We start from the raw sequence: 70,367 nt of genomic DNA on the forward strand, positions 1-70,367 counted from the left end.
TCAAGCATTCCCCTTATGCAACTCTCCTTCCCCTGAAGGTTTTCCATTATCAGAAGCTGGCAAAAATCTTTTTCTTTCTCTCAATACAGCTCGCTTACAGTCAGGTGGCTCCTCCTTCCATTCTGCTCCAATCATACATTACTCTTAGCCCCCAGTCTTCCACTCAACCCAACAGCCAAGGTAATCCATTCTAGAATGATCTAGGACAGCCAGAGAACCCAGCAGGTTCAGGCTTCTAGAATTATCTCATTTCCTCAGAAGGGAAGCATACATGGAACTTCCTGGGAAAGGTAGTCTCAACTCCCCCTTGGTTACTTTCCTTATTTAAAAAAAAAAAAATCAGCCATTTACTAGATTATGCAAAAACCTAATATGCAAGATTGACCCCTCCACCTTAAACTCAAGAGTGTATGGAAAATTGTACATATTCATACATTCATAATGTTTTACTCCTAATACACTTGACTCTACCATGCTGTTTTTTACCTCCAGACCTTACGAAATACTGCCCTGCCTGGATGGCCCCTTCCCCTTTCCAATCTTCATTCCCTTCACCTAACATTTAATCATCCTTCAGGTCTGAACTTAGAGTTATTTCCTCCATGAAGTCATCACTGACTACCTGCCCCACATCCTGGGTTGGCATATCTCCTTTGTGTGAACTCCGTCTACCCAATTATGGTGCTTACTGTACCGTATTGTAATTGCCTGTTAGGTCTGTCCCTTCCCAACTATACTGTAAATGCCACGAGGGCAATAATTAATTCTGTTTTGATTATCACTGTATCTCTTGGTTCAGAGTGTAGCAATCATAAGTGCTCAATAAATATCTGTCATTGGTGAAAAGAATAAACAAGATAACATATATAAAGTGACTAGCAAACAACCTGGCACTTAATCCCCAACTCCAAGTAAAATTGCCTCTCTCTACTTAACTGTGGACTGAAGTCAGTAAGCATAAAGTATTTATTTTTAAATGGCCAGCACTTGGAATTATGCTTTACACACACAAGGTACTCAAGAAATGTGGACTGACTGAATGAATGGGGAGACAAATACGGAAACAATTTCAATACAGTGTGATAAAAGACAAAACCTATACAAAGGACAAATAGGAACATAGAGGAAGAAATGCCAACTAAGCTTGGGAAAGTTATGAAAAACCATATGAAGGATTTAAAATGTGAGCTTTATGAATGGAATCTTAAGGAGAGAGAAGAAACAGCATGTACAAAGGAAAGGAGGCATTTCACATTTGTGACAAGTGGTTCATCCAGTATATGGACTAAAGAGAGAGAAAAAGGAAATTAGGAATGATGAAGCTAGACTGGTAGGCAGGAGCTAGACCATAAAGGTCCTTGGGTCCAGGCTACCAGGCTAAAGAGTTTTGCATTTTATCTCATAACTGACTGAGCAATAATAAAGGATTTTGAGCAGGTGAATTATAATGCATGTAGATGTGTGTTCCAGAATGCTCTTTCTAGTAGCAAAAGTGGAGGATGAATGTACAGAGTCAAGGACACAATCTGGGGCTAACTGTATTGATCCAAGGCAATATACGTGGATGCCTGCAGGAAGGTATCTGTAGTGATGACAGAAGAGAAAACAATTTTGAAATATATTTAGAAAACAATTGGCAGAGACTGCTTCTGACAGTGTAAGGAATGAAGAAGTGGAAATCTGGGACAATGCTCAAGTTTTCTGCTTTGGGTGATTTGGTAAGTAGGAATATCATCACCAGCCAAAGTAGAGAAAGGAAGGAACATCAAGGTGGAAAGGAGGGAGACACTGAAGAAATGATGACTTTACAGTGTTGATGGGACATTCAAGTAGAAATATTCAACCAGCTTTCAGAAACAAGCCTAAGTGGTATGCTCCTTCCTTTTCTGTTCTACAGTGTATCTCTTCACTTCTAGGGAAGGGAAAACTAGGGGTGGGGGTCAACTTTACCATTTCTCCAGCTGGACTGTTGTCAACAGGCAGATGCTCCTCATCACTAAGCAGCCCCAATGAAGTCACTGTCTCTCCCTGTGGATCGCTAGGGAGGGAGATACACTTCCTCAGACTGTACTAGACACCACCTAACCTGACTTTCCACAAAGGAATACAGATCCCAGTGGAAGTATAACCTAAACTTTGTTGAGAAAGAATTCTTTAAAACCATCCCAGCCTTTCTCTAAAAGCTATACATCTTTACCTATTAACGGGGACACCATATCCAAGTTCTTCTGCCTCTTATCTAGGATTTGCATATATTCCCCATCATTGATCACCTCTCATTATGTCATTAACTCTCCTTGTAGAGAACATTGTTTTTCAGCAACCATGTTCCATTCTCCCTTCCTGACAGCCTCCAGATTTTTATTCAGATATGCACTCCAACCCCCACGCAACCCATGTATTTTGGGTAAAAATGATTCAAAGTTTCCTACCTCAGGAGTAGACCTTGGTTGACTTAAGCCAGCAAATATGTTCTATTCCCCTGGACACAGTCACTGGTGTATTGTTGGGCATGTGACTTAGCCCAATCAGGATGAATCTCAGGACTCGTGCTTGGAATATTCAGATGGAAGTTATTTTTCCCACAAAAATAAACAAGGAAACATATATACTTGATTACTACTGGCAGCCATCCTACATCGTGAGGCTAATTAGCCTAACACCACAGGAAACAGAACAGAACCATTAAGTCATCAGATCACTCAAACCTAAAATCTGTCCTACTTCTAGATTTTCAGGTAATTGTGCCAATACATTTCCTTACTAATGTTGCAGCAAGTGTAAGCCATATTTTCTTTTTTTTTTTAATTTTTTGTTTATTGCAGTAACATTGGTTTATAACATTGTATAAATTTCAGGTGTACATCATTATACTTCTATTTCTGCATAGACTACATCATGTTCACCACCAAAATACTAATTACAACCCATCACCACACACATGTACCGAATTATCCCTTTCACCCTCCTCCCTCCCCCCTTCCCCTCTGGTAACCACCAATCCAATCTCTGTCCCTATGTGTTTGTTTATTGTTGTTATTATCTACTACTTAATGAAGGAAATCATACGGTATTTGACCTTCTCCCTCTGACTTATTTCACTTTGCATTATACCCTCAATGTCCATCCATGTTGTCACAAATGGTAAGCCATATTTTCTATTATTTATACCTCCAGGTCATACTAACTAATTCAGAACCTGGTATTAAAATGTGAAATGAGCTGAATGAGAGAAGCCTGGTGCAGGGCGTAGCCCAGGCTGAGCAGTTGGCCATCCCGATAATAAGGCAGAAAAATTGTTGGTTAAACTGCTAGCTGTTGTGACGGGAAAGAGACAGACTCTTGACAAACACTGCATTCCCCAAAAGGGCACACCACCCTCTCTCTTCAAGCCTTAGAGTCTAATCTTACCTGGCTGATGTTGGTGATTGGCCCAGTTCTCTGAACTAGCAGCCCTCAATGAGAATTTTGGAGAAGACTGCTGGCTCCAACTACTTGTGCACTGTACCCTTAGAACATGGAACTTAGCAACTTGTACCTTTAACTTTGGGATTTAGCTGTCATAGATGATAAATCTCATTTATCATCTAGTTGTATATCTTTATCTGTATGTATATCTATATCCACACCCATAGCCATAGCCATACCTGTACCTGTATCTATATCCATATATATGCTTATGTCTATATCTATATCTATGCATATGTCTTTTCTATGTATAAATATATACACCCAGCTGCAAACATAACAGTATGTTGTTGTAACATTTGGGTTGTTATAGTAATTAAATGAGTTAATATATGTAGATGATCAATGAATATTTGTTGAATGAATGAAAAGAGCCTGTAACACTTTAAGTTCTCCATAAAGGCTAGGCAACATTAATTGTATTTACTGTAGTGAAGGTAGTAACAACAGAAAATCCCATCTCAAGCTTGCTTATAAATAAGGAAATTTATTTTCTCAGATAATTTCAAGTCCAGAAGCAGAGCAGACTCTAGGCACAGTGAAATCAAAGGCCCAATGATATCATCAAGACGCTTTACCCCTCTTCACTCTGCTGTCCTCACACTGGCTTCATCCCAAAGTGATTCCCTTGCAGTTGCAAGATGACTACCAATGGCAACCAGGACTCTGTGCTTCCTTATTCATACCCAGTTGAAGAGAAGAAGAGAAGATTTCCCCCCAAGCACAGGAGTTAAGTCTTTCCCTTTCCTTGGCCCTTCTCTTTACCTGTCTGTATGGCAAGCAACCAAAAGTGGCTCTGTCCAATTTAAGAATAAAGAAATTTTTCAAAGATATTGACTAGCTCACAGAACCTCTGGAAAGCTTGGGGACAATGCTGCCAGAAACAAAGCCTCAAATCCAACCAAAAACTAGTCTTGTGAGGATGCTGCTACCACTGAGCATTAGACCCTGTACCTTGGACCACCACCATGGCAGGCATGGGAAAGGGTTCATATGATTAGCAAGTGCCTAGAGCATGTATCTATACCGTGGCTCTAAGAGAGGCTGAGAAGGCAAATATATGGAAATTTAGAATTTTATAGTGGGAAGTGAGCTCTGACCTCTCACCAAGATTCATAGGACAGGAATTCTCTGTGATTCAGACAGTTGGCACGGTATGGTGCTCCCTGGGGAAAAGCGGACTGGGTTACCAAAACCAAAAAGGGTTGCTCGCCAAACTCTGTAACACTTCAGGATCCAGGCAAAAGTGAAAGAGAGTTCTCCATTTCAACTGGCAGCAGACTACTGCACTGTGGGTCTCCGGTTCAGCAGAGGCAGGTCACGTTAGTGGAAGATCTCCAGTTTGCATCCGTGGTGTCAGAGTTTGACTCCAGAGACATTGAATGACTAAATCTCTGTTGGTGGGAAGGTTGGTGTGGAGCTGTCAAGGCAAGCACGACTCAGCCTGCAGCAAAAGCAGTGACAGCAGCTCATCCAGCAACAGTGACAGAGAGCAATAACCAGAACAGATTCCCTGGAGCATACAAGATAGCCCCTTGGGGACTCTAAGGACACACAGGAAAGGGAAAATTTACAACAGACTAGAATTCCTTAAAGTGGAATCAAGCGGGAGCTTGAAACTAGTAAGATTTGGGTATTAATGTTAAAATCCAATGTCTCAGAGACATAAGGATCACATATGTGACTAGAGAAACATTTGGCATCTTATTTCCTGGAATCGGAGCTCAGGAGAAGGAAAAGGGAGTGCTTTTGCTAACTAGTTTCTCTTTTCCTCCTACAGAACATGTGAGGCAGCTTTCCTGGGATGCTCTGCCACCCAATTTTTGCAAAGTTGTTTTCTTCTAGACATTCAAATCTCAGCAATCAAGACATATTCTCAGAGAGGTCTGATTTGATGCCCCAATGTATAATTGATGCACTTCCCCTGCCCCAGCCACTCTGATCATATTACTCTATTTTATTGTCTTCAAAGAATGTAAATCTGGCTAAATTCTTAAAACTTATTTCTTGTTATGCCTATTGTCTGTCTCTATATAAACATTCACCAGGATGTGAACTCCATCAGAAGAGTGGCTTTGCATATGCTGTTACTGATAAATATCTGTAGACTTAGAGGAACAACTGACACATATGGTAGGCACTCAACAAATATTTGTTGAACGAGTCTGAAGATCTGGCTCCTCACAGAGTTGAGGCTATGATACCACATAAAAATGAAAACTTTATGTCTGTGAGTCTTTAATTCAAACAGCTCTGTCTCTCATTATTAAGCAGTCTCTGTATAAAATCTCTACACCTTTTCTGCCTGGGATACTTCTCTTCTCCTCACTTCCCCTCCAGACACTTACTTCACCTGGTTAACTCCTTCCCAATCCTTCCAGTTAATCCAGTCTTTCAACAAGGAAGATGAAAGAAGTGAGACATCAGAGCCAACACCAGAGAGCAAATCAGAATAACAATAAAGAAGCTGAGGACAGAACAGGCCCAGAATAACCTCAGTTTATCTAGACAAATTATTTTAGGAGCCCAACCTATGATGCATAAATTATATTAGACCTAGGTAATAGTCAAAGAGAAGGAAAAAAGAAATGAAATCATTTGGGCTAGCTACCGCAGTGTTAAATGGGGTGAGGGACCCAGGAGTTCCTGGAACTAAGTCAAAAGACTTCAATTTCAACCAAGGTTTTGCCAAGTATGGCTCTTTAAGGGTCTAGGCTCTACCCCTGCAATGACAGAGAATGTATGGTGGAGTAGAACTCTGAGCATGGGCTTCAGAGACAGACGGAACTGGGCTTGAGTCCCAATCTTGCTGACCAAGATAACCTCCCAGAGAATAACTTTCCATATAAAAAGGACAAGCTAACCAGCCTCTCAGAGACTTGATCTGTAAATTATCAGTTATAATAATAGTACCTGTCTCATGGGATTATTATGAGGATTAAATAAATTAATGCACATAAAATCAATAGCACAGTTCTCTGCTCATAGTTAACTACTATTTATTCATTCAACAGATATCTATATACATTATTATTAATACTGCCTATCTTTTTAAAGTAGTTGAGCTACCTAGATGGCTAGAGATAATAATAATAGCTATTGTTCATTTTGGGAGGCACTGTCCTAAGTACTTGACAAGCATGATCACTTTTATGTTTCGTAACAACTCTATGAGGAAGGATTATCATTGTCACATATTATGGATGAAAAAAAGTTGGGAATAATCCAAACAAAAGACCAGAGATAACCCAGGTGATTTAAGCCCTCCCTGAAGAGGGATCAAGCTCACCTAGAAGATGAGCAGGAACCTCAGTGTTGATGCATTGAAGACTAGCTACTTCTTCCGAGGCTGTATTTTTCCCCTGAAAACTTTTTTTCCTTTTTGAAAGGATCTCTAACACACTGGGATGTTGAAACCTGGCACTGGGACCTCAGAAAACAGAATTCCTTCTTCATGATTATACCAGGAGTTGGAGCATATCTCAAACTTAATTAAGACAAAGACTTAAATGTACATTAATACCTGATTCATTGGTCTGTTTAATATCAAGAGTTTAGCTTTTTTTGTTGTTTTATTTTATTTTTGCTCTGCCTAATGTCCTTTATAGATCTTACCATCGCTAAGCAGGCTGTGATATTTGTTCTGTTATTTCCTTTAGGTTTCAGAAGACACACATAAACTCATAAAACATTAGATTTGAGTAGACCTTAGAAATCATCTATCTAGTTCAGAGGTTTACAGATTACTCTGAGCAAATGAAGGAATCCTTTCTCTTTAACCAGAGCTACTCCACTTTATTTGTTTCATACAGGGGTCTTCCATTTAATGTTTCTTTGAAACCAAATTCCACTGAGAATGTGTGGGTGTTTGTTTATATTAAACCACCAAGCTGATCCAATAAGAAAACTTTAATCACTCATTTTTATTAATTTATTCATTCAGTTTAGCCCCACCATATGCCAGAGGTTCTGCCAGTCAGTGGAGGAGAAGAAAAAGACGTGGTTTCTGCCTTAAAGAGCACAAGCTGTAGTTAAGAAGGCAGACATACAGGGATAACCACATCCAATGGGAGTAAGGCCAGAGCAGAGGGGGCTGTGGGGACATGGTGGACGGGGATTCAGACAAGCTTTTGGAGAGGAGGTCCCCTAGAGCTGAGCCTTGGAAAGGGGATGAGAGAAGTAGGAGAATTCCAGGCAAAAGCAACAACAAATACTAGCAAGAGAAAAAAATAGAGTGCTCAGAATGGAAAATAATTGATATGGCTGGACTTTGAGATTCATTCCATGTGACAGCTACTCAATAAATAGCTGGTTAATTGATTAACTAGCTAATTAATTAATCTGGAGGGAATAGGCTATAAAAATAGATAAAAGTCAGCTCATGAAGGGGCTCAGAGGCCTACTCAAAAAATTTGGATTTTATTCTCCAAACTAGGAGTTTAAAATGGAAATGTCTACAGAAATCTGATAAGAAATGTGAATACGCAAAGTGGGCCAGGTGTAAAAAATATAGTAATTATGAGGGCTATACATGAAGTACCTCCTTCAGGTACCATATATGGTACTGTCAGCACATAGATGCCTAATATATGATCCTGGCCCTTATGCTGCACACATAAATAAGTATTCACAATATAAAGAGATGATCATCTCCACTCATGTACCAAATACAATGGGATCATAGAGGAGGGGCTTACTTAATTCCATCTGAGGACATCAGGAAGGTAACACCTTCCTGATGAGATTATACTTGAGACAGACTTGAGGGATGAGTAGGAGCCCATCTCTCTACTCCAGTTCCACCCGAACACCCTTCAATCTCATCAGGTTGGTCTCGTCACCCCACACTCTGTTACGCCCTCTCTCAAGTCTTTGACTTGTGCCCTGCCTCCCTTCTTTAATTATCCAATTCCTACCAACTCTTAAAGGCTGAAAGCAGGCCTTCCTCATCCATAAAATCCATGAAGACTTCCAAGGTATTAAATGTTAATGGAGAATGTACGAGAGGCAAGACACTATTGGAAGGCTGGAAGACATTTAGGACACAACAGAGTGCAGAAGTGCTCAGGAAAGGGTGTCTTATTCTGTGCGGTGAGAAACTTACTAGTTTGGGAGTCAGGGATTCGTTGGCTCTGTGATTACAGGCAGATCTTTTAGCCTCTGTTTTCCTCAGCAGTCTTAGCTCTAAAATGGAGGCTTATCCTCATGATCATTACGGTCCCTTTCAGTTTTAAGATTATAACTGTGATTTTGTGAAGGAATTTGTTCTCATTGTTATATTTCCAGTAGGATTTCCACACATGCTTTCAAAATTTTCCTTACGTAATATGATGAGTGGAAAATCACTAATGAATGGCAGCAGTATTGAAGAGAGTCTTCTCTGTGCCATCATAAATGCCATATAATCCCTACCCTGGATCTAGGAATTGCAGAGGTCACAGGTTTACTGTGAAACAAAGTTGGCTGTCCTGTTGGCCTGTTATACTTTGGTCTTCTCCTCTTACTCTAAGAATAGATCACTTGTGGTTCTTTCTCTGAACTCTTACAATTTCATGGCAGTGAGAAAATAGAGGGCAGGTGGAATACAATCCTGAATATTAAGATTACAGAAAAACTGCCAATGGAAAACGACATACATGAATTAGGGAATCTATGAAATTATACCAAAATAATAATTTAAAAGAGTTGTTTATTATTTTAGTTATTATAAATCATTGAAAAGAAATCATTTGCATTTTATCAGCTTTTACTATATAAATTCAGTTGGCCTCATTCCAACTTGCTGTATTCGTTGTAGTTTTGGTTATAAACACAGAATCAACTCTGGCTAGATTTAAGTGAACAGTAAATCTATTGAAAGAACACCAGGGTATCTCATGAACTCCAAAGAAAAGTCGAGAATGGGGAAGGACCAGATCAACTCAAGGGACCTCACCAGTGGGATTCCACGGAACTTCTCACCACAGAATTTCTTTAGTCTGACTTTAGCTCCTGTGACTTCCAGCCTATATCTCCCCCCAACCCATTTTAATTCCTAGGAGAGAGCATCCTTTGGACACTACTTGGGTCAAATGTCCTCCTTGGGCACAATCAGCTATGACAAAAAACATTTGTTACAAGAGTAACATATTATAAACATGACCACCAGGGGCCCAGCCTTATAGAAGAGGGACCAGTTCCAGAGAAGGGGAAATGTTGGGATCTTAGGAAGCCACCTCAAGAGACGTCTGCCAATTGCACACACTTTTTTCTGCTGGGGTTTTTTTTTACCATCCATCCCTCTCCCCCTAAACCCCTCTGCCCCCAGTTGTCAATGTCTATATATCATTGTATAAAATTGTACTTTGAGTGGGCTCAAAATGTCCTCCTAGGTGTCTATATTTTATATAAAATTAAAAGAATGAGAGGGCAGAAATATAGTCTTCTGTTACTCTACAAATTAACACGTATACAATTCAGTTTGATTGTGTGTACTGTGTAGAGGCATCCAAGCTTAGCTGAAATAGTCCATACAAAGACCAGCCATCAGATATGGGCTGTGATAATGCAACTTTGACTCTGACAATTATAGGATATTCTTTCTTGATTATCAAAGATGTTCAAGAGCCCAGAAATAAGCTCAAGCATATATGGTCAATTAATTTACAACAAATGGGCCAAGAATACATAATGGGGAAAGGACAGACTCTTCAATAAATGATGTTGGGAAAACTGGACAGCCACATGCAAAACAATGAAACTAGACTACTATATTATACCACATACAAAAATTAACTCAAAATGGATTAAAGGTTGAATGTAAGACCTGAAACTATAAAACTCCTAGAAGAAAACACAGGTGGTAAGCTCCTTGACATCAGTCTTGGCAACGATTTTTTTGGATCTGACTCTAAAAGCACAGGCAACAAAAGCAAAAATAAACAAGCAGAACTACATCAAATTAAAAAGCTTCTGCACAGCAAAAGAAATCATCAACAAAATGAAAAGGCAACCTATTGAATGGGAGAAAATATTTTCAAATCATATATCTGATAAGGGATTAATATCCAAAATATATAAAGAACTCATACAACTCAATAGCAAAAAAGACCAAAAAATACAAAAAACATCCTATTAAAAACTGGAAGGGGATCTGAACAGACATTTTTCCAAACAAGATATACAAACAAGCAACAGGTAACATGAAAAGATGCTCAACATCACTAATCATCAGGGAAATGAAAATCAAAACCACAATGAGATATCACCTCACATCTTTCAGAATATCTACTATCAAAAAGACAAGAACTAACAAGTGTTGGTGAGGATGTGGAAAAAAACGGTACCCTTGTGCACTGTTGGTGAGAATGTAAATTGGTGCAACCACTATGGAAAACAGTATGGAGTCTCCTTAAAAAATTAAAAATAGAACTCCCATATTATCCAGAAATTCCACTTCTGGGTATTTATCCAAAGAAAACACAAACACTAACTCAAAAGGATATATGCACCCCCATGTTTACCACGGCATTATTTACAATAGGAAAGATATGGAAACAATCTAAGTGTCCACTGATGGATGAATGGATAAAGAATATGTGGTGTGTATATATATATACATACACAGATATATACATACACACACACACACACACACACACACATACACACATACTGAAATACTATGCAGCCATAAAAAAGAATGAAATCTTGCCATTTTCAACAACATGGATGGACCCTGAAAGCGTTATGCTAAGTGAAATAAGACAGACAAAGAAAGACAAATACCATATGATCTCAGTTGTATGTGGAATTCAAAAAAAACAAAAAAGCTCATAGACTCAGAGAACAGATTGGTGGTTACCAGAGACAGGGGGTGGGAGGTGGGCGAAATGAATAAAGGAGATCAAAAGATACAAACAGCTGGTTATGAAATAAGTCATGGGGATGTAACATACAGTGTGGTGACTATAGCTAATAATAGTGTATTGCATACTTGAAAATTGCTAAGAGAGCAATCTTAAAAGTCCTCATCATGTTAAAAAAATTTTTTTTTTACTATGTGTGGTGACAGATGTTAACCAGTCATATTGTGGCATTCATTTCGCAATATATACAAATATCAAATCATTATGTTGTACACCTGAAACTAATATAATGTTATATGTGAATTATACTTCAACTTAAAATTGTTTTTAATTAAAAAAATATGTTCAGTTCATTTTCTGAAAGTGAAATCCAGACATTAATCAAGACCAGATATTCTGGAAGATAAAGGACACAAAGACTAGTATATCCTGTATGCTCCTTTCAATTATCTCTAAAGGAAGTTCTTCTTGGACAATTTCAATGACCTGTTCTAGATCTTTATACTTCTCCTAACTGTGGTATCTGTACACTTTTTCTTCTTGAAAGTTTAATTTTCCTTGGCTTCTTTGATATTGGACTATCAGGTTTTCCTTGTCAGGTATCTTCTGCTACCACCCGCAGCCCTGTCCACAAGTCAGGGAAATATTCCAAGGCTCATTTTTCTTTTCTTTTCTTTTCTCTCTGTACCCTTATTTACTCATGGATAGAACGGCCACCTCAAGGCCAAGACTGCCAAGTCTATCCTGAAAACCACTTCTTCTTTTAGTCTACGTCTACAGAATTCTCTTTCTATGTCTCATTCACGCTGGAAGGGCGATATTATCAACCTCAAACCATTATTATGCCACAAAGCAGATTATCTTCTAACGTTCATTTCGAAATTACAACTATCAGTTTTCGGAGGCCAGGGACTATTCCAAAGCCTTAGAAACCATGGAACAATCCTTAAATCAAATTGCACAATTCTAATGATAAACAGGCCTGTAGACTGGTCTGAATTTTGGTATTTCACTATCAAAGAACGACTTTCCCGATAACCTTACAGGTCTTCAGATATGCAAGTCTAACAAGCCTAATACTTTATTATTTGGGATAAAATTGCTCCCTAGATCATTTAAAAAAACACTAAAGAATTTCAGGAGTTCTCTGCCAATAAGGACTTCTGAATTATGTAGGACGAATAGGCTGAAACGCAGTGCTCACTCTTCCGACTCTCAAAATCGATTGTCATCCCTTAAAGCGCTGCTAATTCTGGAAAACAATCTATAACATATTCGAACCAGCCGAAGCTGGTAATGACTACAAGTCCCATGATGCCAAGCAGGAGCCCGGACTAATGTTGGCCGCAGTTCCTCCTGGGAATTGTAGTCTTCTGGTCATCTGTCGGGCATACTAGGTACCGTAGCCTGCATTTCTCAAAAGTTACCTTATAAAGATAGAGTTAGGGCAGAGAAGGTAGAATTCTTTCCACAAAGCTGGGTTCAACCCCGCTGGCAAAGAGCCCTGGCGCCCCAGCCCCAGTCTGCGCGGCGGGGGCGGGCGCCCTCGGCGTGACGTCGCTTCCGGGAGAGGCGCGGCCGCCCCGCCCCCCTCCTCGCGGGGACCTGGGCCCGGCGCCCGGGCAGAGCCGGGCGGAGGCGGAGCAGCCGCTGTGGGGCGGGCGTCACGTGAGGGCTGTCGGTGCGGTGGGTGGCGATGGAGAGCTGCGGTTAAGGAGGTCGGGGCTGGCCGTCCGGGGACGCGCACCGGCGCGGGGTCGCGAGCGGGCTGAGGTAGGGATGGGGGCGGGCGCTGGCGCGGCGACACCTGCGCCCCGGGGTGGCGGGGGGCGGGACCCCGGGAGGGGCGCCAGGAGCCCCGGGCCACCCTCCGGCCACCGCCGACCCCGCCGTGCGTGGCGGGCCGCGGGTGTCGCCGTCCCCGAGCCGGAGCCCGTGGCCCGTGCTCAGCTCCGGCCGCCCGCTCTCCTCCGGCCGCCCGGCGCGCGCAGGTCGGGCGGCTCACCTGCGCGCGGTGCCAGCGCGGGCTGGACGGTGGTCCTCGGGCGCTCGCCCGGGGCAGAGGCGGAGGCGCCCCAGGAGCCCGGCGCGCTCCCTGGACCTCTGGGGCGCCCGCCGTGTGCGCGCAGCGGCCGGGGGGTGCGCGTCCTCCCCGGCCCTGGGGACTCGGGTGGCGGAGGGCAGGCGGAGGGCAGGGCGGTCCCGCGGGCTCCGGGGGGGTGAGAGTTCAGACTTGTGTTGACTTCTTTTGGGGGAGGCCATCAGGCGGAACCGAGCAGCGGTGAATCAGCAGCTCAAGTTTCCTGAAGCTTTGGTGATGGGGAAGGGTGCCCAGAGCCACGTGCCGGGTTAGAAATCTTGTTTCAGCATCTTTCCAAGTCCGAGCAGTCGGTTTCCTGCCTTCCTCACCAGTGAGCAGAGTTGTGTCGGTGGAGTTGGGCAGGCGGACGCCTGGTTGTGTGTCATTTCACTGGTCTGTAGTTACTACAGTTTCTTAGTTTGTCATTTGACAACGTAGTGGTAAACCTTTTCTTCCTTGCTGTATTATCAGATTATTCTGAGACCGAATCAAGTCCTGTAGACAACAGAGACTGTTAAGAGTGACCAAGATTTGTTAAATGTCCTCTGTTTATGGCATAGCAGAATTAGTGATGATCTGGCAACTGTGAAGAACGTTTACACTTCTAATCGTTTAATCTCGTTGGATGTAAGCTGAATGCTCGTTGGCTTTTTATTTGATTAATTTGACCAAGTGTTTTTGAAATACATTTCATCCTGGGTTTAATAAACAGTCACTTTAAGAGCAGTTGACATTTACCTTGTAGAGTCTAACCTTCTAGTTCACTCGTGGTACTCTGGGTAAGTCTTTAGCGTTTCACTAATTAAATCAAATGGTAATGTGAATACTTTTCCTCCCTTTCTTTCTTTCCTTTCCCTTCTTTTCTCCCTGTACTATATGTAGTACTGTCAGGACCATAAGCAGAGGAGGGTCTTTACCACTCTTCCTCTTTCCGACTCCTTTATATGGATGTCATCGGGTTAGAATGAACATTGCAAAAATCCATCACAAGGAAGTAAAGTGGGGAAAAAAGGATAACGTAATATGAGGGTCAAGAAAAAGAGTGTGCAATAGCTCTGTTCTCCATACCTTGCAAATGGGAACCCTTAGAGATGATATTTTGGGATTAAAGGAAGAGGTTTGGGGCCTGTTTTCATTCCAGATAAAATAATAAGAGTGTCACAAAATTAAAAGAAATGAGTATGAACATTTTGTTTTCTTTTGGATAATGCTCCAGGTTAAAGACTAATCTTTCAATCTGTTCTTCTCATTTTTAGATAGTGAATTCCTAAGAAGAAAATAATGGATTGCGTGTTCATTGTTCTCTAAGGGTTTGGACTGTGCAGTGTGCAGCTGTGTTGCAGAGGCCAGAAGAAGATGGCGACTCCTTTTGTGCCCGTTCCTATGCCCATAGGGAATGCTGCTTCCAGTTTTACAACCAACAGAAACCAAAGAAGTTCTTCTTTTGGCAGTGTCTCAACAAGCTCAAACTCTTCCAAAGGCCATTTAGAAGACTCAAATATGGGTAATTCTAGACAGACAAGTGTACCTGATCAAATGGATAGTACCTCATCTATCTGTAGCAGTCCCCTCATTAGGACTAAATTTACAGGTGCAGATTCTTCCATTGAGTATACTGCTAGACCAAGAGAAAGTGAAGAACAGAATCCTGAGACAGGAAATTTGGAAGATAGGCCTTCTACACCTACCATCCTGGGTTATGAGGTGATGGAAGAAAGAGCTAAATTTACTGTGAGTATTGGCTTGTGCTGTACGCCAGTAAAAAGTGAAAGTGTGACCAACCTGTCTTCTAACCCTGTGCTAATTTGATTAATGTTAGCCTGTACTTGTAATTTCTTTTTTTTTTTTTTTGTGAGGAAGATCAGCCCTGAGCTAACATCCATACTAATCCTCCTCTTTTTGCTGAGGAAGACCAGCTCTGAGCTAACATCTATTGCCAATCCTCCTCCTTTTTTTTCCCCAAAGCCCCAGTAGATAGTTGTATGTCATAGCTGAACATCCTTCTGGTTGCTGTATGTGGGACGCGGTCTCAGCATGGACAGAGAAGTGGTGCGTCCTGCGCGCCCGGGATCCGAACCCGGGCCGCCAGTAGTGGAGCGTGCGCACTTAACTGCTAAGCCACGGGGCCGGCCCATACTTGTAATTTCTTGAACATAAAATTCGAATGGCTTTTACACTTCTAAATTTTGTCTTGCTCTGTTTTACTTGAACAAATTTTCACAAACCAGACACACCTCTGAAACTAGCACACAGATCTAGTAACAGAACATTACTAGCTGTGGAGAGATGTTTTAGTATCAGCCCATATATTTCTGTGTCATGTCTGCCTAGTATTCTATTGTATGTAAGTGTCAAAAGTTATTAACCTGTACTTTTTGATGAGAATTTCACTTATTTCCATTTATTTTGCTATTACGAAGGTGCAATAAATATCATTTGTATGTAAAAAAAAAAAAAAAAAAGAACATTACTAGCATCCTAAAAGCCAGCCTAGCATGCTCTGTGTCAGTCAGTTCCCACTTTCCTCATAGCTTAGATTAATTTTGCCTATTTTTGTACTTTCTATAAATGGAATTATGGAGTATGTACTCTGGGGTGTGGTCTCTTCTCTTCAGCATTATGTTTGTAAGATTCATCCTGGATCTGGCATATAATTGCAGGTGGCTCATTTTTATTACTGATAGGATTCCTGTATGTGAATATACTATAGTTGATCTATCCATTCTGCTGTTGAAGAGCATTTGGGTAATTTCCTGTTTGGGGCTCTTACAAATGCTACAGCTATGAAGCTTTTAGTACATGTCACTCAGTAAACACAGGTACGCATTTCTGTTTGATATCTGCCTGGGAGTAAAATTGCTTCATCGTCTGCCCAGCTTTAGAAAACACTGATGAACAATGTACCAGAGTTGCTGTACTAGTTCTCCTTTAAGCAGTGTGTGAGAGTTACATTACTCCACACCTTCCCAACATGTGGTATTTTTGCATCTTTTTCAATTTAGCTATTCTTGTGGGTAAAGTGATAGCACTCTTGTGTGGTTTTAACTTGCATTTTCTTAATGACTAAACTGAAGACATTTTAGGCCATTTGGATATTCTCTTTTGTGAAGTGTCTGTTCAAGACCTTTGTTCATTTTCCTTTGGGGAAGTCTTTTCCTCGTTGGTTTGTAGTTATCCATGCATTTTGGACATAAATTCTTTTTTCGGAACATGTACTGTGACTATCATCTCTCACTCTGTGGTTTGCCCTTTCCCTCCCTTAATGATGCATTTGGTAAACAGAAGTTCTTAATTTTAATATAGTCCAATTTATTTTTTTCTTTTATGGTTAGCACTTTTTAAAATCTGCCTACTCCCAGGTTACAAAGATGTTATCCTATATTTTCTACTAAAAACTTTATCGTTGAACCTTTCACATTTAGATCTGTAAACCACCTGGAATTGATTTTTATCTGTGGTGTGAAGTAACAGTCAAAACACATTTTTTTCCTCTGTGTGGGATCAAGTAATCGAATTTTTATTGAAAAGACCGTACCTTCTCTGCATTTGTATTGTTGCCTGTGTCATAAGTCAGGCGAACGTAAATGTGTGGGTCTGTTTCTGTGTCCCATTTTTCCTTCCTTTACCAATTCCACATTGTCTTAGTTACTAAAGCTTTATGATTGGTCTAGATATCTGGTAGGTTCAGTACTCTACCTTGGTGGTTGTTCTTTGGCATTGTCTTGGCTGTTCTTGGCCCTTTGCGTTGGGATAGTATTGAATCTATAGACTGACTGAAGGAGAACTGACATCTTTACTGTACTCAGTCTTTGAATCTATGAACTTAATCCAATTACTTAAGTCTTTGACTTCTTTTAATAATGTTTTGTAGTTTTCAGGGCAGAGGTCTTACATCTTTTGGTTAGATTTATTTCTAGGTATGGATGTTTAATGTTCTTGATATGTTTTTCTGTTTTCTGTTTGTTCATTGCTAGTTTATATGTTTTGGTCTTGTATGTTAATGTGTGTTTATATATCCAGCAACCTTGCTAAATTCACTTATAAATTGAATAGTTTGTTCTTTCTCTTGGATATTCTTGAACTAAAGTTTTTATCTTTACTTCAACATTTCATGTTGTAAATTTACAACAGTATGGGGCCAGCCCCCGTGGCCTAGTGGTTAAGTTTGGCGCACTCTGCTTTGGCGGCCCGGGTTTGGTTCCCAGGCACGGACCTACACCACTCGCCTGTCAGTGGTCTTGCTGTGGTGGCAGCTCACATGCAAAAAGAGGAGGGTTGGCAGCAGATGGTAGCTCAGTGCAAATCTTCCTCAGGAAAAAAAAAAAAAAATTTTACAACAGTATGGAACAGCCTCCAAGAAAAAATTGTTGAGATAATTTATGAAGAAGCAATCTTTAGAGTTAAACTATCATAAGACTGATGATGTGATGGGAAATCTGCATGGACCTGACTTTTTTGAGAGTGATTTTGGAAATTATACTAAACTGGTGGCTCATTTTTTTACGTTGACCTGCCTTCATTATGAAGGAATGAGTGTTCATTGAGGTGATGTGTGTGAAAATGCAAGTTCGTCAGCAAATTTAAGGCAGTGGTATATAAATATGAAGTCTTTCAAGACGCCATAGAGGAAGAAGTAAATGACAGATATAAAATTAGTCATATTCATTTATTCATTAATTTAATATTTTTGATTACCTGTTATGTGCCAGGCGCTCTTCCAGGTAATAATGGTACAGCAACTTGAATGAATGAACGATAGATAAGTAAATTGTTAAAAGTACTGGTATGTCACATGGTGATAAGTCCTACAGAGAGAAATAAAAGAGGAAAGAGAGAGAGTCTCCCCGAAACTGGAGTTGCCATTTAAATAGCATTGTCAGTCATGGCCCCACAGAAAAGATGTTAGCACTAAAGGGAGAGAGCCATGACAATGTCTGGGGAAAGAGCTTTCCAGACAGATGGGATAGCTACAGAGACCCTTGTGGCTGACAGCAGAATAAGCAATGGGGAGAGATGTTGGAACCGAGATGACAGGTAAAGGCGAGAGAGTGTGACACCCAGATCAAGTAGAGCGTGGAGACCATTGTAAGGCCTTTAGATTTCACTCTGCATGAGATGGGAATCTTTGAAAAGGTTTTAAAAGGAAGAGTCACATGATCTGACTTAATTTCTAAAACGTTCATTCTGGCTGCTGGATTGAGACTGGGTTTTCTGGGGGAAGAATGGAAGCAGGAAGCAGTTACGTTCTTGCAGTAATCCACGGCAGACGTGATGGTGGCCTGGACCAGGCTGGTGGAAAAGATCCTAAGAAGTGATCAGATTCTGGATATACTTTGGAAGTAGAGCCTTGGGATGTGGGAGAAAGAGAAATCAAAGATGATCCCAAAGTTTTGGGTCTAAACAATGAGAGGAATAGGATTGCCATTTAATTAGATGGCAGGTTTTGAGGGGATGATCAGGATTTGTTTTTGAACATGCTAGGTTTGAGATGTCTGTTAGACATCAAAATGGAGATGTCAGGTGTGTGTGTGTATGTGCTTGTGAGTGTGTACACATGTATTATGTGTGTGCACATGTATAAGTTGAATTTAGCAGAGAGGTCTGAGCTGGAGATACAAGCTTGAGAGTCTTAGGTTTGTAAAGTAAATTTTCCTAGATATATTCCTTTGAATTGATCTCTTAACTTAAGAAAGTATTAGGATTGACTGGTGAGATCTTATAATATGTAGAATGTCAAGTCTTTGAAAAGTGTTTAAAAACAAAAACTGACTAGGATTGGTGAGTAGGATTGGGTAGGAGGCATGAGGTGGGCTTCTTCGGTTAGTGAGGTTTTGTTTCTTGGTCTTGGTACTAGTTAATGGATGTGTTTATGTTGTGAAAATTCATTAAGTTGTATACTTATGATTTTGGCACTTTTCTGTATGTATTTTATAATCCAGTGTATGCTTCTGCATATGTTATAATCTACTTAAAAGTCCTCAAACAAGAACTACATAAAAAGATAGTACAAAGTAGTATATACTAATTTTCAAATAAAGAATAGAAACAATAACTGCTGTTAAAGGAGGAAATGATCAATACTGTCTATAAAGTTTTCATTGAAACCACTAGTTAAACGAGTAGAAAGGCAGGAGAGCTTTCTAGAAAAGATAAAACGAGAAATCCGTACTTTGTCTTCCCTAGAGAAACAGGAGTGTTCAGAGGCCACTGTGGAGAATAGCTTAGTTAGAAGGGAGGGTTCATTTTTTAAAACAGGCAAATAAAGTCAATATGGATTATGTGTAGATAAACCTAATTATCATATGAAGTTGACTTTTATCATGCCTCGGTTATACTCAGAAGTTTTGATGTCCATTTATCCCTTTGATTTGAGTTAGTAGCTCCTAAAAAGAGTGTTTCCTTTGTATCCTCTTTGTGACTATCTTAGATCAGGACTTTCTGGAGACTTGAAAGGGTATCCAAATAATCTTCCTCACCTTTATATGTTACAAAGATAAATTACTTGTGTCTTACTTCAAAACTAAAGGATTCAGCCTTAACCCTTACTGATTCTCCCCCTTAAAAGCTGAAAGAGAAGTCTATAAGGGAGAAAAGTCGAATGGTAGGATGATCTACAGTCCCTAAATAATGACTTGTCTCTGGAGCATCCAGTAGGACTATAATGTGAGCCACAAATGTGAGTTGTATTTGTAATTTAAAATTTCCTAGTAGCCATGTTAAAAAAGGTAAAAAGAAACAGATGAAATTATATTTCATACCATATTTTATTAAACCTAATATATCCAAAATATGATCGTTTCAATATGTAATCAATATAAAACCATTTTAATGAACTATTTTTACATCATTTTTCATATTAAGTCTTTGAAATCTGGTGTGTTTTTGTACACTCCCAGCTCATGTCAGTTTGGACTAGTCAAGAGTTCAAGTGTTTGGTGGCCACGTACAGCTCTAGAGCTACAGTGGAAACTCACTGCTCAGCAGACTTCAGAGAAAAAGTTACTCGTTTTAAGCAAGTTTCACTCGTTGGACAGATAGTTAATTGAGTACTTCATACGTACCATGTATTTAGCTTAGTCCAAAATACTGTACCAAAAACTACCAGGAGGTGTATGACAGAATCTCTGAGATTCTGTTATAAATAGTACTTCCTCGTAATAAATTCTAAGATTATACTTATGAAAAATAGAATCTGGTTTTTTATTATATGCTTTTTGAAATACTGACTTGCTTCAACCACATTTTTCTGTTCAATGGCCTAGATAATTATGCATAATTATAGCGATATGAACCTTTATCTAATATGAGAATTTTTTAGCTTATATTTCAGCCTTGAAGATTAAAACAACATCAGATTTATTTGAAAACCTGGCTTCATAGTTATTGAGTTTAAAAGTTAAATTAATTGTACAGGACAAGAGTGACTATTTTCATAGCTTTTTCAATCATGATTGATTATTTTATCAATTTTAGAATATGTTGGCATAAAATATATTTTGGAAACTGATGAGTTTATTTATTATTAGTCTTCACCAGAAAAGCATTTTGAGGGCTGGCCCGGTGGCGCAAGCAGTTAAGTGCGTGCGCTCCGCTGCAGCGGCCCAGGGTTTGCCAGTTCGGATCCCGGGCGCGCACTGACACACTGCTTGGCAAGCCATGCTGTGGCAGCGTCCCGTATAAAGTGGAGGAAGAGATGGGCACGAATGTTAGCCCAGGGCCAGTCTTCCTCAGCAAAAAAAAAGAGGAGGATTGGCAGATGTTAGCACCCGGCTGATCTCCTCACAAAAAAAAAAAAAAGAAAAGCATTTTGTCTCAAATTTGTCATAGTCATGTTTCTTAAGGAAAAAAAGCTTGCTTTTGGAGCCTACATTGATTATTTGTACATTTGATGGTCTAAATAATTTCTGATTTTTTTACATAATAATCGTTATGATCTGGGTTGTTAAGTAAAAGTTTTAAAAACATTTGGTTTGAATTCTTAAATATCTCTACATATATATGTGTATATAGATAGATAGATAGATAGATATTTTAAATTCTTTCTTTTTCTCTCTGCATAGGTATATAAAATACTAGTAAAGAAAACCCCAGAAGAAAGCTGGATAGTTTTCAGGAGATACACTGACTTCTCTAGGCTTAATGATAAAGTAAGTATTTTAATAAATTGAAAACTGACTTTTCAAATTTGAATTATTATCTGTTCCTGACAATTCTGTTATATTTGTGTTTTTTCTTCCTTGTTAATTGAGTGAAGTTAAATCTTTGCTAGGTCCTAAGAAAATTAACTGTTTCATTGCACTTTAGTAGCCTGAAGTCCCATCTCTATGCATAAATTTCTTTTTTGGGAAATAAAAAATTATTTTTACTATAAAAATTTGAAAACCTTAAAATTGCTAGCAGAAATATAAATGGTTATTTATATAATCTTGTGAGCTTGACAAGGATGTATATTATAAGACTAAATCATGACTACAAGAGAATGAACAAAAAAAGTTTTTAACATATTGTATTAGTTTTCTGTTGCTTTATAACAAATTACCACCAACTTTGTTACTTAAAACACACCTGTTAGCTAGTGATATCAGTGAGCTCAGCTGGGTTTGCTGCTTAGAGCCAAACAAGGTCAAAATCAAGAGGTTAGCTGGACTGGGCTGTTATCTGGAGGATCTGGGAAAGAACCAGCTTCCAGGCTGGTTCAGATTGTTGGCAGAGTTCAGTTTCTTGTGGTGGTAAGACCAAAGTCCCTGCTTCCTTGCTGGTTGTCAGCCAGAGGTGGTTCTTAGCTCATAGAGACCACTCTCCAGTCCTTGCACATGGCCCCTCCATCTCCAAAGCCAGCAACAGTGGGTCAGATCCTTCTTGTGCTTTGCCTTTCTCTGACTTTCTCGTCTGCCACCAAGCAGGAAGAAAGCTCTACTTTTAAAGGGCTCATATGATAAGGTTAGGCTCACCCAGATAATCTCCCTAGCTTAAGGTCAACTGAATAGTAACCCTAATTACACCTGCAGAATTCCTTTTGCTGTGTAACATAAAATGACAGAAGCAACACCAGGGGTAGAGGTCATGGAGCCATCTAGAACTCTGCTTACTGCACATATGAAACAGAGAGGATAATAATAAACATCAATATATTAAGAACCCCTAAAAATAAATAACAAAAAAAGTAAACCCAAAAGTAGAAAATACAACAAATGATATGAACAAGGAAATCCACAGGATAAATGTAAACGAACAATAAATTTGGAAAACATTTAATATCACAAGTACTCTAAGAAAAGAAAATTGAGAAACTATTTTTCATCTGTCAAGTTGACAGACATTTAAATGGTATTATCTACTGTTGGAAGTAGGAATTTTCCTAGAGTACACTTTACAGTTATGCATAATTTTGACACAATAATCACATTTTGGGGATTTATCCTATATAAGAAATCACAGATATGGGCAAGATTTAGCTCTAAGGGTATTTATCACGGTGTTTTATTTATTGTTGTTTTCTTGGTCTGTGTTTTAATTTGTTTATTAATAGTTAAAAATTAGAACCAACCTACATTTCCAACAGTATGGAGTTGATTGAGTAAATTGCAGTAAGAATGTAATAGAGAAAGAGAAGCTAAGCTGTTTGTAGAGCTAGAGGGAATCAAATGAGGCAGATGGGTAGTTGGTATTTTATGAAACCAAGAGAAAGAGCATTTTTCCAAAAGAAGCAGGTGGTTTATGATGCTTCTGAGAAGCCAAGTAAGGTGACCTTGGACCAGAAATTACTCCCAAATTTTGACAGGTGTTTAGTGGAAGAAACTACTGGTCCTGTTCTCTCCCATCTGCCACCTTCTCCCTCCCCCTTCCTGGACTACTCAGAACTTCTAAAGTTGATATATTCTTATAATATTTGGGTGGGAAACCCCATTTATGTGACTTTGTAGCTGCCTGGCTGCCAAGTTTATGCCATTCTGAAAACCTCAGTTTGAATGAAAAAGTAAAATATAAAATGCTAAGCTATTTTATCCTTTATTAAGGTATTGTTAAGATGACTTTTTGTAGTATGCCAAAATACTTAAAGTATTATTTATAATGTGTTTCTACCATTATATATGAATTTTATTTACTGTTCAGAAGTTCTTATATTACACTGATGAATTAAAAACGTATAATTCTGTACTTCTGTTGGGTTTTTTTAATGATTAAACAAACAAAATCAGAGTAATTCATGAAGTTACCAGATACTCGTGGATTTCTTAGCTTTCTTATGAAATTATTATAATTTTTGTTCACATAGATTAATTTCTAACAGTTTCAATATAGAACTATTTAATCCTTTACGACTTATTATTTTTCTTTTCAGGGCTCAATTGTTATTTAGTGTTTACTTTCCTTTATCTTTCTAGGTTCATCTTTATTGCTAAAATATTTCTTATCTTAGGCAAGTTGAGATTTAAATAACTCTTAAGCTTTTGAAGAAAGATGTTAGTAGGAGTTTAATTTAAATCCAGTAAATATCTCCTTGATGCTCCAAGTTGGGCATTTAAAAATTAATAAGTGTCTATGTCAGTCTTCCAGGTACCAGAAAGAGCCCTACCCACTATCTGCTTTTACTGGCAAGAATCAGAAACGTGTGTGAAACACCAGCAGGCACACAGGTTAAACTGTAGTTGTTATTTTTATAGTCGTTATAAATAAAGTTAAAATTTTAGGATCTTTAATTTTATAAAACCAATTGTGAAGTATTTATGAAATGAGTAGTTTGAGTTCAGCATTGTTCTAGGAATTTGGGATTATATAGAAACTATATAGGTGTGATCCTAACTTTAAGGAATTTACATTCCCCACTTATCTGTAATAATGAGGGAAAAAACAGTCAATTGACAATATGAAAATTATTGAACATAGTTTAAATAACACTGGTTAGAAAGAGGAAATTTTCTGTAGAACACTAATCTTTTTTCCGTCCTCTTTTTTCAGTCTCCTGGGTTATAATCTGGCTTCAGCTTCTCTGGGAGTTTGTAAGAGCCTCTTCTCAGGAAGTCAGAGGACAAAGTGGTAGCAAGTTGTGGAACACACAGAGGCTATCAGAGTTGAGGCATCTGGCAGAGTTGCAGGGCAGGCTGGGTGATGTAGAAATACGGCCACGAGAAGTGGGTTTTTCTGTGTTCTACTTAAAAGCTTGCTATTTTCTACATGCAGGTCACAGAAGTAGGTCAAAACTGAACACTTCTGTGAGGTAAAATGATTCTCAGTTGGTTCCAGGCAGCAGAGCATAGGGAGGGAGCAGAACCGTTATCAGCTCATTGTCAGGACCGGCCAAGTTCGTATGAAAATCTGAGCCAGGCTCAACCAGGCATTCAGTCCTCACATTAGAAAGAAATTCACTGATAATCCTCAGCATGCCTGTCTCTTGGGTCACGCTGCCCTGAAGGGATTCATCTCATCTTGTAGTTCATAAGTGGTGTCCTGAGATTGCCTTTCAGTGTCTTTCTGGGGACTTTTTCACTTCTCTCCTTTGTTGGATCTTGTCTCCTCTATCCCATGTCTTCCTCTTTTTTGAATTACTCTTTCCTTTTAGTAGAACTAATCCCCCAGTAGCTTCTTGAGGAAAAGTACGTGGGAGGTGATGTTTTTTTTTTAGACCCATGTATGTCTAAAACTATTCTCCTTTTGTCCTCATACTTGATTGAAGTTTGGGCTAGCTACAGAATTCTAGATTGGAAATAATTTTTTTTTTTTTTCAGAATTTTGAAGTCATTAAGCTATTGTCATCTTGCTGTTAGTATAGAGTGTTGCTGTTGAATCTTTTCTGTGTAATTAGTTGAAATTTCACAATTTTTTTGTAGGTTTCTTCTGTTCTCTTGGACACTCAGTGGCCTTATTCAATTTGGCAACTCATGGTCCTTTAGATCAGAGAAATATTTTTGAATTGCTTTGTTAATGAATTCCTCCATTCTGTGTTCTCAGTTCTCTCTTTCTGTAACTTCTTTTATAAAATACACCTTTTGGGCTGATTCCTTGTCTTTTCCTCCCCTTTTGAATTCTCTTTTTCTTTTTTGCTGTTTTGGAGGAGATTTCCTTATCTCTTTCTTTCTAAAAGCATGTTTTATTCTCTGAGTGTCCCTTTTTTTTGTCATCTTATTTCTTGAATGTAATATCTTAATCCATTGAATACGTTAGTGATTATTTTTTATTTGTATTTTTTATTCTTTCATGTCTTGTTCTCCTTGTGGTATCTTTTTCTCAGCCACTTTTTTCTGTTTGTCTTTGTCTTCCATGTTAAAGAGTAACTATATAGTAATTCTTGGTTGTCTGGTCATGATTAAAAGTTGGTACTAAAAGCTGATTGGAGTCCCTAGTCCATGGATGAGGCTTATGTTGACTTTAAGCTTCATTGGAGGGTGACGGAGGTGGGCCATTCTCAGAGAATTTCTGATGTCAGGATCTTTAGGTCATTCTTCTTGGGTTGATCAGACTGTCCAGAGAAGTGTTTTCCAGTCTCCTGCCTTGTGCTGCCAGTTGCTGAGCAATTTGAAGTTTCTGTAGTATAAACTTGGTATGCATTTTCCTACACTGAGGGTTTTCTTGGCTCCACTGAGTCAATTACCACTCGTCTCTCTCGAGACTTTTTTTTTTTTTTTTTTTTGCTGAGAGAGATTTTCCCTGAGCTAACATCTGTGCTAGTCTCCCTCTTTTTGTATGTGAGCTGCCACCACAGCGTGGCCACTGACAGACGAGTGATGTAGGTTCGCACCCAGGAACTAAACCCAGGCTGCTGAAGTGGAGCATGCCGAACTTAACCACTAGGCCACCACGGCTGGCCATCTACCTTTTTAGTTTCCAGTATATTGTTTTATATGTCTTTCTCTTCACTATAGTTTTTGTGGGGCTACAGAAATACAGAATTAGATGAATGTACTCATTTCTCCATCTTAATCCCAAAAACACATGCATTATTTTTTGAAGGTTTGTTTGTAGAACCATCAAATGCCTATTATGATGTCATTTTTCTAAGAGATGTATAAATGTTTTAATTTAATGAAATATGAAAACTACCTTTTATTAAAGTTAACAAGCTAATATGTAGTCCTCAAATTGTACTTTGTTCAAAATAAAGTTATGAGTAAGTACCCGTAAAATGAAGACTTTGTGAGGACTCAATTGTGGAACAATCCCCTCTTCTGAGGATAATTTTTTAAAGGAAAAAAATAACCATACATGTGGACATATGTGATATTTAAATTTTAAAGCTTAAAATTAATAAAAGACTATTTTTTTTCCTCCTTATGGCTTTTATTATTTTCATGCAAACACGTTAAATAACAAAACTCTAAGGCCAACAATATCTAGTTATATCTTGAAATCAAATCAGGGTTTTCAGTTGTCCAAGTTACTTTCTAGTTTTATCTTTACATATTTATAGGAATATAGACAGAATGTTATATTTTATATTTTTACTTAACATTTTACCCTGTGTATTTTTCCCTTTTGCTAGCCTTTTTTATTACCATGTGATATTTAGCTTTATATATGAGTATAGGAATGTGAATGTAGATGGTTTCATTTCATTCATCATTTATTGAGCAAAGATTGTTGACTGCTTGTAATGTAGCAGGCACTATGCTAGATGTTGAGGATGCGGCTATGAGTAAGGCATAATTGTTGCAGTGTAGTAAAATGGTTCTCAGTCTTAGCTGTACTTTGGACTTCCCTGGAGAGCTTTTTTAAATTACAGTGCCCAGGCCACATGCCAACTAATTAAGTCCAAATCTGTGAGAGATAGGACACAGTCATTGATATCTTTTGAAGTTCCTTGGGTGATTCCAATGTGCAGCCAAGGTTTAGAATCACAGGTCTAGTAGGAGAGTCCAGAATTAAATAAATGTTATTTACATTGTGATAAATGCCATTTAAAAAATAAATTAATGATTTGAGACTGTGTGGCAGGTTGTCTTTTCTAAAAACGTCCACAGCAATATTTTCAATCCCATGTGTTCTTCCAGAATCTTGCCACTGACCATCAGAGATAGAATCTCTTTCCCTTCCCCCTTGAACCTGGGTGTGACTACAACCAATAGAGGACAGTGAAATGATGCTGTGTGACTAGGCTAGATCATAAGAAGTGTACAGCTTCATCCTGGCCTTCTTGGAAGGCTCTCCTTTGAAATCCACCCTCTTTGCTGTGAGAAAGTCCAAGACACCTGAAGAGGCCATGTTAGGCTTGTGGCTGACATCCCTAGCTAAGGTCTCAGCTGACAACCAGCTTCATTTACTGTACATATGCAGGAGTGAACTTCAAATGATTCCAGCTCCCACCTTCAAGTCTTCCAGCTGAGGTCCCAGTGCATTGTGGAACAGAGATAAGCCATCCTCACTGTGCCCTGTATGAATTACTAACCCACAGAGTCCATGCCTAATAAATGGTTGTTTTATACCACTGAGTTTTGAGGTAACTTGTTACACAGTTATAGTCACTCGAACAGAGCGTATAAAGGGAAATCTAACGTAGCTTAGAAGGTTGGAAAAATCTTTGCTAAGAAAGTAAAAGTTAAGCCGGATATGCAAAATGGATCCTAAACCAAAATGTAAAAGCTAAAACTATAAATGTCCAAGAAAAAACATAGAAAAATATCTTTACAACTTTGGAGTGAGCAAAGATTTCTTAGCTATAATCTAAAAAAAGCATAAACCATAAAAGAAAAAAATGGATAAATTAGATAAATGGATAAATTTAAAGTTAAAAACATATGCTCTGTTAAGACTGTTAAAATGAAACTCAGGCCACAGCCTGGGAGAAAATAATTGTTATACGTATATCTGACGAAGGACTTGTGTCCGGAATATATAAAGAACTCTTGCAACTTAATAAAAAGATAGATAACCCAATTTAAAAAAAAAAAATGGAGAGGTCAGAAGATTTGAATAGCTAATTCACCAAGGAAGATATGCAGATTCAAATAAGCACACAAGAAGATATTTAACATCATTTGTCAACAGAGAAATGCAAATTAAAGCCACAGTGAAATACTGCACACGTACTGGAACAGCTGACATTAAAAAGACAGACAGTGCCCAGTGTTGGCAAGAATGTGGAGCAACTGTAACTTGTATGTATACACAACTGGTAGAAATCAAGAAGTAAAACAATCAAGGCATAAAAAGCTTAGCTGAATTTAATTCTTTTATTTTAAACTTATTTCATGAATAATTTTACATAGTCAACAGGATAGATTTTGTAGAGCTGATATAATTGAGTTGAACATTGTATTTTCCTTTTTCTTCTTTTTCAGTTAAAAGAGATGTTTCCAGGCTTTCGATTAGCACTTCCACCAAAACGCTGGTTCAAAGATAATTACAATGCCAACTTTTTAGAAGATAGACAATTAGGATTACAAGCTTTTCTTCAAAATTTAGTAGCTCACAAGGACATTGCCAACTGGTATGTAACAAATTGAAATAAGAGGTTATCAATGCATTCTACAACTAGTTTAAAGACTAGACCCAGGACCATAGTTATTCAAGCATAAAAATATAGGGTAGGATTATAATTATTTGTCCTTTCTAGTAAAGCATTGTGTGGAGTTTTCTTGTGTATTTTCAGTAAAATTTATTTGGCATTTGCTGTGTATTAACACTTTAAGAAAGTTAGCAAAGTTAAAAACTCAGTGTTCTGTATACTCAAACCACTCAATTGTGAACCTGATTTTAATATTTAGTGTTTTAGAAATCATTTAAACAAAATGGCCCACATTAATATGGTTAATATGACACTATATAATTTTGAGGGTAATATTCTTTATATTTCTCCAAAGTAATGCAAAAATACGAAAATTGTGAAGTTGGGTTAGTTTATTTAGAGGATAAAGTGAAAAATACCAAAAACCACTAAAAAGGGAGAGAAGGGATCTGTATGGGTTTTTTTGCTTCTGAATGTATTTACAAGAAAATTGCTTTATGATTCAATATCAGCTGGCTATCTAATTTTAGAACTTACATTATCTTAAGTCATAAATTAGAACTATTTCAAAAAAAAAGGGCATTTACAAGGTAGCAACAGTATATTGTAGAGATACCTATAACTGTCTGTAGCAATTTTTCACATAGAATGGAAAACAATTAAGAAAATCATCCTATCTCACTTCTTCTACCCTTGTTTCTCAGTTTTTTTTAATGTGTGTCACCTTATGTTATACGTAACACACAGACACTGTGCATGTACATCTTGCTTCTGAATGTGTGCTCCCTGAGCTTCATGGCTGTTGGAGGTCTCTGCCCGTCCCTGCTCATATTCCTCTATGAAAGGAGCTGCACCCAGACCCCTTCTCTCAGCTCTAGATTCACATATGCAATTGTGTGCTTGACATCTGCTTCGAGTATCTCAAATTGACCTCAAACCTAACACAGACTGAAAAGCTTACTGTCTACACTCTCCCCCCATGTTCAGCAGCATCATCTACCCAAACCTGGGAGTCATCCTTGACATGTCCCTCACTACCCTTATCCTTTCCTATGCGTCTTAAATTCCACTCAAATCTGTCTGCTTTTTTCCATTCCTGCCATCACCAACCTAGTCTGAGCAGTCATCTCTCACCGTAATTCCTGCAGAAGCTTTCCTGCTGATCTTTCTCATCTATCCACTCTTATTTCTGCAGCCTGTTGAGCAATAGTGATCTTTTGTAACATAGTTTGTCTTTCTTTCTGGTCTCTGCCTACTTGCCTGTCTTTCCAACGTCATGTTTTGTTATTCCTCCCTGCCCCCGTTCTCTGTACATCAGCTGTATTGGTCTTTTAATTTTCCAAAATCACCTTGCTCCTTTGTCCCTTAGAGCCTTCAGATATTCTGTTCCCTGGAAGGCAGTGTTTCATACTACTATCTCACTTGGCCCTGGCCTAGATAACTCCTGTATATCCTTCAGATTTTAATAAAAACTTCCCTTCTTAGGTAACTGGCTTTCCTGACCAATCCCTCACCCACCACCACCATCACTAAAAACTAGGTCAGTTCTTTCTCACAGTGTCTGTACCAGCCCTTCTCAACTGGTTCTGTGAATCAACTCCTAATGCCTAAGACACGCGTTGTATGTATGAATTAACTCTGTACTTAGCTATGTACCAGTCATGAGAGAATTGAGAAAATAGTCACTCAAATCATTGTCAGTAGGGTCTAATTCTCTCATGGAATCCCAACTAAGAAAGGCTGATTGGTACTTTAATTTCATAGCATTTCAGTTTGTAACTATTTCTGTGATTGATTGTTTCTCCTACCAGTTTGTAAGGTACATACATAATAGTAGGTTGTGTGGCTGTTTTACTCACCAGTCAGCGTGCACTGCTTCGCACAGTGCTAACACAGAGCCCATGCTCAGTACTTGTTGAATGAAGGGCAGAACGGTTGGTATTGCTATTGTACTGTTTATAAGAAAAGAAGATAGAAGCAAATATGACAAAACTTAGCAGTTGTGTGTTCTAGGTGGTGCGAACATGGGTGCCCCCTACTTTTTTATATTTTTTTTTACATCTCAAAAGAAAAAAGAAAAAAAGGTTAGTGTTAATTCAGATACGCGAAGAAAGAATAAAAACCAACAAATTCTGAAATCATAGGGAAAGCCTTTGAAGAAAATATATTTTAGACCATACCATAAATGAATACTTTTACAGCTAAGAAGTCAACACGTCTTATCCCCTTTCTTTCGTCCCTTATTCAGTAAACCTTTATGTATTGAAAGCGTTCTGGTGACTTAAAATCAAATTTTTTCTATAAAGGACTATCTTCTATTTTCATCTAATGAAATATTAAATATTAAATAATATGAACCATGTTAATAAACTACTTCTGTGATTTCTTGATATTTTTAAAAAGTGAAAGTTTATCTTAGTTGAGATGCATCTTTTTTTTTTAATTCCTGATAATAGATCTCCATCTCTAAGGTAGGCGTTACTAGGGACTTTCGAGATCCTGTTATTTCTGAAGCTGCACACTTTAGAACAGAGGTAGTAGTCTTGCTCAGTTCATAAACAGATGTTTCAGGGAAAGAAAGATTTCTTGGCCAGATAAGTTGGGGAAAGGTTTCATTTGACATTCCTACAGTATTAAAGGTTCCAAGAAGTCTCGCATGAAAGGATCTAGTGTGCCTTATGTTATTTGCCTTCTTACTTTTGTCACATCATGTCATCAGACATTTAGGGAATGCTGTAAGATAACTTGAACTTGAAATAAGGTATTTAGGCCTTGTCTATTCTAGGGTACGCGCTATCTTTTTTGTGGGTCAAGGGTAGCATTTTTTATTTCACAATTAAATTTCTTAATAAATTATTATTTAAAGCACGGTGGGGGGAGGGGAAGAAGAGTTATTAATCTGTATCTTAAGTATCTGCCCTGTGTCGTGCCAAGAAGGGTATGAAAGAAGAAGATATACTCCTTGGTCTTAAAATTCATTTGAAGAAATTAGGCTTCTGTTTAAACAAAATAAGGGAGTTTATGAAATGCTTCTTGGTATGATACAGATTATAAAAGTAGCAGGAACTCAGAGAAGGGAACAGTCGGTCCTTTTTGCAGTGATGAAGCAATATTAGAAGTAGAAAGTAGGATTTGAGAGCCTTGAAGGCTAGATTAAGATTATGGGGAGGAGGGTAAATATGAGTCAGAAACAAATAATTAGAAGATACCTAGAAAGTCTGAGGTTGCTGAACAGCCATTTATGAATTTCTCCTAAGGGAGAAAAGACAAAATCCCAGTACTTCTTTATAACAACATAAACTACATTTAAGAATCACTACTTAAAACACCGATTAGTTGTACGTTACCTGTTGGTATACATGTTAGCATCCTCTTACAGTTGGAATGGCAACATAGAAAAATTACTATCTTTGTATGGCCAAACAGTAATTTCATATTAATTCTTCCTACAGTTGTTTCACTTTCCTTTTTGATATCCTTAGCACCTCACAACACAGCTATTTCTTAACCTTCATGTTGGCTAAGAGCTTGCCGTTACGCAACTGGCAGCTTTAACAGTACAACCTCTCTAACTGTAACAAAGCAGAAGTGGGAGAAAATAAGAACTGAAAGGATGTTAGGGATTGTTGGTTTGAATGTTTTAAGAGAATATTACTTTCAGATGCATTTGGAAAATACAAAGTAAGAAAACAGATAAAAACATTAATATTCTCCTGGTTAAAGGAGTGATTGATTTTGTCTGTTCCATAAATATTTGTTGAGGTCTTACTATATATAAGGTATTGTAGCTGCATAAGGATGCGTTAGATGCTGATCCTTTATTCAAGAAAACCGAACAGTAGAAAGAAGCACCGGAGAAAACTCTAATGGGTAGAGTTAGATCTCGTTCAGAGGAGGAGGAGAGAGAGCTTTTGACTGGGAGAATTAGAGGAGGCTCCCGTGAGAGTGACATTCGGGCTGGATTTTAAAGAATTAATGATATTTAGACTGACAGAAAAGGTGAGGAAGGACTTGGCAGATGAAAGGGAATATCATATCAAAATGCAGACGCAAGAAGGCCCAGGTCGTGCGCCAGGAACGGCGTGTAACTCAGTTTGTCAAGGAGAAGGAAATGTAAAGGTGGATGGAGGGGGAGAGTCTTATACTGCACAATCTCTTATAGTTAAAATATAGCTGTTTATTGTTTTATGCTGTCTTGTGCTACTTTGAAATTGTTACATTGTTTAATCAGCACAGCAAATATTTTACTGTTCTCCATTTTCAGAAGTACTACACATATATCCTGATTCACCAAATTTTTCCTCCTTTTTAATTCTTTAAAATACAAGGGTTAAATTATATATTTTTTACTCATATTACCATTCATCTATAAGGGCTTCAGTGCCAAAATTCAGTGTTTTAAATTCTATCTCTGTAAAAAAAAAAAAAAAAAAAGTTTAGAATGGATCTGGTAAATTAACAGCAGTTCATGGTTAAAAAGAAAAAAATAGTATCCAAACATTTACATGAGGGAACAACTGAAAGAAATTAGAATATTTACCCTTTAAAAAAAAAAAAAGTACATGGGGGATATGATAGCCATCTTCACATATTTGAAAGATTGTGATGGGGAGAAGGATTAATCAAATAATATTTAGCATAAAAATGTTCTGCCTTTTGAGAAGGTGAGTTTCTCTTTCCCTTACGTATTTGAAGAGGCTAGATAACTATCAGTGGTATTGAAGAGGGAATTATTAAGTGGGATATATTGGGTTAGGTGACTTCTTAGGTTTCTTTCAGTTGTAAAAGTCAATAATTCTATAATTCTTGAACAAGAATGCTTAAACTATTTTTTTAGACATTTTCAACCTGAACCATCTTCTCACAGGAGATAGTTAAGTTGTTTTTCTATATAAAGATATTATCAAGAGAAGTTGGGTTAGCCTTGGTATTTTTATACAAGGAAAGAAGAATTCAGTTAGAGATGCAGTAGGTCATATAATTCTAGCTCATGAGAATCAACACATTATTGCTAAGGTTGGTTGGATGTTAGTTTCTACCAAAATGTTAGTTTGGTAGACATTCAGTTATGGACAGTTATTAAAAATGCAATAAAGCCAAATATTTTGTATTCAGATACATGTAAACTCTTACTTAATTAAGTGGGTCTTAGAGACCGTATACAAAATTCTGTTTTCTGGGCTTAGTAGTGACGTAATTTTAGCCAGTTACTTAACTGATTTTGATCAGTGTCTTCAATTGGAAAATTAGGTGATTAGGTAAATGTTCTCTAAAAGTTCCCTTTCGACTCTAAATTTTTCATATCTTGATTCTTTTTCTTGTGCTTCTTTATGAATCTTGGAGTCATACCATCGGAAATAGCCAGATTCTAACATTCTTTTAACTCTTAAGACTTTTGGTCTTGTTGCAGTCTTAGGCTTGCTTTCTTGTGAAGGTTGGAGTATCTACTGAAAACTAAAATCCACCTCAAATTTGAGAATTGTGGTATAGTGTTTATCCACAACAGTGGATAGAAATTTGTTCTGATGCTCTTAATAGTTTTATTAATTTTTTTCCTAATTGCTTAGCTCTTACAAATAAATTCATTATTTGTTGACTACTTATTTTCTGCTGTGCTAATTGATTCAGATATGGTCTACACCGTTCAGGAACTTGTCATCTAGCTTTTGGTGAAGCAGACAGCTTGGTAAACAGACAATACTAATAATACAGCGTAATAAGTCCTGTGAAAGAGATCTCTTGCGGGTGCTATGGTGATACATATGAGAATACTGAACCTAGTAAGAGGGTAGGGAAAGGGGATCTAGTCAGAGAAGACTCCATGAGGAGACAATAGATGAGCTGAGTCGTGAAGAATAACTATGAGTTAGCCAGGTAAAGGCGGGAAGGATGGGCCAGGATAATAGCAGCAAGCGTGAGTAGAGGCATGGAAGCAGGAAACAGCGTGATAGAAATGAGGATGCACCATTCCTGAGGTGTCGAATGAGAAAGGCAGTTAAAACTTGAATGTAAGCAGGTGCTTTATGCCAACACCAAGATCTTGGCTTTGTTCCCTATTCCTAGAGGAGGAATAGATGGGTTTTAAGCTGGATTTGACATAAAACATTTGTTTTTTGAAGTATTCTGGATTAGAGGAATATAACTGAAGGTAGGGACACAGTGTGCTAAAAGAAACTAGGTGAGAGATGGTCAAGGTCTAAACTAGGCCCCCACTTCCAGGCCTTCACAGCCACTGCAGGAGGCTAAGCCAGAGCCCTTCAGCCTCACACCCACCACCTCTCCTACTTTGTGACCGTCACTGTCACCAGCCTTGATCCCTGCCTGAGTCCTTTTCCTCGGGCTTGTATTTAATGTCAGTTTTTTGTTATTTTCTTTTAACTGATGGAGAATACTGAAAAAAATATTAACTGATATAATATTTCTATCTGAAATCCCTCAGTAGTATTTTCATGCAATGACTTTTTTTGCCTAATTTGGTTTTGACAGAATTAGTATCTAGGATTTTTAGTACATTTTTTACTTAGTTTCTAGTTGACCTTTTAATGAATTGTAGGCATTAGTTTTAGGGTTTTTTTTTCTCATTTAAAACACAATTTTTGAGATAAAGAGCACATTTACCTATTAAATTACTGTTCTTTTAAAAAAATTTATGAAATGTAAACAGATATACCTGTGAAAGAAAAAAAGGAGGAAAATATAAAAGTAAATAGAAAATGAAGATTCGCTGGATGAAATAGTTTTTTAAAAAGTTTGAAAGTACAGTAAAACTTTTAAAGAACCCTTTTTGAAGAGAATCAAAGGAAGAGTTTAAGTTATGGGGCAAATTTGCTCTGATAATAAAAACAATACTGAAGGATACCATCCCTGGTCTCCTTATCTTCAGGCAAGTTAAGTCAACAACTGAGCCCAATTTTAAAATAGAGTTTTCCCAAACACACTGAAAAGGTACTCTAAAGGAAATAGAAAGATATAGTCTTTCCTTACCTTTTAATTCCAGATTATTGGATTTTCTCTTAGTCAGATAGATTTCTCTCTTATCCTGATGATTTTCTTACCTATTCATTATCATGATGAAATGGGAGCAAAAGTATTAAAGATTGAATACAGAAGAGAGTTTAGGGGGCTATATTGAACCTATCAGTGAACAAGTAAAGGAAAAAAAAAAAGTAAGACTTTATTTTAACAATTGACTTGTATTTAATCCATAGACCATTTAATAATATAGACTCTTTGGTGTTTATATTTTACTTGAATTCACTTGATTGGTTTATAAGTCATACATTGATAATATATAGAAGATCACTGAGCAGAACCATGGCACATACAGGCAGTCAAATATTTATCAAATTTAAATAAAGTTCTCTAGTCAGTGATTCTCAAGCCGGGGTAAGGGCTTCCTTTTCTAGAAAAAAGAAAAGGTATCAGAATTTCTGAGAAAGAAATAGTTTTCTTACACATTATTATCCCTCTCCTTGGATGGGAATAAAGCTTGAGAGTATCGTGTGTCTTGCTCTACTAACTGAGTCCTGTTGAAACAGAAGAAATGTAGTGAACCACAGAAAAAGTGTTTTGTAAATCAAAGTTGTAAAGGAGTTTTAAATTTCTCTTATGATACAGATTAAAGAAAGTAAGGCATGGACTATAACTTTGGAACTGTATTGAAAAAAACTTAGGAAATCCATTGGATTTCATTTGAGTAGAATTCTAGTGAGCCGTAGATCATAAAGATTTTTAGGGAGGGAGAATGAAATAGAGTAGCCACTCCAAAAAAAGATTCCTGCAGCTGCGTACATTTTCAGTGTCACTGTTGATCTTGGGCTACATTTCTACTATAAACCACAGGTATAAGAAAGATACATACATTTCTTTCCCACTTTTTCTTTCCTAGCAGCATCATTCCTATAATTAATTTGTGAACATAAAAATGTTACTAAAATTGCTTTTTAGAAAGGAGAGTATTTTTGTAACAAAGAAGTTTGGTTTTCTACTCTCTTAACCTATTTCTGATAATTGCAAGGTATAAGTATAACAATACCATATTATTTCATTATTTTGAAATTTATGGCAGTTCAGAAATGGGATGGTGAGAATTTCTTCTCTTGTACTCTCTAGGGAAAATATCTGAGTAAATTAATATAATAAACATGATTGCAAAAAAAATCTTTAACTTGTTTCAATGTAAGTACTTTTCAATTACTTTAGAAGCATCTCCTGAAGAAGAAACAAAGGAAGTATACATTAGAAATTGTGTTTCTTCATAATAAGATAATGACTTTTTTAGACTTGTTCAAACTAATATTTCTTTGAAAGTAATAAAGTGTCTATTCATCATTTAGATTGGTCTCCTGTACCATTATTCTGAATTATGTTTTATGTCCTGTAGTTTGTATGTAACGTAAATTCACAATCTCTATTTATGTTTGTAAGATCTTAGAAAATAACTTAAAAATCTTTGTGTCTTCTATAGATTTTATATTTGTATTTGGTTAGTCCAACTAACTTATTTTGGTATATCAGCAGAAACAACTTGCTTCAAATACTGTATAGCTTCAAAGTAACTTGCTTTTTTCTATCTTTTGTAAACTTATTTGTACCCCTAAATTTTTTTTCCTTTGGAAAGCCTTGCAGTAAGAGAATTTCTTTGTCTGGATGATCCACCAGGTCCATTTGATAGCCTAGAAGAAAGCAGGGTAAGTGCTGTATTATATATCACATGAAAAGAGGAACAAATAATACAGTACAATAACTACATTGTTTCTTGAATGAAATAGAAAACAGCAAAATATTATCATTTTAGACCATGGTAGTTTTGCACAGAAAGCTTTTAATGTTTGAGTCAATGGTTTCTTTTGTTGAAATACAAGAACCTAGTTCAGTGAAAAAATAAAAATTCATACATGTCATAAGGTCAATAAAGCGCTAAAATTAAATCCTGCATTTTGTTCTATTTTTATTGGTTAAAAAAAAAGAAAATTGTTTGGAAATTTAGTTTACTAGATTTAAAAGTGCTATTTGTAGGCTAATTTTTCTTCCGAGTATGAAAGTAAAGAACCTACAGTTAAAATCAAATTTACAACTTATCTTCGGAGGTAGAAGTTATTGTCTTGTTATCAATGCACCACAAGCTTGATGCTACTCAGATTGCACTAATTGACGTGTTCAAGTGGCCTATTTCTTGAAGCAATTGGCTAGATTCACAAAACAGATTTGGTAATAACAGATTAGCTAGGCTTTTATGCAAGTTTTTTCCCCAAGTGTTTAATGGTGTTTAAATGGAACAGATTTAATTGGTAGGTTTGTAATGTTTTCAATTAAACTGCGTCAGTGCTTTGTATTAAAGTGAATGCCGTAGCTTTTTTAAAACAGCTTTACTGAGGTAAAATTTTCATCCATAAAATTTGCTATTTGCAGTTCCATTGTAAATGTACAACTTAATAATTTTAGTAAATTTATAGAGCTATGCCACCATCACCATAATCCAGTTTTTAAAATTCCATCACCTCAAAGAAAATTTCTACAAGCCACTTTGCAGTCAGTCCACACTCCCAGCCCCAGACAACTACTGATCTGCTTTCAGTCTCTACAAATTTGTCTTTTCTGAATAGTTCATAGAAATAGAATCATATAGTATATGTGTATGTGTGTGTATATATATAAATCAGTATTCAATATACATAATCTTTTATGTATACAGTATGCCTAACATACAGTATACAATCTTTATGTGTATATGTATTTAAAATATATAAGCTTTGCATCTTGTTTCTTTCACTTAGCATAATGTTTTTGAAGGTCATCCATGTTATATCCTTTATCAGTATTTCATTACTTTTTATTACTGAATTGTTTTTTATTGTATACATATCCCACATTTTGTTTATCCAGTCGCCAGTTGAGGGACGTTTGGCTTGTTTCCAGTTTTGTGCTGTTATGAATAATGTTGCTATGAACAATCTCAAAGGCGGCTTTGTGTGAACATATGTTTTTATTTCTCTTGGGTTGACTCCTAGGAGTGGAATGTTTGGTTATATGGCAAATCATGTTCAACATTTTTAAGAAAGTTAACTGTTTTCTAGAGTGGCTATGCCATTTTGCATTCCCACCAGTAGTATGTGAGCGTTCCAGTTTCTCCATACTCACAGACATTTGATATTTTCTGTCTTTTGGATCATAGCCATTTTCATGGATATATAGTAGTATTTCATTATAGTTTTAATTTGTATATTCTGATCATTTTTTATTTTGATCACTTTTTCATGTGCTTTTTTGCCATTCATATATTTTCTTTGATGAATTGTCTAAGTCTTTTGCCCATTTTTTTAATTGGGCTGTTTGTCATGTTGAGCTGTAAGAGTTCTTTAGTTTGATACAAATCCTTTTATCAGATGTTTGATTTGCAAATAATTTCTCCCAATCTCCGTGTGTCTTTTCATCTTTTTAATGGTATCATTTGAAGTGCTAATGTTTTTATTTTTAATGAGGTACATTTTATCACTTTTTTTATGGCTTATGCTTTTGGTTGTATTGTAAGAACTCTTTGCCTAATACAGGGTCACAATGATTTTCTCCTACATTATTTTCTAGAAGTTTTATAGTTTTAGCTCTTACATTTAGGTCTATAATCTATCCTGAGCTAATTTTTTTAATAAGGTATAAGGTGTCTTAAGTTTCTATAGGTATCTATTCGTCTCAGTACCCTTTATTGAATTGTGTTGTCACCTTTATCAAAAGTCGAATGAACATAAAAGGAAGGGTTTCTGGATTCTTAATTCTCTTCCACTGATCTAGTTACCTATCCTTGTACCAATACTACAGTCTTGTTTACTGCAGCTCTCTTATGGTTACTGTTTGCATGATATTTCTTTTTCTATCCTTTTGCTTTCAGTCTGGTTCTGTCTTTCAATCTAAGGTCTGTCTCATATGTAGCATCTGGTTGGGTCTTGATCTTTTATTCAATTTGACATCTCTGCCATTTTGCAATTTGTTTTCCATCTATCTCATCTGTTTTGGTCCTGTTCCTCCTTTACTGCCTATTATTGTGTGAAATAAATATTTCTAGTATGCTATTTTGATTCTTCTGTAGAAATGTTTATTTTTTCTTAATTATTTTTTAGTGATTGCTCTAGGTATGACTGTATGCATCTTAACACAGTCTACTTCAGCATAATACTTAATGCCAGTGAATTATAAACTTGGCTCCAATGTGTTCCTTTTTCTTCCCCCACTGTTGTCTTGCTATTGTTATACATTTTACATCTATATATGTTATAAACCCACCAATACAGTATAATAATTATTTCTTTGTACAATCTTTTGTCTTTTAAAGAAGTTAAGAGAAGAAATGAGAAAAATATTCTGTAGACTCTTTTATATTTATCCATATATTTACTGTTTCCAGCCTCTTCATTCCTTCCTGAGGATAGTGTTATCATCTGGTATCACATCCTTTCCGCTCTAAGGCCAGCTTTTAGTATTTCTTGTAAGGCAGGACTGCTGGCAACAAATTCTCACAGTATGTGTATGTGGGAACGTTCATTTTTGAAGGATAGTTTTTCTGACACGTTTTCTTCTTTCAGTACTTTTTGTCATTCGGCTGTCTTCGGGCCTCCGTTGTTTCTGATTTAAAGCCATCCTTTCGCTATGTGGTCGTTCCCATGAACATGATGAGTCATCTTGCCCTTGCTACTTTCAAGATTTTTTTCTTTGACTTTTGACAGTTTGATTATGATGTATCAAGGTACGGATCTCTCTATGTTTATCATTATTTGATCATTGAGCTTCTTGGATTTGGCGTATTAATGTTCTGTGTCAGACTTGAGAAGTCGTTGGCCATTATTTCTTCAGATAATTTTTCAGTTCTTTTCCCTCGCCCTTCTCCTTCTGGGACTCCCCTTAAGTGTATGTTGGTACACTTCATATTGTACTACATGTCCCTGAAGTGATGTTTGTTTTACTTCAATCTTTTGTTTCCATTTTTCAGATGGGATAGTGTCTATTGATTTATCTTGAGGCTCACTGATTCATTCTTCTGTCATCTCAAATCTGCCGTTGAGCTCCTCTTGTTAATTTTTCATTTCAGTTATTGTGCTTTTCAACTCCAGAATTTCTATTTGCTTTTTTTTTGTATCATTCTGTTTCTTTATTGGGATTCTATATTTGTTGAGTCCATACTGTGTTAATGACTATGGCTTTATAATCTTTTCATCTAGCAGGGCAAGGGTTCCCTTCCTTGTTCTTGAAAATCGGCTGTTTGCTCTCCATATGGGTTTTATAATCAGCTTGTGAGTTTCATGAAGAATCCTGTCGGCATTTTGTTTGGAATTATAATACATTTATTGATTTATGGAAGAGCCTTATCTTTCTAGTATTGAATCTTCCTATCAATAAATCTTTGCTTACTTAGGTCTTTTTTAAAAGTCCTTCAGTAAAGGTTTAAATTTTTTTCCTTAAACTTCTAAGGAGAGCTGTACGACTTATTCTTATGTTTTTTTATATCATAATTGGTATTTTTCTTAGAATATTCTAATTTTTTACTGTTGTATTATTGATTTTTTTGTGTATTTATTTTATATGTCACATCCTTGGTGAAATCTCTCATTCATTTGTAGATCCTTTTGGATTTTCTATACAGGTAATCATAACCTCTGCAATATTAACAGTTTTTTACTTTTTAATCCTTAATTCTTTTCATTTTATTTTCCTATATTATTGTGCTAGCTAGGATCTTTGGAATTAAATAGGAGCAGTTATGGTGAGCATCCTTTTTCCTCTCTTCCTAACTTTAAAGGAAATGATTCTATATTTCACCATTGGATGGTGTTTTCTGTAGGCTTTTGGTAGTTGTGCTTTGTGTCTGTCTGTTGTTTTTGTTTTTAGGTTAAGGAAGTTCTCTTCTATTCCTAGTTTGCTAAGAGGTTGTGGTATGTGTGTGTTGTTAATGTTTCTGCTTGCATCTATAAAGGTGATCATATGGAGTTTTCTTTCTTTAATCTGTTACTGTAGTGAACTACATTCGTAGATTCTCAAATGATAAAACATTACTTATGGGATTAACTCATAAATTCAGAATTTATTTATTTATTTATTTTTGTGAGGAAGATCAGCCCTGAGCTAACATCATGCTAATCCTCCTCTTTTTGCTGAGGAAGACCGGCTCTGAGCTAACGTCTATTGCCAATCCTCCTTTTTTTTTCCCCCAAAGCCCCAGTAGATAGTTGTACGTCACAGTTGCACATCCTTCTAGTTGCTGTATGTGGGACGCGGCCTCAGCATGGCTGGAGAAGCGGTGCGTCGGTGCGTACCCGGGATCCGAACCCGGGCTGCCAGTAGCGGAGCGCACGCACTTAACCACTAAGCCACGGGGCCGGCCCCCAGAATTTTTTAATTGCTGGATTTGGATTGTAATGATTTTATTTAGAATTTTTGCATCTATAATTTTCCTCTCCATTACTGTCCTTGGAGCTGGTGTCAAGATTAAAGCAGTTTTGTAAGTTGATGAATATTCCCTCTTTTTCTGTTCTCCAGAACCATTTGAATAAGATTAGTATTATTTGTTCCTTGGGTGTTCATTAGAACTCACCTGTAAAACAACCTGAGTCCAATACTTGCTTTAATTTTTTCGTTAGTTTTATGCGTACATTTTTAACAATTGACTAGGTTGGTTTCTTTAATGGCTAGAGTTTGTTCAGACTGTCTGTTTCTTTGGGGATCAATTTTTTTTTTTTTTCCCCCCAAAGCCCCAGTAGATAGTTGTATGTCATAGTTGCACATCCTTCTAGTTGCTGTATGTGGGACGCGGCCTCAGCATGGCCAGAGAAGTGGTGCATCGGTGCGCGCCCGGGATCCAAACCCGGGCCGCCAGCAGCAGAGCTCGTGCACTTAACCACTAAGCCACAGGGTCGGCCCTGGGGATCAATTTTGATAATTTATATTTTCTGGAAAATTGACCATTTTATATAGGTTTTATAATACATTGATGTAAGGCTGACTTTTAAAAATCTTTTAAACATATCTTTAATTATATATCTACTTTCAATCTCACTGTTTCTACCAGCCTTTTATCCTTGGATTTGTTATACTTTAATAGTCTTTTCAGAGAATCATTTTTTGAATTATTGATTTTCTTGATTGACTAAATTCTTTTCCTATCTCTATTAATTTCTTCCTTTTACTTAGGTTTAATCTATTCTTTTTTTGACTTCTCCAATTGGATACTTTTTCAGTTGTTTCTAACACGTTCTTTTAAACTATAAATTTCTTTTTGAGTTACATGCTAACAATATGTCACAAGTCTTAATAAGTAGTATTTTCATTATCATTCATATTTTGTAATGTTCTTTATAACATCTTCTTTGCTCCATAAATTTTGAGTTCTCTTAAATTTCTTAAACTTTTGTAAATTTTTCCTTGTCATTGACTTTTTTCATCTATTTGCATTTTCGTCAGGGTATATTCTCTATGACACTGATTCTTTGTTATTGTTGAGGCAGTGCTTTGTAATCTTCGCAATCTGCATATATGATAAATTTTCTAAATTTTCTTGTGTATTTGAAAAGAATATGCATTTCCTAATTGTTATGCTGAGGGTTCAATGTATATCTGTCAGATCAAGCTTATTAATTGTTTAAATTTTTAAAATATTTACTGATGTTTTTTCCTGTTTAATCTATTAATTACCAAAAGTAGTATATTGAATCCACTCATTATGGTTGCGGATTTATTAAATTTCTCCTTGGAATTATGTAGTTGAAATATTCCCAGTGAATAATTCCTTTTATTATTAGATAGTGACTCTTTTTGTGCCTAATAATGTTTTTTACCTTGAAATGCATTCTGTCTGACAGTAATAAAACAACTTTTCTGGGGGAGGAGGAGCAGATTTGCCTGTTGCCCGATAGGTTTTTTTCTACCTTTATATTTTAAGTGTGTTTCTTGTAAGCATCAGAGAGGTAGATTTTTGTTTTTTGATACAATTGGAAAAAATCTGTTTTTGAACTGGTGACTTTATTGTGGTGTTTATAGTAATTACCAATATATTTGTATTTATTTCTGCCATTTTATTTTGTGCTTTTTATTTACCCTGGTTTTTCAGTGCTGTTTTTTTCCTTTTCTCCTTTTTATATGTTTAATGAGTTTTCTTTCTTCTGTTTTTTCTCTACTCTTGGTTTGTAAGTTCTGTATTCACTGTCTTTTATTTAATAGTCATATCTTTTTCTCATCAAGTATTTTAGAACCAAGTTTTACAGCTCTCCTACAAGTTAGCCATTATCACGTTTTATAGAGTTGACATTTCTTTTGATTTAGCTGCATGTTCACCACTTCCTTTCTCCACCATTCTGAATTCTTTCATCTCACTCTCTCCATTGGGGTTCAGTTCACTTCTTCTTAAAGTGCATCATTTAATAGTTCTTTCAGTGAATGTGTGTGGGTGATGTTTAGGTCTTTGATGTCTGACTTTTTTTTAATCTTGCTCTCATTCTTGAAGTATGATTTAGCTGAACCTAGAATTCTATGTTGATAGTCATTTTTCTCAGTGCTTTGCAGTGTTGTCCACTGCCTTGGACCTAGACCACTGCTGGGAGACATCTACGCTCAGTTCATTGTTGTCACTTTATAGTAAACCGCTTTTTCTTCTTGGTGGTTTAGAGATCTTGTCTTTGGTTTTGGCATTTGCAATTTCACTATCTTGTATCTGGGTGATATTTATTTTTGTCTTCTTTGGGATGCATTATTCTTCCCAAATCTAAAAATGCTAGTGTTTAATCAGTTCTGAAAGTTCTCTGCTATTTTCTCACCAAGTCTTGCTTCTCCTCATTGTCTCTGTTCTCTCCTTTTAGAATTCTATTTATAAATATATATGTTAGTTATTTTCCTTGTCTGTCTGTCTTAACCTTTCCTTCAAAGCATCCATCTCCATCTCTTTGTGCTTCATTCTGGGTAATTTTCTTAGTTCTAGCTTCCAATTTACCGTATTGTCTTCAGACAGGCTTATTCTACTGTTTGATCCTTCTGTTAATATTTTAATGTCATTGACTGTATTTTTCATGTCTTAACATTCTATTTGGTTTATCTCAGTATACCTGATGTTTCTTAATAGTGGCTTTTAAAAGATATTTGCAAGTCATTATACATGTTCATATTTTATGGTCTCTGTCCAGTAGTTATGTTATCTGAAGTTTATGGGATCCTGATCCTTCTGTTTATTGGGTCTGTTCACTGTTTTATGTTGGATGGTTTTCCTAGTGTGTTTTGTAATTTTGAATTGTAAATTCACTTTAATTAGAACTTTGCAGGAACTCTGTATAGCCGAGGTCAAGGGTATATCCTTCCACAAACGTTCCTGTTTGCCTCTGCAGAGATACCTTGAGTATCATTGGTCCTGGACCATTGTTTATGCTGGTTTCTCAGCGTGGGTGTTTCTGGCTGATTGGGATAGTATAAATTCAAAGACAGAATCCACGTGAGGCATTGGCCCATGGTTGGCCCTTCTTCAGGGAAGACTTTACCTGCCCCACCTAGAGGCCAGGATGAGACAGTCTTTCTTGATGTATCCCTGTGTTGATAAGTGACTTTTATTAATAACTTAGCTCTTTAGGACCCCTGCTTTATTCCTGAGTGGCTCATTTCTTGTCACTGGCCCCAAAATATGCCTGACTCGTCTCTTGTCCCATCCTGGTGTTCCAGGTTCAAGGTTACTAAAAAGCAGCCTCTGCTCAGCTCGTTCTTCTCCCACTCCCTGCAGCTGTAGGGTCAGTGCACGTGCTCATGCACTTGTTTTCATTTCTTCTCATTTTTCCCCCTGAGATTTGCCTTTGTTTCTTGCCCTCGTAGCTACTTAAAAAGTTGGGTTTTTAGCTAGATATTTTACGGCTGGAGGCTTTCGTTTTTAATCTAATCAACCATATTGTTATCAATGGAAGTGATTTGTGGTTTATTTACTTTGTTTTTCTCTGTGTTCTGTTTGATGATAGTTGAAAACTTCATTTTTTTATAATGTGAATATACCCAAATTTTTAAATTTGGGAATGTTTATAATGTTCATCTTATGTGGTTAGTTGGAAAACCAAGCCACAGAATGATATGTGTTATCTACTCCCATCTATATAAAAACAAATATTTGAGAAACTGAAAAATAGTTCGGTTTGGTTGGAACATGGGGTATGTGGAGGATCAGAGGAAGGGAAAGGTAAATAGAGCAAGCTGTGAGGTTGGGGTGAAAGTCATATATCACATCACAAGGTACCTCATTTGCCAAGGTAAGATACTTGGCCTTACCCTTAGGCAGTATTGAATCATAGGTAACATGATAAGATCTGTTTTTAAGAAAACCAGCTTGAATTGGAAGAGTGCCAGAGTAAACATAGGTAAGCCAGTTAGTTTACTGGTGTTGTAGTTGGTTAAGAACCAAAAACAGGAGAAATGAGTATAGAGAGTAAAGTGACAAAACCACAAGAGATGTAGATGAGGCAATGGGGGAGGAGGAGAATGGAAAAGTGGGCAAGACTGGGTTACCGTTGGGCCATAGAAATTAGGGAAAAGGATGATCCAAGATGCCTGCCTGGTGGCTCTGATGATTAGGCCATAGAGCAGATATTCTTTTGGGAATGCTATTTGACTTGCCATTGGTACATCCAAGTGAAGAGGACCAGTAGGCATGTGAATGATGTCTGTGTACTCAGGAAAGGTCTGGGCTGGAGATTAACAACAACAAAACGATGGAAGTCGATAGCATATGGTATACATAATGGCTGAAGTGATAACATAAGTGTAATTGCCTAGAGGGGCATATAGAGCCAGAGGATATATAGTCAAGGACAAAGCTCTGAGGAATGCCCACATGCAAGGAAAAAGTAGAAGGCTAGAAGGAACTGTCAAAGTAAGAAGGGGAACCGAGAAGTTTTACAGAACCCAATGAAAGAGGATTCCATTCAAGTGGGAAAAAAAAATTTCAAGTCAGTAGTGACATGGCTGTGAAGTCGTGAAAAACAGTACTTTGGATTTGACAATTAGAAGGTCATTGTTAGCCTTTGCCTGAACATAACTAGAGAAAAAGAGAGTAAAACTCTAGTTTTATGATTTTAGAAGTAAATGGGGAGCTAAATTTGGGTGATAAAAAAAACATTTTTCATGGAAAACTTTTTCATTTTGAAAAGAGGGAGATGAGTTAGTAGCTAGAGAGACTCATGATCAGGAAAGTGGTAGGGATGATTTTGTTTTTATATGGAGAGATTTTTAGAATTTACTTAATCATCTTCAATCAAGTTGATTAAGTAATCTTAAGGGTCAAAAGAGGAGAAAAGGTTGAAAATTTGAGAGAGTGTGTAATGTGTAAGTGATAGAGCAAGCTTCCAAAGAAGATAGGGCTTAACTTGAAGAGTTACGTGTTCTTGAGACAGGAACAGGATGCCAATGTAATTAGGATTCTGGGAGTCAGTGATTTTTTTTCTGGTGTGGGAATCAGGATCATCTGCAGGGCTTGGGATCAGCAGTAGCAGCATATTGTAGGGGGTTCGCTGGGTTTGAAGCCTTCAGATAGTCACAGAGGAGACAGAGAGTGATAACTGGGAACAAGTCAGAGAATTGATCAGCAACACTTGAAAGCCTCATCGAGGTAACGGACCTGAATTTTTTCATGGCATCGTTCTTCATGGTAGCGTGACTGCGTTTCTTTGTTTAGTCTTTATTTCAGCAGTGTTCAGCGTCCTGGGTGTAAAGGATAGAATGTCAGTTTTGAGTGAATATGGGGAAAGGGGAGTGCAATGTTGAAGGTGCTGTGGAGCCCGTTGTTGCTGCTGCTGAGCTGGTACAAATGGAGCCAATAGCCACAGTCTTTTTATAAAAGTCAAATTATCTAGGACCGGGCAAAAATAACCTAAGGAGAACAGAGACTAAAACAGTGGCTATTAGTCATTTTTTCCCAGTTCTACAGTAGAGGGATATCACACACTCACTTCAGGGCCCCTGACTTACTGCTTAATAATTCTCAAGAAAAGGGACTTGTAGTTGTAAGTTCCCCTGTTAGGTGGGGACTAAGAGAGCCAAGACAGCAGAGACCTAAGCTGGGAGAGAACAAATCATGTGGGTTGCGCACGTATGATTTTGATTATCCATGTTCTTTGACTCTTCAGTAGTGCTCTTGAGAAACAAACTGCATAAGTAATTAATTATATTATTTTTCCACATGTGATTTTTATTTGTTTTTAAGGCTTTCTGTGAAACTTTAGAAGAGACAAACTACCGTTTTCAAAAAGAACTACTTGAAAAACAAAAAGAGGTGGAATCACTGAAGAAACTGCTCAGTGAGCAGCAGCGTCATATAGACGCTCTGGAGAACAGAATCCGGTGGGTGGAGACACCTGCGTTTTCGGTCTGACTCGTTCAGCTCCCAGTACTCTGGGCTGAATGTCCTTTGTATTTTCATATGATTTAGGACATTTCTGATTCCAAAAGTCATAGACTCTTGGAGTACTTCCTCGTAGACTGGGAAAATTGTCTTTTGATTATTTAGGAGGCTGAACATTTGAAGGCTGGGAAACATCAGGAACATAGGCCTCTAGCTGCTCAACAAGATAAACGTTATTCATTTTAACCTATTTAAAGGCTGTCTTTGTTTCTGGGCCTTTACGCCAGCTTTTCACATATGGAAGTTCTAGTTTGCCTTCTCATCAGCATGTATTGAATTGACGCTAAAATGATTTTAAATTAATTATAACAATTAGTTTTTCTGTTGACTCCCAGAGTCAGCAATTTATTAGTCATATGACTAATTAAGACTTCATAACTGAAGACTACTAAAGCTACATGTATTCACAACAATAAACATGTATGTATTTTATTCAAGAAGATATTTAAGAAGAAAATAACTCGTTGCTGTAATTTACTTTTAGAACACTGTCTTTAGAACCTGAAGAATCACTGCACGTGTCAGCAATAGAAGACGGACAGATCCTAAAGGTGGAGTCCTCTGCGCTGGAGGTTGATCAAGATGTCTTGGATGAAGAATCTGGGTATGTAATGTCTAGTTTATTGTAACCTAATCCTCTGAATAACTGGAGGGAGATTGTCGTAATACTACTCTATAGGGTACTTTTTATGAACTCAGTGTTATTGTATCATGAATCTGCTGAGCAGACAGGGAAAGACTATAGATATTCTAGGCTGTCCATAAAATATAAGCCTTTGGCGTCCAGGCTGTAAGTTTTCTTATTACTTACTTTGAAGCTATATCTGAATTAACTGGGCTGTGACTGAGTTAGTTCATTAATTTGTAAATCTTGACAAATTACTTTAATCTCCCTCAGTGTCACTCTTTTCCCATTCAGAAGGTGGGACACTGTAACAGCAACCACCCTGCCTACCTAATAGGAATGATGAAAAAATAGTATATTTGAAAGCATGTAGAATTTTTATTGCATATAAATCCAAGGTAATTATTAATACATTAGTGGTACTAGTTAGCTATAATCATAAGAACAAATTTTATATTGGTAAAGGTGATTACAAACTAGATTTTTATTGATAAATGGTAGTTGGGAGAGCTGAGTTAAAAATAGATCTCCAAAGGTGTTATCTGACAATGGCAACTTAAAAATATTAAATTTCTAATTGAATATATAAATATTTTTTACATAAGGTAAAAGATTTTTAAAGGTGGTAGTGAAGTGAAATAGCATGCATCCAGTCTCTTCATTGAACATTTCTCTTTTTTTGCAGAGCTGATGATAAGCCATGCTTAAATTTTGGTGAACCTGAGAATTCTCTATCTGAGATAGAAGTAGCAGAAGTGGCATATAGTGCTGAAGAAGACTAATACACCACAAGCAGTTCCTTCCATTTTTACATTTCAGCAAATGTAGAACAGAATGGCAAATATTTGAAAAGAAAAAAAGACTGAAGCATTTACAGAAAACAACAAGAATGCACATGTATCAAGTTTACATAAAGAAAAGGTTTTTTAAGTTATGGGGATAGGAAGTCTATTCACTGCTGCTTTAAAGTGTCTTTTATCCAACCTTCGTAGTCAATACACTAAACAAAAATCTAGATAGAGTTCTGTTATCAAGGCCCACATTCTTAAATACTGTGCATAAATTATTTTGGTGTTCTAACAATGTATTGCTCCAAACTAACCTGTGTGCATGCATACACCTGTGTGTGTGTTTAAATCACCAGTTATATTAGTCAAATGGAAATTAATTGCATGTTGCTGCCTGGTTGACATATACTTCTTCGTATCTCTGACATGATATATTTTCATTAATGGTTAAAATCAGTGGTAAAGCTGAATTGAGTTTTAAATATTGACATATTTACCATCTCTAAATAAAAATTGCTTATTTGGAATGTTACTGTTATTTAAAAGAGGATAACTTTCTAGTACCAAAGGAAAACTATTTGAAAGACCTGTAATAACACAGCTAAAGTGATAAAATAGCTTGGATTTTAAAAGCTAATTCAGTAATATCAAAATAGCCTGTGTCCAGTTTATTATAATATGTTATACTTGTTTATTTTCCAGGTAGTCTTTATCTTAAATCTCTACCTGTAGAATTAGTGAGTTTGCCTCTCAGGACACTACCTCTTTTTGCTAATCAAGGCATACTCTTTCGAAAATATATTATAGATTCTAAGCAAATAGAGAGTTATACAAAAAAAATAAAAAGCCATATATACTACAAAGTTCCTAACTATATTGACTCCTGGCATTGCATTTTTATTTCTATATATGTGAATATGTTGCTATAATATATTATGGCTGATTTTCTTTTAAATTTATATTTAGCCAAGTGATGCACTTTATGATAATTAAACTGTTGTGCCAAGTTTAATTGGTAAATTTCTTTAGCAAGTGGAGTTAGGGTAAAGAATTGTGTAGTGCCTTTACTATTTCACTTTTTACAAAAGTCTCCTAGGGTCTGTGAGTCAGCTTTATGAAAAAATGTTTATTTCAGCTTTGCATTTAGTTGTTGAAAGTGCCTTGTTTCATTTTTATACTATGAAGTTACTCATTTGTTTTGGTTCTGCCGTTTTGCATATTGTTAATAAGCATTGTAATCATGCTTGCATTTTGAACTGCGTATGCTTTCTAAACACTGAGGGAAACTTACTGGGGAAATAGAATAACAATCTCCTATTTTTTTTCTTCACTGTCTCAAAGTTTATTGTTCTCTTGATGTATATATTAAGATGTGGTTGTATAAAATTCTGCTGATGTCGAGTAACAGATCCGATAGTCATTGTTAACCTTTGATCTAAAAAGGAGACTGCTTTTTACCAAAGTACCAAAAATTTTAAAAGTCTTCTTCAGAATGTACAGGTATGCTCTGTCTTGGAACCTTTGCCCCAAAGTGTATTAGAAATGTGTTTACTATCCTGGGAGTCAGAAAGAATACAATAAATTTGTGTACTTGTTCATTTCAAAATATTATCCTGGGCTTAAAAAAGGTTCAAAAAGAACAATCATTTAAATTAATGAGTATCATTTTTTAGTCTAATTAAACAAGATGATCTTTGCTAAATTCCAGATATTATATGTGCTACATGTGTATTTTAAAGTGAACCACACACTTTTTGTGTGTGTGTGTGTGTGAGGAAGATCGGCCCTGAGCTAACATCTGCCAATCCTCCTCTTTTTTTTTTTTGCTGAGGAAGACTGGCCCTGGGCTGACATCCACGCCCATCTTCTTCCACTTTATATGGGACGCCGCCACAGCATAGCCTGACAAGTGGTGCGTTGGTGCACTCCCGGGACCCGAACTGGTGAACCCCGGGCCACCGCAGCGGAGCATGCACACTTAAGTGCTTGCGCCACCGGGCAGGCCCCCAACCATACACTTTTAAAATCTGGCCTTTCAGAAGATTGTATTAAAAGTTTTTGGATGAGTGAAGAAAAACTCTTGTTAATTAGGTAAACCACTATTATTTATATTTAGAATTTCCTTTTTTTACTTTTATAATGCATTTTATTCCCAGTATTATATTCATTTAATAAATTATTTTTTCAGTACAACAGTAGCTGTGTTGTTCAGATGTTGAATACCATTTTTCCCCCTCCAGTCTCTGTGTTCTCCTTATCCCTTACAATTATTATAAATTTAATTATAGTTAACTGCTGCATTTCACAGATGTGGAATGAGTCTGTGATTTTCTTTTTAAGTTTACACTTCATATTACTGATTATTTTAAGTCTCTGTGAATAGGTGCAATGCACTTCAAATGTAATCAATAAAAAAATTGAACAGAACTGAAACAAAACACTTGTGGATAATATTTTAAAAATTAAGTTCACGTATAGCTAGTGCAACCATAAAACTTAGAATTTTAAAATGTTTTATCTGTCTGCTATACCGAGGTTAGGTGTCTAAAGCACATTTCTTTAGAAAACCACGTTCCTCAGATAAATCATCTGTGTAGTCTCCTTCAACTGTTTGTGATATTAGAAGGAAGCAGAGGCCTTGGGTCTCAGAATAATTTATCTGGTTTTAAAGTGGATTTTATTTACTTACAGAAATAGAGGAGTTTTGGGGTATGTTAAAACAAGTTTGTATTTCCATCTGGTAAAGACAGGAATCCGGATTTTATCCTCTGGGAGATATATTTGATCCACATTTCAGCTCTTCAGAGAATGACCTTACTGTGTTGCACTTGGCTTCTATGCCTTTGGCTTCCATTAGCAAAAACAAGCATCAAAACTTGTATTCTCAGTACATGTGTTTTTAAGGCTGATAGCGGCTGTATCACATGGTGTGCTCTTTATGAGGACACATGAGAGAAAATTCTCTTAGGTCTCAGTGCTGTAAAACCTGTTCTCCTAAACACTTGATTTGTTTTTGTCTTACGGAGTCTATTACTGTCTTTTTCTTTGCTTTGTTTTTTGGGCAGCTCTAAGCCAAATTGCTCACCTGTAGCTGCTATATAGAGTCTCATGGGTTATGCTTTTATATAGTAGATAGGACCTTATTTTTCTATCTTATTTTTCTCAACACCAATTTTCTTCCCTATTCAAGTTCTTCTGTTAGGACATGTGTATTTTTGTTCTGATAAAGTCTCAGATTTGAATGATAGCTTAGACTACATTAGGTAAGAACTCGTCAGAGCCTGTGCTGCACCATTAAGTGATGCCAGTAATTACACGGAGTTAAATTATTCTTCCCTTGAAAAGATGCCTTTTAGTACGATCAGTGAATATGGAATGCAAACTTAGAAGTGCTAGCTAGTGCTAAGCTATGGGTAGGTTCTTGGCCAGAGCACAGTATCGATCAACTCAGATTATAGTTTTCACCATAGCCTCAGGTTAGAACAGGCACCACTTGCCACTTCATGTTTATCATGGACAGCAAAGTAGAACAGTGTCATTGTCTCCACACAAAACAGACATCATATAAAACAATGCAGCCAGTGTATACTCAGTAGGTGAAAGGCAGTGTTTTATTGTAAACAGATACAGGTGAGAATAGGTATAGACTGGAAATATCCTAATGTAATGTTCGTAACCTAGCTGATTGTAATCAAAGAGGTGTTAGTGTTAGTCAGCTGGTGGCTGAAGGCCTTAGCTCAATTATGAAACGTAAAGGATTAACCCTGTAACTGGAGGACTTGCTCTAGAATTAGCGCATCTGCCAGTCCAGTCTTCCAGTTCCCTGGATAGCAAACACCAATGACTAACCCAACAGATATTTGCATTCCTCTTCTTTGTCACCCCAAAATGGGAACTGGATAAAATAAATAATTCTTTTCTCAGGCCCTCTTGCAGCTAGATTTGAGCCTGTGACACGATTATGGCCAGGAGACAAGTGGAAGTCTGCTGGTAGCTTCTGGGAGAAACCTCTTGCTTTTCCTGTAAGAAGGTAGGCGTGCTGCTGATACAGCCTCTCCCCTTCCTCTTGTTCTGATCTCAGGGGATATCCAGAGGTACTGTGGAAACCACCTTGCAAACGTGTGGTGTGACAAGATGAGGGAAGAGGAAGAGAATCACAGAGACTAGTCACTTCTTCAACCACTATAAAAATTGTAGTTTTTTGTTAATTCTACCAAGATAAAAGCTATCTTAAATTTGGATTGTAGATTGTAAGTTTAAGGGGGGAAAAAAGAAGACTTTTCTTCCTGTGATATTGTTTATTTTATTAGCAAAGAAAAAAAGGAAAAAAAATTTTTCTTGAAGACTAAAGGGGAGCAAGGCATCTATTAGACATATTAAAGGTCGCTTTCTTCTGAGGATCCTTTTGGCAAAGGATTTCTCAAATATGAAAGAGAAGACAACCTATCGCTGTACACTAATTTGTTAGTCTGCTTAGGCTGCTATAATGAAGTACCACCGACTGGGTGGCTTAAACTATGGAGATTTATTTCCTCACAGTTCTGGAGGCTGGGAAGTCCAAGATCAAGGTGCCAACAGAGTTGGTGTCTGCTGAGGGCTCTCCCTTTGGGTTGCAGACGGCCGCCTTCTCACAACATCCTCCCATGGCCTTTCCTCAGTGCCTGTGCATGCAGAGCAAGCTCTCTGCTGTCTCTCGTAAGGACGTTAGTCCTGTTGTATCAGAGCCCCACACTTAATGACCTCATTTAGCCTTACTTCCTTAGAGGCCTCATTTCCAAATACAGCCACGCTGGGGGTTCGGGTTTCAAAATACAAATTTTGGGAGAGGACACAAACATTCAGTCCATAACAGCATAGGATGGATGTAACATGAAATGTTTACAAAGATATTCTCAGTTTAAAAGATTAAAGTAGATAGCCTATTCTTTCATTTGTTCATTCAACAAGCATTGAGCATCTACTGTGTGACAGCTCTGGGTTATAAAAAATATTGAGAAGCACGTGATCCCTTCAAGGAGTTGAGAGTGATACAGCTTTTTATATAGGCTGGTCTGTACACTGTGCAGCATTGTGGTAACTGTGGTAATACAGGTATTCACAGTGAATTACTGGGGTGAGAGAGCCAGAGAGGACAAAGATTGGCAAGGAGTAGAAGTCTAGTGTTTCAGCTGCTTCTTAAAAGTGGAATAGAACGGCATAAGGAGCAGAAGAGTCAGCTCCAGCCTGTGCAAGTGACAAGTATCACCAATTCTCCGTGATTCCTCTTCCTTCATCTCGTGCATCAATTCTAGCTCCAAAATGCGGTAGAAGCCCACTTACCTGATGTGATAGGTCGAGGAGGGACACACAAACCATGATAGAAACCTTAAACATTGTATTTTGACTTAATGCACATGAAAGTATATTCATTCACCAACATTCTAATAGAGGTTTGAGGCCTTTCTTTGGTATGGTTTCACGAATAAGAGTTTCTGGTTCTCTCTTGCTAAGCCATAGGCCTAATGCATTTTCTGATTACTAGCTTTGGTTTCTGTAGAGTGAAGACATAAGACAACTATGAAGACAGAAGGCACAGTTTTCATTATTTTTTTTAATCCTGTACTGCTCTCTCGCCTAAATTTTTACCATGCATTTCTTTCCAAGTCATCTGACCTAGTTTTCCCTAGAAATGATTGTTTGTTCTCATATTTCATTATTTCAACATACTGTTAATAAACTTATTTAAGATTTAGTTTTGTGGACAGCTGGTGCACGCAAATTTGAAACAAAACTGCTGCCTGGTAATCACACAACTCTCCTGGGAGGGAGCAGGAGTGTGCAGGTGTTCTAAGAAGGAGCCAACTAGCCATGAGCATTCGGGGTGTCATGAGTGTCAGCGCATCTTATAGAGAAGATGGAGAAGATTGATCCGCAGGTTAATGAAGTGTGTATAGTGAGGTTGGGGAGCAAGGGGCTGGCTTACCTTATACCTTGAATCTATCCAACTTTTCATCTCCACTGCCACCACCCTGGTCCAAATCACCAAAATATCTCAAATGAACGACTGCAATAGTATATTGACTGATCTTCCTGCCTCCACTTTGCCCCACTGCAATCCAGTCTCCCATAATAGCCATAGTGGTTTTTGTGAACACCTTAAATCACATGTTTTTTCTCTACTTAAAAATTTTCAAAGGTTGCCTGTTGGGTTTAATATCATAACATTCAGACTTCTTTACATGGCCCCCAAATATGATTTCTCTCCGCCAACTGCTCTCCCTAATGCCAGCCCACATGGCCACTTTTCTGTTCCTTCAGTCTGTTAAGGTCTTCTGCTTCCTAGCCTTGTCATATGCCCTGTCTAAAATGCTATTTTCAGAACCCTAACTGGCTGGCTCTTCTCTTCAAGTCTTAGGTTAAATGTTACCTCTTCAAGCAATCTAAAAATAGTCCTCAAATCAGTCATCTTAATCTCAAATTTCTTATTTACTTTCTTATTGTCTGTTTCCCACCTGCCCACCTCTCCACTGTTTCCCCCAAAAGGCAGGGCTTTGTCCATTTTCCTCTAATCCCTTCCCCCCTCCCAGCTAAGAAGAGGACCTGGCACACAGTAAGTGCTCAAAAGTATTTATTGAATGATTAAAATTAAAAAGCCCTGAAATAGGGAAATATTAGAGAAAATAGAGGTGTTTGGAAAGCAAATTTAAGTCTTGGAGATTGATACTCTCTGGGTAGATTGTTACCCTACTAAGGAAGAGACTGACATGGAGAGGAGGAGGGTTAGGGAGGCAGAGGGTGGATTGAGTTTGGGACGTGTTGGGTTTGAAATACTGTAGGCGATCCAGGTGGAACTCTCCAGCAGGCAATTGGAATACAATCATCCAAAATTCCGGGAGAGGCCTGCCTTACAGAACTCAAGTCGGATTATAGGAGGTATTACCCTCCTTGTTCTTCCCCTCCTTGCCCCTACGACAATGGTCTATAACATATTAGGGACTCATATGTTGGTGATACTGAAATGAAGACGACCAGAAATGCACGGCTCCATGTGCGCTATGGTGACAAGCGTCATGGAAATATGCCTGGTGGGCCCAGGTGTCTCATCCAGATAATTTGTTTTTCATTCTGTAAGTAAGTTGTTATCGTAGAAGATCATGTTTTTCTTCCTTCAGAGGAGATACAATAATAGCGCAATATCATAAGGTTTTGTCTTGTTTTTTGCTTAATAATATTTAGTATTTAAAGCAAAGTTAAAGAAAAAGAAGAAATTCAAATAGACAATAAAATGAAAAAAGTTGGATCTCACTAGTAATCAAAGAAATGTAATTGCAGCTATAAGAAGACAATATATTGGCTGAGAATTTTTTTTAATTATATTTTTACTAGAATGTGAAGAAATGAAGGCTGTATTGCTGGTAGGAGTGTGAACTGGTTTAAGACTGGTATTTCTGGACCTAATTTAGCAACATACAGCAAAACCCTTAAAAATATTCATGGCCTTCAACTCAGCAATTACACTTCTAGGAACTTAAACTAGGGAAAGATATGTAGTGTGTAAAGATTTAGCTCAAAGGATATGCATCACATTTATCACAAATACTTCAACCAAAGTCCCCAGTGTTAAGGGGATTTGTTAATTATTTTATTTTAAATATTTTATTTTAAATATTTTGTACCCAAGGAAGTGATGTTGCAGAAGAATATTTAAAGATATTCATGATATACTGCTAATTGAAAGAAGCAGATTACAAAACAATATGATCTCACTTTTATAAGTAAAAAGGTATACATTTATGCATTTGTATACAGAAAGAATAAGTGTAGTAAAATAATCGCCATGGTTACCTACTTGATGAAATTATGAAGGAATTTTATTTTCTTCCTTTTATGAATCTGTTGTATTCTCTCAGTTTTCTACAATAAGCATGTATTACTTTGTAATTTTTAAAAATTATTTTCAAACTAATAACAACATGTATATTGCCCCACCATCTACTATCCTTTTACTTACGGCAAATTCCACAACCTGTCTGTCTCCTGTAAAAGGAAGATAATGCAACCCAAACTACAGCATTGTTGTGGCCTAATGGAGTGTGAAAATGCTAAGCCCAGTCTGTCACATATTAGGCACTCGTAAATGAGCAGAATCGGACATCTAACCTCCTGCACTGAATGCCATCATCATTGGCCATTCAGGAGTCCGTCTGTAAACCTTAAATACAGTGGAAATCTTTTATTAAACTTATGTTGATGGAGGGACTGATGTTCATTAACTAACCATATTATTCCATCAGTTACCCTATATTTTAAATTTTGAAGGCTTGAATCAGCTCTACCTGGCTTCCAAATGGTTTTGTTCTAACCACATTTCCAAGTGATGCATTCGATAAATGGTGGTTGATCAAACTACACTTAAGATGCCTTTTTAATCTATAAGATATTGGAAATTTGTATAACGTTTGCAGTGGGACCAAACAGTTTCCAACTGTTAATCAAACAAAGATAATGTAACGACAGATATTTATCTGGACAGACAGAGCTTGAGGGATCTGGACAGACAGAGCTTGAGGGAAGCAGTTTAATTAGAGATGAAAGTAAGTGAAGACTTTCATAAAGAATCTAATGGGAGATTTCGGGGCCAGCCTGTGGCTTAGCAGTTAAGTGCACGCACTCTGCTGCTGGCGGCCCGGGTTCGGATCCCAGCACACACCGACGCACCGCTTCTCCAGCCATGCTGAGGCCGCGTCCCACATACAGCAACTAGAACATACAACTATCTACTGGGGCTTTGGGGAGAAAAAAGGAGGAGGACTGGCAACAGATGTTAGCTCAGGGCCGATCTCAGCAAAAAAAGAGGAGGATTGGCATGGATGTTAGCTCAGGGCTGATCTTCCTCACAAAAAAAAAAAACTGAACTGACCTAAGTTTGGATTTCGCCTCTGCTTCCTACCAAGTGGGACAAATTACTTTGTGTCTCTGAGCCTCAGTGCTCACTTAAAATGGAGATAATAATAGTGCTCACCAGTGCGGTTTTGTGAAAGGCATACATTTGAAAGGATGTGTCAAGGGCTCAGCTGTGGGCCTGGCGTCTCCCGTAGCCTGGATATAGCACCATAGCCCCAGGTTGTCAGGGATGTTGTGCTGGTGCTAAGTGAGGCAGCGTGCGGTTTTCTGTGCACACGTGAATTTGTGTGCCAGTCAGCCACTTCTGCATCACCCGGTGCCCGCCACACTGTGTTGCAAAAAGATAATTCAGTCACAGTCTGGAGACTTAAGAGAAGAAAGCTACCTGCAATGCTGAACGACCCATATCCCTTCCTTTCGTAGTCTTACTCAGTGATAGTGGAATCTCTGTTTGAATAGATATTTCCACGGAAATATATTTTTAATGCACACATGTTGACAATAAATTGGATCTCACCTCTTCAACCTCATCTATCACTCTTCTTGTGCCCTAGCCATGCTAGCCCTTTTCAGTTCACTGAATGTTCTAAATACTTCCCCACCTCAAAACCTTCAAACATAACATTTTCTCTATATTTTCTTTCAATAGGAGAATAAAGCCAAAACTTAGGGAAATTTCAACTTCTGCTTCTGCAATCTTTCCAATAAGTCTTGTTTCATTAGTGATGCTTACAAATTGGTTTATAAAAACTGAAAGTTAAAATGAAACTTCCAATGTAAATGCATGAAACAAATAAGCACATTATTTAATGACACAAAGAAATAGAGAAATTAAGGAAGTTGATCTATTCATGGTCAGATATCAAATTCCCTTAAACTTATTCTTGGAAGCATTTTTCTTTTGGCTCAGTCTCACCTTTCAAATATGTTAGAGGAATAATATTTATTTAGTGTGCTGTCAAGGTGTAAAAAGCTGATATGGAAGTCACTTCCCAAATTTATTTTCAAGGTACAGAATGGTCACCGTGACTAAGCATACAATGTGCCTTGTGCCTTGGTTGGTTCCTCACTCGATTACATAGGGAGTTTTAAACTTAAAAATGTTTGAAAATAAGCGTTATTTGAGCAACTTTATTCCACTTTTTTTCACAAGCTTTTGCTGAAGTGGGAGGGGACACACTCTAAGAAAATTGCATTTTGAGATATGGAAATAAGAATTTCTTTTAACCAATCAATATACCTGTGCATGCTGCAATTCCTCCCCATGTCTGTGGAGTTTCTGGGAAAATGGCAACAAAAACACAAACTACACTGGCCTTGGATGCTATCAACGGGAAGATCTAAGAAACATTTTAGGTATTGCTCTCAATTACCCAACACCTTGTAATCTGAATACACTCAGGCATTTAATCAGCAAACATTATTGGCCATCTGTTGGGTGCTAGGGCGTGTGCCTGACGTGTGCTGCCATGAGCAAGACCTTTCATGATCCGCTGCTTCTCCAACCCCCACCATGAGCACTGAACTGCGGACACGCCACGTCCCAACTCTGCGTGGGATGTTCCCACCAGGGATCCCAGGCAGGTAGACCCATGGCCCCTTGTCCTTTCCTCTAATAGAACACTGACTCCTTTGGGCTGTACTCATTTGTTTTAAGTCCATGCACCACATTAGACTCTAGATAGCCCTTTAGTGCTTGTCCCATAACAGTGCCAGCATATACATGGCAGGATCTCCATAGGTATTTGTTGCATACGAATGGACTGTGACCAATCTTGGAATTAATTTAAAGATAGGATATTTGGAACTCAAACCCTGGACAATTAATACTTTTTAAACTTCTCACAAGCCAGTTCTGGTGGTCTAGCGTTTAAGATCCTGTTCTCTCACTGCTGTGGCCCAGGTTCGTTTCCCAGTCAGAGAACCACACCACCGTCTGTTGGTTGTCACACTGTGGTGGCTGTATGTTGCTGTGATGCTGAAAGCTATGCCACCAGTATTCCAAATACCAGCAGGGTCTCTCGTGGTGGACAGATTTCAGCAGAGCTTCCAGACTAGACAAACTAGGAAGAAGGACCTGGCCACCCACTTCCGAAAAGATTGGCCATGAAAACCCTGTGAATAGCAGTGGTGCATTGTCTGATAGAGCGCCCAAAGGTGAGAGAGGATGGAGCAAAAAGACTGGGCAGGGTCCACTATGCTGTCCACAGGGTCACTTGGAGTTGGGGAATCCACTCAACAGCATTAACAACAACAAAACTTCTCACAAGCAATATGGACCTAGGGCCTCTATTATAACTGGAAGTACTTTTCTTTTTTGCTGAGGAAGATTTGCTCTGAGCTAACATTTGCTACCAATCTTCCTCTTTTTATTTGAGTCACCACCACAGGATGGCCACTAACAGATGAGCGGTGTAGGTCCACGCCCGGGAACTGAACCCAGGCCGCCGAAGCAGAGCATGCCAAACTTAACCACTAGGCCACTGGGGCTGGCCCTTGAAGTACTTTAGAAAGTAGTTCATCCAAACTGACCCTCGGGCACAAATTCCCTTCATAACAAATCTGCCACTCCCTCAGAAGCAACTGTGATCTGGAAAGCTCTCCTGCAGTGGTTGTAGGGGGGCAGTTTGCAGACAGACTCTACCTGGCTAGATTAGAATCCAAGAACATTTATGCCTGTCAAGTCTTCTGCTCCAAACCCCTCGTATTACAGACAGAAGATTACATGAACACAAGGGGTGAGTGGTAGAGCATCATGGAAAACAAGGCTCTTTGGCTCCCAGTCTGGTGCTTCTTTATCTCACACAAATCCCTCCTGTGTTTGGTCATATCCATAAAGACTTCATGGAGGGTGGATCTTAGCCATTGTCTGTGAATTACACTTTTCTGCAGCCAGTGGAGGGAGAGATCTCAAATTTGTCCCCAGTTCCAGGTTTCAGCTCTACCTTTTGGGCTTAAGTTGACAAAGAGATTGGTGAAGAAGGGTCGTGAGTCACATTTTAACACTAACAACCAAGGATCAACAACTTCCAGCCTGAGCCTGGCTGCAGGTATCACCTCCACCTTCCTGAAGTCTTTGAAAATTACTGCCTTTTCCAATGCCTGGAACCTCCTAAGAAAGGAGAGCTGTTTCTCTGAATTAACTGAATTAAATTCACATTTACTGGAATAAATGTCACTCCGTGACTGCCAGTGTGCAGTGAAAACCCTTCCCTCTGAGGCTGCCAGTTAGAGAAGCTACCTCTACTGTGTGCATGGCTGAGCAAGATTGTTGGGTCTTGTAAATTCCTTGAGAAGCAGTAGTAGGCTTCCCAGTAGACCAGAGCATCTCCCAGCTACCGCAGTCGCAGGCCACCTGTCCTTGGGGAAGAGAGGACCACCCCAGGTATCACTGCAGCCCTGGTATTGTCACTGGCAGCAGCGCCTTACTCGTCTGCAAGATGCACCCGAGTGTGAGATGAAGCAAAAGCAAGGATTCCAAAGACTGTTTACTTTCAGGCTGGCTCAGTTAAACCATATGGCCTGCCTAGTTGCTAGTTTATAAAGAACCACTTTCAATTCTAAAGTTTCAATTAATAAAATCCAAACTGCTATGGGTGGGAACACAAACGAAGCTGCCTATGGCTGATTTCAGCCAGCTCTTAGTCCTCGCCTTTCCCACGAGCTTAGCGTGCCGCCTAGCGGGGGCGATGAGTGGTAGCACTCGATAACATACTCCAGAAACAAACTACCAGGGGAGATGTCAGGATGCTGCAAATGGAAAAATCCCAAGGTCTCGCGAACCGGCTGCTGTTTTACGAGTTTGTCAGACCTAAAGGAGATCCATCCCAAGAAGCTTTATCTTGAGTGCCTCTCTCATCTAACAAAGTGTACTAGCTGAATCTAGTATTCATCCCACCTAGATCTCAAATAGCTCAAATAGGAGTGTATTTCATTTACTGTAGAATATTTTGGTGAATTTTTCCCTTTATCTTCATAAGATAGGAACATGAAATCGACCCTTACCTTACCCATTTTTATATATAAAATGCAAAGAGCCATTATCAACTATTTTTGAGTTTTAATAAATTTTTCAATATTTATTTCTATTATTTTTCCTGTTTTTCACTACGATGCCAACTATACAACGTTGAAATATGTCTATTTCGGGCCGGCTCCGTGGCTTAGCAGTTAGGTGCGCGCGCTCTGATGCTGGCGGCCCGGGCCCGGATCCCGGGCACGCCCCAAGGCACCACTTCTCCGTCCAACCCGAGGCCGAGTCCCACGTACAGCAACTAGAAGGATGTGAACCTACGACATACAACTATCTACTGGGGCTTTGGGGGGAAAAAATGAATAAATAAAATCTTAAAAAAAAAAAAAAGAAATATGTCTATTTCTAAATAAAAGGTATTCAATAATTCTGTACCAGAACTATTCCCTATATTACCTTTTCATTTTCCCAAATTCTCTTTATTCCTTTAAAAAAAAACTTTTCTTATTCTTTAGCTCCATTTTTTTTACTTCAGCTAGTTTTCTAAAAGTGGTATGTTTGATAACTTTTTGTCACCTTATTTTGAAAAAATAAAATTCTTCCTCTTTAGTCCATGTCTTCCTTTTGACGGGGAGTCGACATTCTGGGACAAGTGACTTTGTTCAAATAATTTAAAAGGTGGAAAGCTGCTGCTTGACTGGATGGAAATGGGACATTTTTCCATATGGTCAAAACATTTCATAGACGCTCAAAAACCTCCTGGATTTTCTACTGTTCATCCACCTCCTTCTGCAGATGCAATTCCCATTAACTAGCCAGTCCTCTTTCATCCCAATCTCTTCTCTCTACAGTCGCAACTCTGACTCTTCTACAGGTTATCCTCTGCACTCCAGCCCTGGAATAATCAACTGGCACTAAAAACATCAACTTTGATGTCCCAAACCAAACTGATCCCTTTCCTCCCACCCCGGTCTGCTCCTCCTCCTAATATCCCTCATCTTATAGAAAAGGGCATCACCATCTGCTGAGCCACTGAAACCAGCTATTGGGGGATTTCTGTGACTCCTCGGTCCCCTTCGAACTCCCTCCACCGCCAAACCCCATTGCCACGCTCTCAGTTCACCACGGCCTCAGTGGGTCTCCCTGTATTCACTTTGCCTCTCTCCAGTCTATTCTCTATTTTTGTGATACATTGAACTTTGTCAAATGCGAATTGATCACCACTTAAAAATCCTCCATTGACTCCTCAACACCTCCAGCATAAATCCAAACTCCTACACCAGGATGTCTGAGACTTTCATCACCAGGCTATCTTACACCCAATGTTCCAGCCATCCCAGACTCCAGCGTACCCTTTCACACCTCTCTGCCTTAGCTACTGCCCACTACATCCTCAGGCTGGTTCCATCAGTGCTTGACTCCTGCAGCAGGTTGTCCAAGAGGCCAGCCTAAGGTGGTGTTTCAACACTGAAGCACTTCTTACATTGCATCACACTGTCTTTTTACGTGTCTGCCCTCCCCCAACTAGGCTCCTTAAGGGCAGGAACTGTTGTTGCTCATTTTTGAAAACCTCATGCCCTACAGAGTGGTTGTTGTATTTATTGGAGAAGTTGTGAACAAGATGATGATAATGGAGAACTTTGTGACTTCTTACCATGAGCCACGCACTACAAGGATGTTACATGTATTGTTATATTTAATCCTCATATTGACCCTATAAAGATATTTTTAAAATACTTATTTTACAAAAGAAGAAAATGAGGGTCAACAAAGCTAAGTTATCTAAAGTCGCTGTGATGGAAGCTGTAATGTACCTTCCAAATCCCCCTTCAAGAAAGGACTTACCCCTTCATCTGCTTGAAGTGTTGTCTGTGGCAGCCCTCACCCGAGACTATGCCCTCTTTTCAGGGCAGTCGCGTTCGATGACTTATCCCCTTGGGGATTGCCCTCACTCAGACCTCACCTCAGAACATCTCATAGAGGGCTAAGGCCTCCCTTGGGACTGCATGGCAGCTCAACTCCTTCTATCCAATCCTTCTTCCTTCCCTTTCTCTTTTTGGATGTTGATGCCAAAAGCACTTCTTAATAAACCTCCTGCACCATACTCTCCAGCTCAGAGTCGGCTTCCCAGGGAACCAGGCCTGTGACTTATTAGCAAGTCACACAGCTAATAAATGATGGAGCCAACCCTTGAACCAGATGGTCTAAATCAGCAGCTGTGCTCTTGACCTACCAGACTACACCACCTCCTGTGATAAACAAGCCTTGCTTATCTTTGTATCCCTGGAACTAAGTGTAGGAACTCAATAAATATTTGTCAATTCACTTTTTTATCTGTTTTTTGGTATGGTTGGTTAAGGTCATTCATTTACAGTTCTTGCCCTGAAGAACCTCACAGTCTAGTCTACTGCCATGAAGGGCAGGCAAATTGTATTCCAAAGTTCATGATTTTAGGCTCAAGTCAATAAACGGTAAATTTAATTACTTCAAACAGTTGACAAACATTCACTAATTTTAGGCTTTGCTTTATTTATCAATATTTTAGAAATTCAAAATTTTAGCAATTATGTTTCTACTCCTTCAACACAAGCCTGATCCAAGTCTTATTTAATAAACACCTTTAAAGTCATTAAAAAGAAAAACGTTTTAAGAGAAGGAGCTCACAAGCACATAATGATCCTGAGTCTACAGGGAGTGTCTCTGTCACAAGTTTAGCTTCTCTGCCCTTTAAAACCTGCACCACGTGACTTCAAGCACGGCAGCCCTGGGAAGCCTCGGGCGATGGCAGGGTGCTTTAGATCCTGACAACAAACATCTTCAGGAAAGAAACCAGAGTAAAAAACAGCTCAAATTCCTTTAAACCTGAGTTTTAAAATATGACCTTAAGCTCTTCCCTCTTGACTAAGAAGGAAGCTACAGGAGGGCTAACTTTTCAAATAGGGTCTGAGAGGAGCATTCTTTCCTAGTGTTTGGACTGTTACTGGCGTAATCTTTCTGGCTGAGGTTTGGTTTCTTTCTCTGCCAAAAGGAGGAATATTCTTTAAAAAAAAAAAAAAAACTATCAGAAAAATAAATGCTTAAATAAATATTTAAAAACCCTGTCAATCTGGCCCAGTTTCCCAGGAGCTCGTTACGTGGTTTTAGGCCTACGTAATTTTGCATTGTCCAAGTTAAAACAACCTTCTAGGAGCAATGCCAGTAGAGAAGGCAGAGTGACTTCACACTATGGCGTGCTCACGCCCTTTCACAACCTGGCTCCTGCTGCCCTCTACAGCCAAGAAATGGCAAGGAATGGTCCTTTCTTAGGTTCTGGAACTATTCCTTAAGGATTTTATGCCTGTGTCATCTTGTGAGGGAAGTAGTGGTAACAACAGATATAGTTACCTTAACTTTAGGAAGAAGTTAAGGATATCGATATTGGACTAAAGGAGACCTGAATTCAGATTCTTAACCTTAATTTAGCAATTGTGTGGCCTCAGGAATTTGCTTAATCTCTTTGAGCCACCTTCAATTTTACTGTTAATGGCTACTTAATTAATTAATACCTATTACATTAATACCTACTTCATAGCCCTGTTTTACAAACTAAATGAAACACTGAATAAGACCCTTTGCACTCAGTTGGCATACAGATAGCATACAGCAGATGGTGATAATTGTTACTTACAGTCCTCTGTTGCTTTGAGCATTGACAAGAGCAGGAAGAAAGCATTGATTAAGTATTAACTTTGTACCAGGTACCACACTCACTTTACATACATATTCCCATTCAACTCTCATGACAATCCAGTGAGATCATTGATGGTATTCCTATTATATCATTAAAGAACTTCAGCCTCAGAGAGATTAAGAAACTTCCCCAAGTCACACAGCTAGACTGTGACCTACCTAAAAGCAAGATCTGTGTCTTGTTTAAACCCACAACATCTATCAAGTAGTCTTTGATGAATGAATACACGAACAAATGAATGAGTTGGGGAATGTATAAACTAAATATAAGCCTTATTTCCCATGTAGTGCAGATTTTGCATATGTCACATTCAAGGAAACAAGAATCTTACTGAAATGTTAAGAAATCATGTGGATTGTTATTATGGATTCACAAAAGGTGCAGAGAGTGTTACACACCACTTTATGCAGAATATATTGGTTTATACGATATATTTTATTTCCAGGTGCTTAAGGAAATCTGTGTCCAATTATTAGCTGACTGCTAATGGAACAGAGACTTCAAAGGGCACGCACAACAAAGAATACAGACTTCACAAAATTAGTTCAGAAAAGTAACCAAATAAACAAGTACAAGAAGCAACAAAAACAAACACTAAGGGATGGGTTATAATATTCAAATATATAATATTCAGAATGTCCTGTTTTCAACAAAAAATTGTGAGACACACAAAGAAACAAAAAAGTATGGTCCATACACAAGAAAAAAAGTAATCAATAGAAACTGTCTCTAAAGAGCCCAGATATTGAATACTACACAAAGACTTTAAATTGACTATTTTAAATATGTCTGAAGAGCTAAAACAAACAATTTCTAAATTACTAAAGGAAAGCATGAGAACAATTTCTCATCAAATAGGAATTATCAATAAAGAAAAAGAAATTCTAAAAAGAACCTAAATAGAAGTTCTGAAGTTGAATAATACAATAACTGAAATAAAAAATTTACTGGAGGAATTCAACAGCAAATTTGAGCAAACAGGGAAAGAGTCAGTGGACTTGAAGATAGATCAATTAAGATTATCTAGTCTGAAGAGCATACAGAAAAAATGAACAGAGCCTAAAAGACCTGTGTGATAACATCAAGGATAGTAACATATATGTAATGGGACCACCAAAGCGAGAGGAGAGAAAAAAGGGCAGAAAAAATATTTAAAGAATAATAGCCAAATACTTCCCAAACTTGATGAAAGACATGAATCAATACATCCAAGAAGCTCAATGAATCCCAAGTTGGAAGAACTCAAAGAGATCCACACTTAGACACATTATAATCACACTATCAAAAGCCAAAGACAAAGAATCTTGAAAGCAGCAAGAGAGAAGAGACTCATCATGTACAAAGGATCCTCAGTAAGATTAACAGTTGATGTCTCATCAGAAACCCATGGAGGCCAGAAGGCAGTGGAATAACATATTCAAAGCATTGAAAGAAAAAAACTGTCACAAGAACTCTATATCTGACAAAACTATTCTTCAAAAAATGAAGGAAAAAAATTAAGACACTCCCAGATAAACAAAAATTGAAGGGGGCCGGCCCCATAGCCTAGTGTTTAAGTTCAGCGCACTCCGCTTCAGTGGCCTGGGGTTCGGTTCCCGGGCACAGACTTACACCACTTGTCGGAAGCTATGCTGTGGCGGCGACCCACATACAAAATAGAGGAAGATGGGCACAGATGTTAGCTCAGGGCGAATCTTCCTTAGAAAAAAAAAAATAGAGAGAATTTATTGCTCGTAGACCTGCCCTATAAGACACGCTAAAAGAAGTCCTTCAAATTACTAGACAGTAATTTCAATCAACAAAAATTAATAAAGAACACCAGTAAAGGTAACTATATAGGTAAATATATAAAAGACTATATTAATGTACTTTTTGTTTATAACTCCTCTTTTTTTCCAAGTTTACTTAAAAGACAAGTACATAATACAATAATTATAAATCTATATTGATAGGCACATATATATAAAGAGGTAATTTACATAGCATAAAGGGGAGATGGAGATATATAGGAACAAATTTTTTGTATACTCTTGAAATTGTTTGTATTAATCTGAACTAGTTTGTTATAAATTAATGTTTTATTTGTAATCCCCAAGGAAATCACTAAGAAAATAAAATTACATAGTAAAAGAAACTGCAATGAAATTAAAATGGTACACGAGAATATAGTTATTTAACGTTTATTTATTAACTTCCTTAAAGAAAGAAGTAATGGAGGAATTGAGAAAAACAGACATAAGACATAGAAAACAAGCAGCAAAATGACAGATAGCATAACTACATTAAATGTAAACAAACTCTGCAATTAAAAGGCAGTGATTGGTGAGTAGATAAAAAAGCAATATCTAATTACATGCTGTCTACAAAAGACTCAAGTTAGATTCAAACACAGACAGATTGAGAGTGAAAAGATATAGAAAGATATTCCGTGCAAACGGTAACCAAAAAAGAGCTGGAGTGGCTATACTAATATCACACAAAATAGACTTTAATACAAACATGTTGATATTGAATAGATGGCAGGAAAACAAGAGGAAACCTCTAACTTGTGGTTGACTGGAGCTTGGGGTAGAGGTTACAGCTAGAAATATACATGATGACAGGGACTTTGTTTTATCAAACTTTAATCCTCGTGCTAACTCAGAGCTTAGTGTATAAGAGGTATTGAATAAATTTTGGTTGACAGAATGAAGAAATTTATGTATGAACTCTCTCTAAGTCATTCCCATAGAAGTGATAGTGAAGCTATAATTTAAAATGAGATCTATGAAGAGTATAGAATGAAGAGAGAGCAAATAACTAAATCATGGAAAATGTGGGAAAGATTCATATTTATGAGGTGGGAAGAAGACTGAGTCATTCAAAGAGAAAGAAAGGCAAGAGTTGGGATTAAGAAAATACAAGAAAGTTATGGAGGGCAAGGAGTAGCAGACTTTCAAAAGAGTGCAAGACCAACACGTTGTATTAATATAGTGTATATATAATCTGTATATAAGCATATATAATCCATATACACACATTATATTACATATAATCAAAATAATCAACCACATACATGTCACTCTTTCAGTGCTCCACAGTGAAGCCTGAATTGGAGTTTTTTCTGCCTGATGAAAGGGAACACTTAATCCTTCTGATATCCTAAATAATAGTGTATATATAACCTTCAATAGCCTGTGAATACTAGAAATGGTCAGGAGAATCATTGATAAAAGAGGCATTGCCTATTTGCTCAGTGTTCGGACATCTCTCTTCTAAACAACAACTCTACTGCTTTCCCCTGTCTGTACTCCCTTAATGTATCCTAAGTCTTTTTCTTCTGAAAAATAGCTCAAATGTCTTGTATATATTGCAATAAAACTTGTGTTAAGCCAAGAAACAAATGATGCAAAGTGAATTTGAAGCTGGAGGATTTTAGCTATCTTAAGAAATGCTTTCTGCAGCAGGAACACTAATATCTGTCTTAAATTAAGGAGATGGGGAGAGGAAATGGAGAGATGAAATAGAAATTGACTAACATTTCATCAATGTATTCCCTACGGCTGTAAGGTAATAGTACCAAAATATCCTTATTAGTCCTAGCTTCTCTGGGTTTTCCCCTTTTTGTTCTTTCTTCTTGCTTGGATTGCTACCTTTGACACATTATGCAATTTGTTTTAGTAAGATGCATACCTTTGTGGTGTATAATCTATTTGCCACTCCAGTTTCTACTAAATAAATCAGTGCTCAAAATCTGTTTGCCAAGAATGAGAAAATGCTGCAGTTCAGATTTAATCTTTCTCAGTTGTTGAGTGAACATCTATCGTTCGAGTTGGTGTTCTTATGTTTTAGGTGGCCAACCTCCAAATCCCCTTCTTCAGGTGGGAGCAACTGATTGTGCTTTAGCAAACCTCCCTTCCTGCTTTTCAGGTCATGGGGGTCTAGATGTCTGACTTGAGAGGTAGTTACATGAGCCAAGCTTCGCCAATCAAATATTCTGGCTCTAGAATTTGACTCTCAGAACAGAATATCAGCTTGTGCAAAATGGTAGTAGCTCCCTTTTCCCTACAGTTGGCTGTTCAGAAGAAGGAGTCCCTTAGGTGTGGCTACACTGCATCCCAGAGCCTCTCTGGTTTCTGATCTTCCTCTAATT

General features: G+C 37.7%; 1 protein-coding gene across 6 annotated transcripts; it reads left to right on the top strand.

Moving 5' to 3' along the window:
• Positions 1-12,982: 12,982 nt before the first annotated feature.
• SNX16 (sorting nexin 16) lies at positions 12,983-51,844 on the top strand. 6 transcript variants are annotated; one of them, XM_087420391.1, is made up of 9 exons: positions 12,984-13,088; positions 14,652-14,899; positions 14,987-15,126; positions 21,456-21,542; positions 28,668-28,816; positions 37,455-37,524; positions 48,039-48,175; positions 48,721-48,840; positions 49,547-51,844. In XM_087420391.1, the coding sequence occupies exons 2-9, from the start codon at positions 14,752-14,754 to the stop codon at positions 49,641-49,643; spliced, it is 948 nt and encodes a 315-aa protein (XP_087276517.1). In that variant the 5' UTR covers positions 12,984-13,088; positions 14,652-14,751; the 3' UTR covers positions 49,644-51,844. The 6 variants fall into 6 exon arrangements, with proteins under 6 accessions (XP_087276518.1, XP_087276517.1, XP_087276513.1 ...); XM_087420387.1 differs by having other exon boundaries at positions 14,652-15,126; XM_087420389.1 differs by having other exon boundaries at positions 12,990-13,088; positions 14,705-15,126.
• The last annotated feature ends 18,523 nt before the right edge of the window (positions 51,845-70,367 follow it).

This window comes from Ceratotherium simum, chromosome 31 (assembly GCF_057802395.1).
Source record: "Ceratotherium simum simum isolate JZ-2026a chromosome 31, ASM5780239v1, whole genome shotgun sequence".
Lineage (NCBI taxonomy): Eukaryota > Metazoa > Chordata > Mammalia > Perissodactyla > Rhinocerotidae > Ceratotherium > Ceratotherium simum.

What these genes read in the sequence shown, in the direction of transcription:
- SNX16 (XM_087420387.1), top strand. Translation starts at nt 14,752, where the DNA reads ATGGCGACTCCTTTTGTGCCCGTTCCTATGCCCATAGGGAATGCTGCT. An exon ending in TCTCTAGGCTTAATGATAAA is followed by an intron (nt 21,543 to 28,667) that starts GTAAGTATTTTA and finishes CTTCTTTTTCAG; the next exon opens with TTAAAAGAGATGTTTCCAGG. An exon ending in ATAGCCTAGAAGAAAGCAGG is followed by an intron (nt 37,525 to 48,038) that starts GTAAGTGCTGTA and finishes TTTGTTTTTAAG; the next exon opens with GCTTTCTGTGAAACTTTAGA.